The following is a 72,089-nucleotide window of genomic DNA, read 5'->3' as shown; positions in this document are numbered from 1 at the left end:
TAAATGAAGCTACCCTCCCCTGACATGAATCTTACTATGGCACTGAAATTAAATGTAGACTATAATTTGGCATTTGAGAAGTGAAATGGATGGTAGCCCTGAGGGAAAAGATAACAGCTTGGCTCTTTGTGTTAAATAACTGTGTGCAAGCCTCAAATTGCTGAATAAGCTTTAGGGTAGGGAAGGCTATGCCTCCCCAAACAGCCTGGCCCTGCTCCCTATCTGACCCCCACCCACTTCCTGCCCCCCCAGAATCCCTGACTCATCCTGCTCCTTGCCCCCTGACTGCCCTCCGGAGACTGCCCCCACCAATGCTCCCTATCCCCTGACTGCCCTGACCCCTATCTACCCCCCTGCTGAGTCCTGACAGACCTCTGGAATGCCCATGATCCAACCCCCCATTTCCCAACCTTGACAGCCCCCCTGGAACCTCTGCCTCCTTCCTGTCCTCAACTGTCCCTGGGACTCCCTGCCCCTTATCCAACCCCCCTTACCATGCTGCTTACCCCCGCCTCCCCACTATCCCGGAACCTCAGCAAGCCGCGTCCAGGAGTGGCCCTGGACAGCACTGCAGCTGCATGGCTCCAGTGGGACCTGAGCTCCTGCCGCTTGGCCGCAGCTCGCAGCCCCACCCCTTACTACATGGCTCCGAGTGGCAGGTATGGCGTACCAGCAAGAGCAAGCCTCTGAGTGCGACCCCCTTTATAAATTAAAAACACTTTTTATATATTTAACACCATTATAAATGCTAGGGAAAGCAGGGTTTGGGGTGGAGGTTGACAGCACGTGACCCCCCCATGTGAAAACCTCATGACCCCCGAGGGGTCCCAACCCCCAATTTGAGACCCCCTGGGAATAATACTAAAGTGTGGAAAAAGCTTGTGGATCATCCAGCATCATGTTTTCTGCAAGGTCATAATGGAATATCTGCATAGCTGTTTTCCAGGCACAAGGTTTCACAAGTCACTTTTGATTGGCTATTCATTTTATTGAATAAATAAAACAGCATAAAGGACGTGAAACTGTAGCATGACTCAAGACCAAAAAACCACAAAAATGTTGACTCTTAAAACATCTCATTACTTTTAGCATGACTGGAAAATACATTTAAACACTGATCTGAGTGTGATATGTCTGGATTTTATTCTATGTTCCCAACAGTGAAATTGTAGAGAATAGCCACCCTTGCTGCTACCAAATGGGCTCACGGCAGCCATGACTTAACTCCAATGAGGTCACAAGACAGATGACTTTAATAAGTGACAGGACATTAATAAATTGTAAAAGAGCAAAAATAAGTGACTTGTAAAGTTTATAATAGCACCAGGGGCAAAGACAAAGCAGCAGCACACAAACAGGAAACTGAATGCCAAATAGATACAGGGGCATCAGAGAATGTGCTAGACTACAAAGATTTAGGGTATGTCTACATGGGCAGAGTTACAGCACCGGCAGTTACAGTGCTGCACAGAGTGCTGAAGGGAAGCCACTGTTGTGTATTCACACTGTCAGCTGCCTGTGCAATAGCATGTTCATACTTGTGGCACTTGCAGTGGTATTTGGAGCGGTGCACTCTGGGCAGCTATCCCACAGAACATCTCTTCCTCTTCTGCCGCTGAGAGCTGTGGGAAGGTGGAGGAGAGAGGTTGAGGGGCATTCTGGGTCCTGTCCCAATGCCCCATGATGCATTGCTTTGCATCCCAGCAATCCCTGTGCTTCCACCCACATTTGGTGCCCTCTTTCAATGGTTTGTGTACTGCATGCTCTGCCTCTTCAGTCTGCAGGAATGGATCTCGCACTGTTGACCAGTATGCTGCTCACTCTAAGACGTCACAAGTGGCAGTGGAATTATTCCTTAAACTACAAAGGCAAGAGGAGTGCAACATTGATTTTGCCACACGTAGTTGCTATGACACAAGATTGCCTGTGGCATTCATGGAGACGGTGACCACAGTTGAACGCTGCTTTTGGGCTCAGGAAACAAGCATTGAGTGGTGGAATCACATTGTGATGCACGTCTGGGATGATGAGCAGTGGCTGCAGAACTTTTGGATGAAGAAAGCCACATTCATGGGACTGTGTGATGAGCTCGCCCCAGCCCTGTGGAGCAAGGACACGAGAATGAGAGCTTCCCTGCCATTGGAGAAGCGTGTGGCAATTGCACTGTGGAAGCTGGCTACTCCAGACTGCTACTGATCGGTCGGTAACCAGTTAGGAGTGGGAAAGTCGACTGTTGAACTCGTGTTGACGGAAGTGTGCAGGGCCATTAATTGCATCCTGCTCTGAAAGACCATGACTCTGGGCAACCTGCATGACATTGTGGATGGGTTTGCACAAATGGGCTTCCATAACTGCAGAGGGGTGATAGATGGTACATACATTCCACTTCTGGCACCAGACAGCCTAGCACTGTGTTCATTAATTGGAAAGGGTATTCCTCTATGGCTCTCCAGGAGCTTGTGGATCACTGTGGTCTGGAAATGTGCAGGACACACACATCTTTTGGAACACTGTCCTGTTCAGGAAGCTGCAAGCAGGGACTTTCTTTCTGGACAGAAGATCACTGTAGGGGAAATCAAAATGCCCACTGTGATCCTGGGAGACCCTTCCTACCCCTTAATGCCATGGCTTATGAAGCCATACATGAGGCAACTTGACAGCAGCAAGGAGCAGTTCAACAACAGGTTGAGCAAGTGCAGAATGACTGTTGTGTGTGCTTTTGGCCATTTAAAGGCCCACTGTCGCTGCCTATATGGGAGACTGGACCTGGCCGATGACAATATTCCTATGCTTATAGCCGTGTGCTGTACATGCCATAATATTTGGGAAGGGAAGGGTGAAAGTTTGACTAGACTGCTGTGGCTCAGCACCTGGAGGCTGAATTTGAACAGCCAGAGACCAAGGCTACTAGAGGGGCGCAGCGTGGTGCCATAAGGATCAGGGATGCCTTGAGGCAGCAATTTGAAGCTGAAAGCCACTAATATTTGTTGCTATGCTTAGGAATGCAGTGCTTGTAATGCTAGGAGGTAATTGGTGCAGATGATGCAGTATGAAGGTTTAAGAAAATTGCCTGTTGCTTTTCAGGGATCTGTTTGCTTATAATTAATAGACTAAAGATTGCTTTCAAACCAACACAATTTTTTTTATTAAAAAACAACTGGAGGAGAGAGAGAGACAAAAAAAAAAAAAAAACCAAACACATCAGCACTATGGTGGCTGGGGGAAGGGAGGGTCCCAGGAGGAGGTGGGGTCCCAGGACAGTTAAAGATTTGTGTATATCCAGGGATCATACCTAATGTTCTCCTTCAGAGTACCGTACAGCAAGCACTGTACTTCAGCAGGGCTAAACTGCAGAGGGATGGGTGTTGAGGGCAGTGAGTACTGGGAGTCCACAGTGCAGGACTGTGAGTGGGGAGAACTGGAATGCCCCAGATACAGACTGGAGCCAGGAGTTTGATAAGTGTGTTGGCAGTGTCTTGGGGGTGCATGGGAAAGAGTTTTGTGACAGTGGCTGCAGGGCAGGGTGAGCATGGAGCTGCTCAGTTTGCAGTGCTATTAGTGCCTGGAGCATGTCTGCTTGGCATTCCATAATGTTTAAGAGCCACTCTGTGGCTTCATTCTGATGCACTGTGTTCTCCTTTTGGTCTCTTTTCTTGCTGTCAGACCATTCCTTCAGTTCCTGGTTTTCGGCTGTGGAATGCAACATGACCTCATGCACAAAGTCCTCCTTAGTTCTTCGTGTCTACTTTCTAATTCTGCACAGCCGTTCAGCCAGCAATAAAGAGGGAGGCTGGGCTCCCAAGCGTAGGTGCCAACTTTCACCGGTGCCAGTAGGTACCTTTGCCCTAACTCCACCCAATCCCCACCCCTGCCCCATTCTAATCCCATCCCCAAAGTCCCCACCCTAACTCCACTCCCTCCCTGCCCCATTGGATCCCTTCCCCAAATCCCCGGCCTGACCCCACCTCTTCCCCCAGCATGCTGCGTTCCCCCTCCTCCCTCCCTGCCCCGCGAATCAGCTGTTTTGCGGCGCAAGCGCTGAGAGGGAGGGGGGATAAACAGGATGCAGTGGTGCACTCGTGGAGGAGGCGGAGGTGACCTGGAGCGGGGTGGGGGGTGGGACAGGGCCACGGGGAGCTGCCAGTGGGTGCTGAGTAGCCACCAATTTTTTTTTCCATGGGTGCTCCAGCCCCAAGCACCCATGGAATTGACACCTATACTCCCAAGGTCTTATCTGTGAAGCCAAAATGCAACCTTTTACAGAAGCAGTTTTGTTTGCAACACAGAGACCACTGATTCAATGATTTAAAACACAGCCACTATTCACACACCTGTCACTAACTGGCTGACCCCAGGCAAGCACACATGAGCCATAAGACCCCCAAAATGGTGAGTAACCACAGGGGCAGGGGAAATCAGTGTTCTAGGACTGTACTGTACACTGCGCACGTGGCTCTTGGGGAGATCCAGCACTGTAGGGGGGGCCTTTTAATCATTCCTGTCCCCACATTTTCCAAAACCTGTGTTTGTTATGGAAGATATCTCACTGCTGAGGGTGAGCAGGGAATCAAGGGAGGGTCTTCTCCAAGACTGCAGCTTCCGTCCTGGCCCTTATGAGGCAATGTGTGCAGCAATGGTCCCTGCCCCAGAGACAGCTGAATGCCACAAGAAAGTTACCCTTAATGGAACAAGAAACAAAGCAACTCTGCTAAAAAAAAAACCTGTGGCAGCGGATTGCCCAGTATCTCCATGACAGTTTCCTGGAGATCTCTGAGGCAGATTCCCATGAAGTGAGGGAGTCAATCAACACCCTGTTCCTCCGCTGAAGTAAGTAAAAGGTGGTATGCACATAATACAGACACAAGCCTGCTTTCTGCAACCCTCCTGCCCCCAACATCTTGCTTCAGCGATTCCCAACACGGCCCTCCTACTTAGGTACTGCTGTGTACTTATTGGGTTTCTGGGAACTGGGCGGGCTTGCTAAAGGATCCCCCCCTAGCCTAAGGGGAGTATCCACAGGACCTCAAAAACCCAACTGATTTCAGGGGACAACTAATAAAAGAACAGGGACAGGAGTGCGGTCAAAAGGTCATAAGAAGGGAGTGTTGCAGACACACAAAGTGCCAGAGGCAAGCAGCAGCGGGGTTTGTTGCTTAGGCCATGTCTACATCTAAAATTTTGCAGCGCTGGTTGTTACAGCTGTATTAGTACAGCTGTATAGGGCCAGCGCTGCAGAGTGGCCACACTTACAGCAACCAGCGCTGCAAGTGGTGTTAGATGTGGCCACACTGCAGCGCTGTTGGGCGGCTTCAAGGGAGGTTCGGGGAACGCGAGAGCAAACCGCGGCGAAGCTGGTCTCCTTTCCCGGTTTGCTCTCTCGTTCCCCGAACCCCCGAACAAGCAGGTCTCCTTCCCTGCGGTTTGCTGGGTGGTTCGGGGAACGCGAGAGCAAACCCGGGAAAGGAGACCAGCTTCGCCGCGGTTTGCTCTCGCGTTCCCCGAACAAGCAGGTCTCCTTCCCTGCGGTTTGCAGGGTGGTTCCGGGAAACGCGAGAGCAAACCGCGGCGAAGCTGGTCTCCTTTCCCGGTTTGCTCTCGCGTTCCCGGAACCACCCAGCAAACCTCAGGGAAGGAGACCTGCTTGCTCGGGGTTCGGGGAACGCGAGAGCAAACCGCGGCGAAGCTGGTCTCCTTTCCCGGTTTGCTGTTGCGTTCCCGGAACCACCCAGCAAACCTCAGGGAAGGAGACCTGCTTGCTCGGGGTTCGGGGAACGCGAGAGCAAACCGGGGAAGGAGACCAGCTTGATTACCAGAGGCTTCCTCAGGTATGCTGGGATACCTGCTTATTCCACGGAGGTCAAGAAAAGCGCTGGTAAGTGTCTATATTTGATTACCAGCGCTGGATCACCAGCGCTGGATCCTCTACACCCGAGACAAAACGGGAGTACGGCCAGCGCTGCAAACAGGGAGTTGCAGCGCTGGTGGTGCCCTGCAGATGTGTACACCTCCTAAGTTGCAGCGCTGTAACTCCCTCACCAGTGCTGCAACTTTCTGATGTAGACAAGCCCTTAGAGTGCTTAGTGCCAATGAACACACCAGAGTGGAGAAGCAAACAACCAAGTTTATTTGAGCTTAAATAAGGTGCAAGGGAGAAAACAATTTTAAATTTTGCATACCGCACACAGGCGGGGCACTAGTATTTATACCCCATTTTGTATTTTTTTATGCTGTTTATTGTGTGGGCTATTTTTTTATGCATATGGCCTTGGCCATAACATTTGCTTTTTATTTATTTTAATTAGTATTAGCAGTGTTTAGTATTAGCTGGCTCTGCTAACTACGGCCCTATTGTTTTAGTAGTTAGCTTATAACACAGGTGGTTACAGTTAGCACATTAGTACAGAAAGTCACAGTTAGCATTTTAGTACAAAAGGTTACACAAGTTTAGTGAGGCTAACACAAAGGCTTTTAACATGGAGGTACTTTGGTTCATATAGGCCTTAAGCAAGGAGATTTTTACCTAGTGACACCAATAATTATTTTTTTTGAGAACATTTAACAAACTTTTGGCTGAGTTTTTTTATATTTAGAGGATAACGTTATTAAGTATAATGATGTTAGGGGTTTTTATGAGGGGGTACATAGGGGTTTTTGGAGAACAAGAGATATAAATTTTATGAATAAATGCTTTACAGCAAGTAAGCAAAAGAAGAGTAACAATACACAATACCGCACCAGTGAGCAAGAGGCGAATTAGCTTTGTTTTTACCCATTTAAGATTGAGCAGCTAACTAAAAACGGTATTAAATAGGGAGGGAGCCTGTTTCAGGGCTCTTTACTGGTTAAAAGCCTGCTTGGCTGATAAAATGTGCTTATTGATGTTTTTTGCATTTTTGGGGAAATATGTATAACATTTTTTTTTTAATATGGGCACATACTTTGCCCTGTGAAGCCAGAACATAATTTAGAGCTTGGTGATTTTGTAGGGCCAGCAGGCGGAACTGATAAAGCTTAGAACTGATGCTCTTTTTTATGGCCAGAGTGTTATTGGCAAACTGAGTGAGGAACACAGAGAGCCTTTCATAAAGTTGGGCTAGTTGTTTTACCCCATATGATGGAAGGAATATTATTTTAAACTTATTTTCTTGACTGATAGGCTTGATGGTGGTGTATAGGGATTGCTGATACCTGGGACAACCTGAGGGGGCCTGGGCTAAGACAGGAAGAGGAGGAGCAAGATAGCCCAAATAACAACTTTTATACCAGCTATGAGGAAGCTATTTATAGGCACTATTACTACAGATCTAGAATGATTTACCATAGCTAACTTTTTTATTGTTACCTTTTTGGTCCCGTAGGGTGGCATTTGTGGTGAGAGCGAAGGTTGCACTGCCGGTCTGTTAACCGGTGGCATTTACTAGAGGGACAGTGAAATTTATACCAGGACCAATACAGAACCCACACGTACTACTTTTTGCAAACCAGGTATGGTTACTTGTACTGGTTTGCTGAAAGCACATGAGACCAGCAGGTGGAGAGCGCAACCAAATAGGCTGGGGCTTAAGAGTACTATTATAAGGAGGACTTTAGGAGCCATTGTGTAAACCATAAGGGGCCTTTTTGGTACAATTACATTGTAAACCTTTATTAATAGAAGTGCTGTATTTGGTTACCATTTACCTTTGACAGAAGTTTGACCAGTTTTTGGGGAACAATTTTTTAGGGTAACCCAGCAGCGTGATGTGGGATTTGGATACAAATCTAGCACTTGGAGAAATTAAACTTACGGGCAAAAGCAATTTTTTAGGGCTTTAAAGATATTAACAGTAAAATTTTTAGGAGGGTTGGGACCCCAACCGGCGTGCAGTTGGGCTATTCTGACAGGGAGGAATATGGCCCAAAGGAGCTATAGAGGGCCTAAAATTTTAGGTCGCCAAAATCCCAAAGAATAAGAAGGACAACCAGAAGACATATGAGAAACAAAAGGACCCATATTGCTAGGCGGAGCCATTTTTGGGAGAACAGACATAGCCAGTATTTAGGGTACTCCTGGGGAAGGGAATTAGGGCACCCAAAGGGAAACACTGCATTTAACACTTAACGCTGACGAGGGTGGAAATAATATTGGGGCTTTCCATGGACCTGTACCCAAGCAGGACCAAGTCTTACAGAAGGAAAGGAGGGTGATAAGAACTCATGAACCCTTTGGTTGGGGCCACCGTGTACAAGGATGTGCACTACCCACCGATGTTGAAGGGGGCAGTAGTATGGCCAACTAATAGGGGGAATGTGAGACCCTACAGGAGGGCTTCCACCCATATAGGGCCTAAGGGACTGAAGAGGGTTGGGTTTGGCCCTTATGTTGTTTAAACAACAGTTTTAGTTCAAGATTAGTATTATTGGGATCACTGACAGGCTCAACAGTCCACTGGTCTGTTGACAATGGAGCAGGTACTTTTTTTAGACGAGAATGATGAATTTAGGTTTTGTGCCCCTCAACCTTGGCCGCCGAGTGGGAAACCAACAGGATTGTGTATGGTCCCTTTCACCGTTTTTGCAGGGGTTCGTCCTTTTAGGTACGCATGAGCACGGAGTCGCCTGGCTGCAAGGAGTGGACAGGAGCATCCAATGGGGACGGCTGTAGATTTTTGGTATACCTGTGAAGAGAAGAGAGAACAGCAGACAAAGAGCATATGTACTGTGATAAAAACCCACACTTTATTTTTTATTTTTTTGCTAGAACCAGTGTACCACTTATAGGCCATGCCATTTTAAATACAATTTTGAAGGAACTAAGTTCTAATTTACTTTTAGGGAGAACCCGGATTTTTTTTTTTTAATTTTAAATGCCCTATTAGCTTCTGGTGACCAGTGAAAAGGGTTGTGATTTGTTTTTTTGACACTTTTATATAATGGTTTAGCCCACAATATAAACTTTGGGATTCATATTTTGCAGAAGCTTACCATTTTTAGAAATGCCCTGAGCTGTTTACGATTGCTTGGGATAGTAACTTGGCATACAGCTTTTTTTGTTTGTTTGTTTGAAAGCTGGCGCTCCCCCTGCTTTATGTGGAACTCCAGGTACTGTACTTCTGGGAGGGCAATCTGAGCCTTATTTTGCTACTTTGTATTTTTGGAGTCCAATAAAGCTCAGGAGGCTTGCTGTGGCTTTAAGGCAAAGGGTCAGACCCACAGCTGCAATTAGTAAGTTATTTACATATTGCAGAAGGAGGACCTTGTTCTTATTATTTTATTTTTTTAAGTTTTTAGCCAGGGCCTGGCCAAAAAGAGTGGGGGAGTTTTTAAATTCCTGGGCCAACATAGTTAAGCAAAGCTGCTTTTTAACCCTTTGGTTCTTTTACTTGAAGGAGAAAATTTCTTGAGATGGTGTATCAACCGGAATTGTAAAGGAAGCATTCTTTAAATTTAAAACTGAAAAATGGGTATACTGCCCCCCCACTGAGGCCAACAAGGTATATGGGTTTGGGACGAGGGGGTGCAAAGTTTTAACCCGTTTATTAACTGCCCTAAGGTTCTGTACCAGCCGGTACGTGCCATCAGGCTTTTGCACTGGCGAGATAGGAGTGTTCCAAGCTGACTGGCATTCTTGAAGTACGCCGTATTGTAGGAATTGGTCTATAGTTTCCTGTAACCCTTCTCTGGCTTCCCTTTTGATTGGGTACTGTTTGATTTGCACCGGGCCTTTTTCTGGCAAGAGCTGAATTTTAACAGGGGTTTGGTCTGTGGCTTTTTTTTGGGATCCCTGATGCCCATACCAGGGGGTATATTTGATTTTTTTACTGGCTTCACTTTGGGGCTTGCATGGCTGAGGGTTCAGCTGCAAGGGTCATTATTCATGCATTCTTAGGTGGTAAGGTAAGGGTTATTTCATTTTGAGTAAAATGCAGAGTGGCACCTAAACGACAAAGTAGGTTTCGCCCTAGCAAGGGCTTTGGGCAATTGGGAAGGTAAACCAGCTTGTGAGATATAGTTCTGTTTTTTAAAGCACATTTTGCTGGGGCATATACTGGACACTTGGTTTCTTTGCCTGTGGCACCCACCACAGTAAGGGAATTTGCTACCGGCAGCTGGAGGGGCTGGTTTACAGCAGTTTGTGCTGCTCCAGAGTCTACTAAAAAGTTTATTTCTGAATTTTTTACTCACATTTTTACTTGGGGATCCGGGGGCAGGATGGTCTGTTTCCCCTGATACCACTTTTCATTATTTTTTGCTGCCATTATGTGGGTACTTTTGGGGAGGGGGCATATATTTTTTTTAATGTTTTTTTTGCAGACAGATAGCACACTGATTGGGACCCAGACTTTTTTTTGTGAGCCAGGACGTCTACGTCCACGGCTTCTTATTTTTTTTTGTTGTTGTTTTTTTTAGTGCCAGCCTGCACTGCTGCTACTATTATTTTTACTTGCTTTTTTTTTTAAGGCTATAAGCCTTATTTGCAATTTTTAAAATTTGTGCCATAGTTATGCCCATTAAATTTTTTTTTTGTAATTTTTTTTAATATTAAAAGCTGCACGGCTGAGAAAAATGCCCTTTATTATTGCTTTAGTTGCCTGATTATCGGGGTCTGCACTAGTATTCTGCCGAATAGTGTCTTGAATGCGCTGCAAAAAGGCAATTGGAGTTTTTTTTGGCTCTTGCACAATTTCATAGGGCTTGGCCCAGTTATTGTATCTAACCACCGAGTGCTGGAGATGATATAAAAGCAAATTGTTATAAGTGAATAGGTGGGCAAAGTCCTGCGGATTATTAGGGTCCCATTGGGGGTTTCTAAAGGGAACTCGATCTTTTGGTTCAGGGACATGTTCCTGGTCTGCCTTATGTCTTCGTTTTGCCTCCTCCCTAGCTTTTGCCAGTACCTGGTTCCGCTTAACCTCAGAAAGTAAAGTTCTTAAAAGGACCTGACAATTATTTCAGTTGGGCTTGTGACTTACTAGGCATCCCTCAAAGACTGAGATAAAATGACTTGGGTTTGTGGAGAATTCTTCAGCCTGTGCTTTAAAGGCTGCTAGGGCCATAGGATCAAAAGGAACATGACTGTACACTTGCAGAGTTTCTGCCACACAGTCCTGTGCTGCTTGGTGGGATAGCCGGGCCTCGGTAAGCAGTGGATAGACTCCCACTGGGGGAGCAATCTCCGGGGCTGAGGGCACCTTTTTTCCATATGGTGGGAGTGCTGTAGCCAAAGGGGACACCGGCTCTGCCATTACAACGAGGGAGGGGTTCGGGAAACTAACATTAGTTACTACCGATCCTGTCGGGGTTGCATTATACCTTACAGTCGGGGTTACATTGCACCTTAGCAAGAGATTTGACCTATTTTTTAACATTATAAACAACTGTGCATACATATGTTTATTCCATTTACCTGTTCGCTGGCAAAAGAACAGTAATTGAAGGATCATACTGTAATTTACTGATCCTTCAGGTGGCCACCTCTTGTGACCCTCCAATTGGTACTGAGGCCAGTCTACTGTACAAAACCTTTGTAACTTATTTTTGGTTAACGGATCCGATTCAAACACCTTCCAATTCTCTAGAATGCATTCTAGGGGGGTACACCTTGCCTTCCCCACCTTGCTCTGCCCCTGCCCCATGTCGCAGGTAGACGCTGGGCGTCCCCAGGTCCTAACAGAGAGAGTCCAGACAACCGGACTTTTCCTACCTTATCCAAGGGACCGGTTCCTCACTGTCGCCTGGGACCGGTTCCACACCATCACCTGCAACTGCTTCTCCACTACTCGAGCGCGTTGCACCGTTGTGCCCTCCGAGGTCAGCCAGATCGCGTCTCTGCCGAGGCCCCCGATGAAGTCACCGGTGCGCGCTGGGCGTCGGTCATTGCTGCAATCCATCGACCGCCAGGAGGGATCCGGGCAAGGCCAATTTCAGCCTCCGTCCCACCCAGGGACGCCAAGAACTGTTGCCGACACACAAAGTGCCAGAGGCAAGCAACAGCGGGGTTCGTTGCTCAGAGTGCTTAGTGCCAATGAACAGACCAGTGTGGAGAAGCAAACAACCAAGTTTATTTAAGCTTAAATAAGGTGCAAGGGAGAAAACAATTTTAAATTCTGCACACCGCACACAGGTGGGGCACTAGTATTTATACCCCCCATTTTGTATTTTTTATGCTGTTTATTGTGTGGGCTATTTTTTTATGCACATGGCCTTGGCCATAACATTTGCTTTTTATTTATTTTATTTAGTATTAGCAGTGTCTAGTATTAGCTGGCCCTGCTAACTACGGCCCTATTGTTTTAGCAGTTAGCTTATAACACAGGTGGTTACAGTCAGCACATTAGTACAGAAAGTTACAGTCAGCATTTAAGTACAAAAGGTTACGCAAGTTTAGTGAGGCTAACACAAAGGCTTTTAACATGGAGGTACTTTGGTTCACATAGGCCTTAGCATAGGCCTTAAGCAAGGAGATTTTTACCTAGTGACACCAACAGGAGCCTGACAGGGACACTGAGCCGAGAACCCCAGACAGTGCCCACTGCTCTTTGAAGGCGTCAAGGGAGCCAGTGGACGCTGCCCAGAGGAATTCTGCCCGGATGTGTGAACGGACAGAGGATCGGAAACAAGCCCCACCATGTGTAGAAATGTAAATGTCGGAGCCAGAAAAGCGCTGCAAGTGTAAGGGTCCCTTCAGGAAATTGTCCTCAAGTCATTCATTCTTCTAGGCATTCCATTCTGTTGTTCACTCCTATAGTGATCGAGATCAGTGTTCCCATCCACAGGAGAGAGGCAGAAGACTGGGTCAACCCTGCAGTGACTCTGCCTCCACCCTTGTTCTCTGTCTGCTCCCTCTATCAGCCTCTTTGGTCTCCCTAGGATTGCCCCTTCCTTTACTCCCGCTGGGTCTTCTTTCTCTGGAGCTTCTCATGAAGTAAAGTCTGTCATTACAGGCTCTTATCTCTGTAATGTATTTAATTTTTATGTATTTATTAAGTGTTAATTAATGCACTATGGGAGTCCCCTTCAGACCTCTGTATAAATTGATCCTCTTCTTTTCATATGTTTTGCCCATAGGATTTTCTGCAGCCCTAGGGCAGCCAGCAATAACCCCTGTGCCTTTGCAATGAGGTGAGGGAAGGGGACCGTGGGTTCCCTATTTATGTGATTTGCAAGAAGAATTATCATTCCTCAAGGTACCAAATGTGTTTAAATGAGTGCCTTGTAAAATCCCAAAGCAAGCACATTTTCATTTCTCATGTAATAATCTCAAATACTGTATACACACATTTTTCATTAATTGAGTTGAATTTATTATTATTAGCTGGGTTACTATTTTTTTTCCAATGTGACAAAATGTGTGCTATTTTATGGGTTGAATGATTGAGTGACATAATACCCTCCCTGCCCCCAATGTCCATCATTAAGTCCGATAATTTTGTCAAGTGTTCGTTGCATGACATGGTGCTGCCTACCCCTGCCTTGTGCTTCAGGGGGATCATAGGGTCCAGGGCGGCCTGGGGAGTTAGAGGGGGCCCTGGCACTGGCAGCAGCAAGTGACCTGGTCCCAACCCACTCCACTCCACCTTGCCGGCTCCTGGCATTGCTCAGGGGTGGGGGCTTCGGGGAAGAGGTACAGTGGGGGCAGGATGGAAAGAGGTGGGGCACAGCAGGGTTGCTCGCTGCTGTCGGTGCCAGGCACCCTAGAACACCCTGGACCCAGGACCGGCGCTAGGGGTTTTAGCGCCCTAGGCGCATGGCAATTTCGCTGCCCCATGCGCTGCTCCCGCGGCTCTGTGGTGGAGCTGCCGCAGTCGTGCCTGTGGGAGGTCCACCGGAGCCGCGTGAGCAGCCAACTGTCCGCAGGCACGACTGCGGCAGCTCCACCAGAGCCGCGGGAGCAGCCGACTGTCTGCAGCCACGACTGCGGCAGCTCCACCGGAGCCGCCTGCCGCCCCCTCTGGCAAAACGCCGCCCACCAATAATCCTGGTGCCCTAGGCATTGCCTAGGCCACCTAAATGGAAGCGCCAGCCCTGCCTGGAACCTCATGTCCCCCCGAAGCGCGGGGCCCAGGGTGGTTGCCCCAGTCTGTCCTATGGATGGGACGGACCCACTTGGGCACCACCAAAAATTATACAAACCTGCTGCCCATGCATACGTATCATAATACCTACAGCTGGAGCGCAGCTGGGACTGGACAAACTCCTCTTCCCAAATGCTGATGAGGTTCAGCAGCTCGGCATTGCTCCAAGCAAGGGATCGCCTGGTGCATGGAGCAAGCATTGCCACCTGGAAAGTGTTGCAGCCCTAAAGCCTATGCTCAAACATGGCGTCTGTTTGGCCAATTGTCAGTCAAAAGGTCACATTGGTACCATGTGCAACACCGTAGTGCTGTGTGCCTATTCCCGCTCTTTTCCCTAGTCACCTAAGGATCAGGCTAGTACCGTGTGCAAAAATACCAGTGTGCCTGTTCTCAAACCTTCTGTTGGTCAAAAGGTTAAGTTGGTGCTATGTGCAAAAGCATAGGTCTGTGTGCAAAAGTAGTGTGCCGGGTGCAGCTCCTATTGACGTAGAGGGCACCAGCTCGGAACCTGGTTGGTGAAGGAGCTAGGGACCAATCAGACGCTGACACGGGTAAGAGTGTCCAAACAAAACCGTATCTCATGCCAAAATCTGCAGGAGTATCTGCGGGTTAGCTGGAAGGCCTGATCACCCTTCCAGCCAGGGTCTCCTCCGGATTTAGCCCGCTCATGTCGTGTCACTTTTTTCTTTGGATTACTTCCCCTCCCCAATTCACCATGTCCTCGGTGTCTGTACTGCTGGTCAGCTGCGCCTGGAGTGTGGTATGTGCATTTTAATTTCTGTAAATACTCTGTTCATTTAATTTCTCCCCTTTTTTCCCTTCCCTTACTTGGTACCAAGTTGTGTATATAGTATATGAAAGTCAAATTGTTGTATTAATTGCTATTGTGGCTAGTTGGTGTATTTTTATAGTATTCAATTTAATGTGTGTACAGTTTACTTGATTTGTGTATCTGCTCTGGTTTTTAGTGAGCAGTTGATTATAGACTGCTTGGTTTCTTGTTGTTGGATGTAAATAGATTGTTTCAAGTTGTATGTATATTCTTGTTCTGATAGTATTGTTAGTTGGTAAAAGTGCTCCTCCCCAGCCCAAGTTGCAACTCATTCTCCACTAATAAATAACCACTTGGTTTTGAATTGCAATCTGTTTTTCGTTTTGATTTTCCTCTCTCAATCAAATCCTTATTCGAACCTGCATTGGTCTCGGACAGAAAGATGTGCTAAGACCACTGCGCGCATCACTGAGTAAACAAGAAAGGGACTTTCAAAATTCCTAAGGAATTTACAGAGTGGGGCTGACGGCTGGTTACCTGAGGGAAGGGCAGTAGAGTTCAAACTGATGACCAGAGAGGCAAGAGCAGGCATTGTGGGACACCTACTGGAGGCCAGTCGCAGCACTATAATTGACCCGGGTGTCTACACACTGCAGTGCTTTATTACCAGTGCAGAAAGTTGTACTCCTTTTGTCGGCGTGGTGTTTGTTTGTTTGTTTGTTTGTTTTTAACAGCGCTGCAACTACACAGTTTCTGTGTACCATGTGGTTGGCAGTGTATACACCTCGGGCGTTAGAACGCAGAAAGCTGCTTTACTGTGCAGAAACTTGCCAGTGTAGACAAGGCCTTACCTAGTACTATGCAAGAGAAGAAAGTGAAATTGCAACCAAGGTCAAATATAGCACAACCATAACACCTATAAACAACACAAGTTATATGCAGAATTCCAAGAGACAGTACACAGGCTGAAATTTCAAGTAGTATAGACCACACGGGAACCTTTGCATTTAGCTAAAATTAGTCAATTCAGTCTAGTGACACTAAACCTGGGACAAATGACTCCTAATAGGCACACAAGCAAAACAAAATCTACACTGTGGCAACCTCTTGCTAACAGATTACCAAGATGAATTTTTAACATTTGGGATGTCTTCCAGGCATGTTAAACCTAGAAACACAAACAATTCAACTAGTACAGCACCTACCTTACAAAGTACCCTTTGCATTAAAAGAGCAATAAAGTAAATGGAAAAAGAAAGCATCATTGCTAAAGTTAGAGCTCACAAGTTGGATAGGAAGCATTATAGCCTGTGAGAAGCCACACAAACTGTTCATTTGTATAGACCCAAACAATTGAAACAAAGCACGAAAAAGAGTGCACTACCAAATTCCTACAATTGAAGTGCTACCTGATTTTAATACTTGATACCAAAGATAGATGTTGGCAAGTGCTACTGGAAAAGTGAAACAGCTACCTCACCACAGCCCAGGCACCACTAGGTAAATACAAATGGTTGAGAATGCTGATTGGGATCAAACCTGTAGCAGAAGAATATCAGTGCTGCTAACACGACACACTAACCGGACTCTCAGGGATCAGCATCATTTCCATACTTCAGAATGTCAAGGCAGCATGGCAGAAGCTATGGCAGATCACGACTACAGCCTCATCCGTCTGCAATAAACCACCAAGAAAGCTAATCAGAAATTGAATAAAAGCAAGATGGCATTGTAATTGACTGCACTACTATCCATGGGGACACACGTTGCCCTCCAAAGCGCTACAATATGACCCTGGAAAGGTAAAAGCAATACAGCAGCTACCCACACCTAAAGATATTAAATTAGTTTAGATTCGTAAACTATCTGACAAAATTTCTGCAAAGCTGTGACAAGCAGGTTCCAGACACCCCAAGCAGAGAACAGGGGGTTTGAAGCCCAAAGAATAAACAGCTCAATCAACTGGTTATATGCAATGTGCTATAAATTATGTCAAGTAAGGGCTTTTATGAAAGCTTGTAATGTTCTGAACAGGACAGTCGTTAGATACATGTACAGACTATAGTTATGAATTTGTATATAACTGTGCTCCTAATTTCTGCTGCAACATGCAGCTCTGCGTCAGTCAGGTAGGCAGGGTCTGCCTCCCCAAACAGACAAAACTAGCTTCAGGTACCTAGCATTGTATAACCTAGAAAAAGACAGATAATGGGCCATAAAAGTTAATGGGAAAACACTGACACAACTGAAAAGAACCGCCCCCCCCCTTGAAAAACTATAAAAGGAAGTTTACCTCACTTTGAATATCTGTAGTGACTGAAAGGAAAAAATCCCTTAAAACCTTTGGGCTTGTCAACACTGTGATGTTGTCGATAGAACTTTTGTCTTTCAAGGGTACTTTAACCCCCCCCCCCCAGGGCTGGCGCTACCATTTAGGCAGCCTAGGCAATCGCCTAGGGTGCCAGGATTATTCGAGGGGTGGCATTTAACGGACCCTCCGCAGGAATGACTGCGGCAGCTCCACTGGAGCCGCGGGATCAGCGCGGGGGGCGGCGAAATGGCCATGTGCCTAGGGCGCGAGAAACCCTAGCGCAGGTCCTGCCCCCCCTCCCCAGACAAAAGTTTTGCCAACGCAAATGGCAGCGTGAATGTGGTTTTGTTGCTTCTGCCAACAAAGCCACCACCGCGAGCGGCGTTAAGAGTATTTTGTCAGCAAAAGTGCCGACAAAATACCGACAGAGCAGTTACACATGCTGACTCTTAGCGACAAGGCTGTGACTTGTCACTAAAAGCTGTGTAGTGTAGACAAGCCCTTTGAGAGAAGGGGTTTGAAGTGAAATCTGCCCAGAAACAGAGGGACAGCAGCTAGGCTAGAAAGCTATCTGTGAAATGCTGGATCCCCTGCTACCGTTACGGGGTATGCTGGGAAATGGTTCAAAAGCAATAAGTAACTTAGATAAAAATCTCTTTTCTAATAAAAAGAGAGAGTAAAGTCTGAGGCTGTGTCTTTGTTTATTTTCTGTCACTTGTATAGACTTTATCTCTCACTATTTCATCTTTGAATCTGTTTTTTCTGTCAAATAAAAACATTATTTTTATCCCAACCACATCTCTGGTGTGCAAACAGTGTGGAGTGTATGCGCCAAAGCAAACCAGTCTAGGGGGCTGGTTCCAGGCTTCAGAGGTGACAAACCAGAGTGGAAAAGTCTGTGTGTCTGGTAGTTAAGAGCTCAATGTGAATGGGTATGGGTGACTCAGGACTGGAAGAGCTGTTGGAGTCACACCTGGAAGGAGTAACCAGGCTGGTAGAAGCCTGGTTGAGACCTTTATGCTTGTAGGCAGGCTGCTGATGTCATGGCTCTGAGCCCTAGCAGCATAGTTATAAGGCAGGCCGTGAGGGAACTCCTTTGTGGTCTGGGTGATCCCCAAAAAGTCACACAAGCCTCTCACCTGTGTGCAAAGCCCCAAGGCAGCTACTGGATGAAGATGCAGTATGGACATAGGTACCTCACCATGGTGCAGCCATTGCACATAATAAGGAGCTGGTGACCAAATACCCCATTTTGAAATACTATGATGTGAATGAAGAGGCAGCCATCCAATATGATTCTAGTAAGATGGGGTTTGGAACATCACTACTACAAGAGGGATAACTGGTAGCTTTCACACAGAAGTCCCTAGTATCACCAATGGATCAAAGATACACCCAGATTGAAAAGGAATGTCTTGCAATAATGTTCATATGTGAAAGTTCAACCAGTATGTTCAAGGATGGGAAACATACTCTATTGAAGTAGAGTGGGACTACAAACCACCAGGAGTGTATTTAAAAAAAAAAAAAAGAGACACAAAAAAAACATACCTGCCAGCAGCCCCAAAATCTGGAAATGGGCTGGTCACTGTGTGTCACCAGAACCAGGGGGGGCCAGGACCCTCCCACTTTTTGAAAGTGGACAGGCCTGACCAATCCACTTTCTGCCAGGGCGAATTCCACCCCTCTCCCCCACCAAGGCCCCACCCCCCAGCCAGGCCAGTGTGGAGCCTGGCTGGGGAGCCCAGGCAGTTGTTGGAGCTGCACAGACCCTCCACCTGCTATCCTTGCCAGAGACATATTCTCACAAGAGCAGGGTGTGACCAGGAAGACTTTTATTACGAACGGATTGAGAGTTGAAAATGACTATTATCAGGAGGGCTGGCTTCAAAGAGCACGAGAAGGGAATAGTGCATTGGGGAAGGAATGGGAAGGAGGAGATGGTGGGAGTAAGAGAGGATTAGGGAGTCTTTTAAGAGGTGAAGGACCTTGGAGTGAGTTGAGAGGTTTGAGGAGTCTATTATAGAGAGGAATATTCCCAGGGGATGCAGGAAGGGCCTAAATGAGGTTCAGTTTTTAATGCTACAGCAAAGCCCGCTCAAAGTCAAAACAAATTTACAACAACATTTTTGTCATTGGCCAGAAACTTCCTATAAGTGATCTGACCATCCTCAAATTGAAAGTGAAAACACCAAACCAGGGGTGTCTTAATTCAGTTCTTGTGTACTAAACAGAATGATTTTTCCAGCCTTCCCACATGAATGTTTGTTTTATGGTTGTTTTACCTATACAGCACACAATTACACTGCAGATATAAAAATATTGGACACAATGATATAAAGCAGTTATAGTGGCCTGCAGTTGTCCCTCCCTGTCAAGCTCAGAGGGAGGCTACTCTGCCTCACGATTTCAAACAGCAGATAATTATTAGGGTAGTGCTCTAGCCACCTTGGGCAGGGCCAAGAACCACTCAGGCTATAACCCAAGCCTCCTAGCAGGGCAGACAGTAATTTATACTGTCCAGGGCTCTAACCCCCTGTGCGGGACAGAGCAATGAGCAGTCTTTTAGACCAGACTTCTGGCTAGAGCAGACAGCCAACACACAAGGCATAGGCCTTCGGGACCATGGTGAGTAGGACACCACCCCAGGGGTGGGGTGGCAGCAGAGGGTAGGGAGACCCAGGCCCACCCTACTCCACCAGGTCCCAGCCCAGCTCCTCTCCACACTCAGTCCCCCTGGGGGCAGGGTGCTACATGACTCAGTAGCGGGGCTGGAGTCCTACAGCAGACTAGCAACTTCTACCTCCTTCACTGGTCCCTCCCAGTGAGCTCAAGGGCCTGCCTCTTATATCTCCTACCCCACCCCTCTGCTTCTGGAGTGGTGGTGGGGCTGGCTTGGCACCACCCACCAGGGGGAATGTAGTAGACCCTCTCCTTCAAGCTTGAAGGGAGGCCACTCTGCCTCTTGTTGGCATCCTTTTGTCTACCAGAGATGGTGGAAATTGCAGCCTATGATGTAGATGGTCTGTAATGTCTCATGTGACTGACTAGTCCAATCCAAGATTTGCATGATCATTGACAGTTATTACAAATGTATGTATCTTGGTTTGGAGCTGCTTGCTTCCTATGGGCTCTTTTCTCATCAAGCTATAGGAGCCAGTTCCTGTCATGGACTTTGGTGTCCTGATGGAGATGATGGAGTAGTTTATTTCTAAATTATTCTTAATAGGCTGGTTGAACTGAAGTAGCGCAAAAGGATTTGAATATGTAGAAGACTTTAAATTAAGTGAGTGGATATGACTATAATTATCTGTTGTTTTACTTCTGGACATGGACATCCAGTTATTTCATGAAGATTATTCATGTCCAGAGGAAGCATGCTAAAGAATGTTTGTTTGTTTTTTCTTTGATAGCTAAGCACCACCTAGTGGATAAACCAGAAATAATCTCTCTGGCTTCATGTTCCTACATACCTTTGTAAGCATCAATGAGTGAAACTCCAAAGGTTTTGGAGTTTGGATAAGGACCAAGGTTATGTCTAAACTAGCAAGTTTTTAAAGTCATCCCTCTTAACATTGTTTCATTGTTATGTTGCTGATCAATTAAGGAACATGCTCTTTTAAAGTTGTGCAATACTCCACTCTTACGTTGTTTGGCTGCCTGCTTTCTCCACAGCTGGCAGTCTCCCTCCTCCCACCCACCAGCAGACCCTATGGATCAGCACTTTCCCTCTCCTCCCCCACCTCCTGCCCGCTGCAATCAGCTGCCTTGCAGCATTTTGTAGGCAGGGAGAGGGAGGAGCGAGGACTCAGTGCGCCTCCTGCCTCCCTCCTCTGCCTTCCGAACGCTGCAATCAGCTGGCTTGCAGCGTTTAGAAGGGAGGAGAGGAAGGGGGGAGGAGCAGGGCCGGTGCAACCCATTAGGCGACCTAGTAATTCTTCAATTACTTCCTCAAGGATGTTGACGAAGCCATCACCACCCACTTGCCTGGCCACTTGAACTTCTTTGTCAATGGTTGGGAAACCCTTAAAATCATTCACACATCCTTTCCATAGGTTTTGCCAACATGCATTGACTGTTTCAGGCTTGATTGCATCCATTGCCTGTTTAATATAAGTGATGCAATTGGCAACGTTGAAGGACTTCCAACACTCCATCACATTAAGATTGGGATCAGCATCCATAGCACTACGTCTCCATGAGAACATAAGCCTCGTGTATGTGACCTTGAAACAGCGAATCACGCCTTGGTCGAGAGGATGGAGGTGGTACTGGGTTGGGGGGGAGAAAGATGACTTCATCGTTATGTGCAAACCGGTGTGCTGCAGGTGGCCAGGAGCATTGTTGACCATCAGCAACACTTTAAAGTCAAGTCCTTTCTCTTCGAGGTACCGCTTGACCTCCAGAATGAAACACTTGTGGAACCAATCCAGAAATACTGCTGCCGTCACCCATGCCTTTTTATTTGATTGCCAGAACACACGCAGGGGATTTTTGTTCTTGCCTTTTAGGGCACGGGGATTTGCAGCCCTGTAGAGTAAGTCCGGCTTTATTAAATGCCCAGCCGCATCACCACAAAACAACACAGTCACATGGTCTTTAGCTGCTTTGAAACCAGGGGCTTGTCTTTCTGATTTCAAAATGTAAGTGAGGTTGGGCATTTTTTTCCAGAAGAGCCCAGTCTAGTCAGCATTAAAAACTTGTTCCAGAAGATAGCCCTTTCTTCTATGATTTTCTTTAATTGTTTGGGGTAGGCTTTTGCTGCCTCTTCATTGGCAGATGCAGCTTCACCAGTAGTTTGCCTGTTTTTGAGATTGAATTGGTTCCTAAAACTGTTAAGCCAACCTTGGCTGGCTTTGAATTCCTTCTCATCAGAAGGCTGTCCCTCTTTGGCAGGAGGTTTGAACAGCACTTAGAGGCTAAGAGCCTTTTCTTGCAACGTGTTGCCATTGACAGGCACGCATTTTCAGTTCTTGTCTTCCAGCCATAAGTTTAATGCCTTTTCAGTCTTCACTAAAGTTTTATCACTCACCTGGTTCATCACCTTAGCAGTTATTGGCGCACTTGATGCCACGGCTTGACTAGTTTTTCTCTCTCTCAAATCTTGATGGCATGGATGCTAAATTCACTGAGGCCATATTTACGCGCCACATTGTAGACCGACATACCGTCTCTCAATAAGTCCAACACAGCCAGTTTTTCCTTCAGCATTGGAACAGATCATTGTTTCTTCAGTTGAGCACCAGATGAAGTAGTTGGCTTGCGTTTAGGGGCCATGTTGTATGAAAAATACATATCTTTAAACACTAGAATCACACTCAGCACGGTGAGATGCTCACACTATGAGAGGCACACGGGAACTGAGACCGACTGAGGGAACAGCAGATTCATGTCTCCCATCTCACACTCACACCGGGGCATACGCTCATTGAGTGGAATGGTGGGTGGACTCGCCCACACTGTTTACAGGAATCTTGTTGTTTTTCTTTTTTTTTTGCCAAGCGCATATTGAATTTGTGTAAGTTAAATGCACATATGATGCAACTCACCTGTATGTTCAGACTAATGATAGTAAGATCACTGAACAAACATACCAATAGCCAAAAGTATTAGGGCAAAGATATAGCTCCTCCTAGCTGGAGTACAAGTTCTTTCATATCATAAAGCTTTTTTATTATATTTGCTTTAAGAGCTTGAGGTACAGTAATTCTCTTGAAGTGAAAAAGTATACAAGATTTTCTCTATCTGTATGGGTTATTCATTGCTCTATAAAGAAATGTGTACTTATGAAGGTGGGGGTGAAATTCAGCTCGCTGCGTGGGGCTTCTGCTGGTCCTTTGCATAGGGATGAATTTCAGAGCTTGCTACAGTATGTAGGATTTTTCATACATGATAGTAAGTCCCAAGATTTAACAATAGTTCCTGATCCTGCCATAGTGTTTTATTATTCATGTGAAACATGACAGCTTAACAAAGGTGCAGTAAAATGCAAGCACAGGAATTACTAACTGCTATTCATTCCAACTAATTGTTTAACCAGATTTCCAAGTACTGTATTTAAAAAGGATGAAGTTATGAGCAGGATAATTAGAAATGATGCTCTTTTACAGCACTGTAGTTGTTAGGTTATACATTAATCATGCAATTATATCATTAATTTGCCTATATTAGACCATCTGTTGTCTAAATAGTAATACACAATAGAATGTGTGGTTGTGATTAACACCAACCTTAGATGTGTAACAATGAGATAGGAGGCGACACTGGTGGTATCAAAATATCTCCTGCTAGTACCTAGGTTTTAAAGCTATTTTAACCCCTTCTCTGCTAATCCTCAATTCCAACATATGTACAATTTTATCTGCTGAACTTCTTTGGAACATCATGGCATACATACCTGATATGACTAGCGCATTTGAAGCACATTAAGATTCTCTAGGCATGGGGGATTCCCCAGCTAGTGAAATGACGTACAGATGGCATAGTCAACTCAGTGCCACAACCAGAGTGTGCAATGGGCTGTAGTTGGAGCACACTGTGCTCTGGCAATGCGCAACGGTTGTACTGATCTTGTGCTTCCCCCACAAATACATAAGACATCCTCACTTAACACACATATGTCAATGCTGAATATTTGCTAATGCTGCTGAAGCTGGGATTAGTTTTGAATTATACGGTTGTGAAGGAGATTTAATAGGATTTGAGAAGTGTGTTTTATCTGTTGGAATCAGAAGAAAATTCCTTGTGAAGGCTGTGGAATCTGTGACTAGCAGTGTAAACCTATTCAATGGACGTGAGGGTACATTTAAGGGTATCACATAACTAGGCATTTCCTTGTTTCTGTGGCTTGCACTTTGGGGGGATGTCACACTTAACCAACCTTAATCCCTTTCAAATGAACTATTTTCTAATGGAATTGTTGTGGATGTTTTTGTTTATTGTTTTTTACAAGCGAAGAAGGCTATGAAGGGGTAGATAACAAGGGTGTGCGGGGGAAGGGATACCCTCTCTCAATGTTGCCCATGGTGTGAGTGGACAGGAAGAGTTAATGGAGGCACAGCGTGGGCCAGACAGTAGGGTGGGGAGGATGGAAAGAGTAAGAGTCTGTCAAGCCAGCTATGCTATTGCTTCTGAAAAGTGGAGTAGCCTCTGTCAAAACCACAGAGCTTCAACAAAGGCTGAAGAGAGCTTTAGCTTGTAGCTCCTCTCCCCTAGCAACTCCTGCTACTCATCTGGACTGACACAGGGCTCACAACATAGATTATTTCCTCAGTTTTTGGTTCAATGTACTACAGAACTGGGGGGGGGGGAGGAAGGAGGTGAGAGGGGATGCATTTTCCCTGAGGACAGTTTGGCTTTAGTCTTATTGTAAGGTATGGGAAGTAGTGACCATTTTGAAAAAGGGAAAATTAGACATAAAAATCTTTAATCACGGATCTTAATTGTAACCTGGCTTCTTCAGATATACATTGGGCACTGGTTTACAATAAATTAGCTATTTGGAAAATCTGGAGGATAACAAAGGAAGCATTTGTTAGCTAGTATTGTCCAAAAATGGTGAGCCACTCAGAATTTTTTCCTAAAGGATCTATTTTTAATTAACTTTGGTTCATAAAATAAATAACATTTGCTTGCAAAGCCTCAGAAATTGAAAAGTTTAATCACAGATTCTGAACTTAAATTTGGGTAGATACACTGGGTTTCCGACCCTTCCCCCCAAACCGAGAAGTGACTGCTCAAGTGACAAACGGAACCCAGCCTTAACTGCGGAAGTGTGCTCATGCCAAAATAGTAATGTTGCACAGAATTACGGTTTGTTCGAGGTGTACAATAAGCAGCATATAGTCTGTGCTATATATTTCCTAGGAGCGTGTATGTATATATATTTTGCAGTATTTATTCTCCAATGGGATGTGGGGGAGGAGTAAACTATGCAGAGTATCCTGCACAGTTCCTATTCCCAGACACGCAAAGGGTGTAGAAGAAGCAGTGTGTGTGGCATGTATCATTCTCCCAGAAGTGGTGAAGGAAACGTACCGGGGGTGTGTGGCGGGGAGAACTGCATAATGTTTAGCCCCCGAGGTACGGCGGGGAGGGTAATACGCGAAGTACATAGCACAGTATTGGTTGCCTGGCGGAGGCAGGTGTATAATATGCACATTCTCCTGCCCGATGTCTGCTCCTTGGTGAATCTAACGCACGGGGCGCGCTCTGCGGTAGCTATTCTCCGGGAGGGGAGCCGGGGCAGGGGAGGGACGGGCCGTGTCCTGCTACACGTAGCGAGCACCTGAGCGGGGACACACACAGACACCCCCGCCCCCCGCAGCTCAGGGTCCGTTCCCGGGCCGGGAAGGGGCTGTGCGCGGAGTAGGGACAGAGCACTGTGTAGGGCGGGGTGTCAAGTCCAGCCTAGTGCCGGGGGAGGGGGGGAGGCTGCGGGGTGTCACACACACACACCCCCGGCGGGAGGGGTCGCACACACAGCGATCACTGTGCACTGTCTACTCCCTGGGTGTGTCACTGTGCCCCCCCCCGCTGTGCAGGGCCCCTGACAAACCGACACTTTCGGGACCGGCCTCTGGGCAGAGACAGACACCGGGGCAGCACGGGTGGAGAAGCAGGCGGGGCAGCTGGCGGCGACGGCGCGGTGCATGCTGGACATCGTAGTCCCCCACCGCTCTGCGACTGCCTGTTGCCTGCTTGGGAGGACTCCATTCCCCAGGATGCTCCGAGCCGACGGAGGTCACGTGGTCGCGGCTGGGGCAAGGGCCGGGCATAAGAGCGGGCGGCCATTTTGTGAGAGAAGCAGTCGCTGCTGTATCTGTGTGGTGCCTGTTGCTCCGGTCCGCTGCCGTCGCTCCGGACTTGCGGTTTGGTTTTTTTTCTCTCTTCTCCCTGCAGATCCAGTGAGACGTGACCCAGGCGCACCCAGCCGCGGCCTTCTCCCCTGCTCAGCGCCCCGCCACTGAATCGCATGTCCACTATCCAGAACCTCCAATCCTTCGGTGAGCGCCCCCGGGCCTGCCACGACCCCCCGCCCGGCTGCTCGCCAGCTGCCAGGCTCGCCCAGCGTCCCGTGAGCGATCCCCTCGCTTGCCGTGTCCCGTTCTCTGAAAGGGGCCCCGACCCCCTCCCCCTCCGCTAACCCGGGTGGCTGGGCTTTGCCTTACAGCGGGGAGCAGCGTGATGGGGGCGTCCCCACTCAGTGCATTATTCTTGTTTCTCTCGGTAAGGGGCACTGCTCTGCGGGTATCTCTCCCCCCATAGTCTGCCCTCTGGGATCTCTGCTTCCTGGTAGTGCCCAGGCTGCCCCCATAGCTGCTGTGCAGCGCCTCCCGGAGTGAAAGCTTCATATCTTCTCCCCCCCCCCCCCATCCACTGTATAGACCAAGGGTAGGTAACCTATAGCACGGGCATGTGAGCTGGTTATCAGTGGTACTCACACTGCACGGGTAGTGCCCACGGGTCTGGTGAGCTCTGCATTTTAATTTAATTTTAAATGAAGCTTCTTAAACATTTTAAAAATCTTATTTACTTTATTCAGCAATAGTATACTTCTATATTATAGAATTATAGAAAGAGCCCTTCTAAAAATGTTAAAATGTATTACTGGCACATGAAAACTTAAATTAGAGTGAATAAATGAAGACTTGGCATACCACTTCTGAAAGGTTACTGACCCCTGGTATAGACCCTTTGGGATTAGATCTGCCATGGGATTATTTTCTTCATTCCCTGTCACCCACTGTCCTTCAGTAGGGAAAAACTCTGGCCCCCAAATCCTGGTGACTGCCCTACTGTAGAGCCCACTTCAGGTATTGATATGCATGGATCGTGGAGCCTCCTTTTTGCATGGTCAGGAACTGTTAATCCTTAAGGAAGGCATCCCGGGTACTGGTACCATGCTGCCTGGGGCTGAGTCCCAAATCCTAGGGACTGACCTGCCTAGGGAGCTTCACTTTGTCAGTAAGAATTGGCCCACCCCCTGTCCAGAATCTTATCCCCTTTGGTAAGGGATTTTCCTTTCTTGGTCCCCTCTTCCCTTATATCCACACTGATTGAAATCCCTGTTTGGTCAACTTGCCCCAGAATTTAAACCCTTCTCATGCCTCCACTCCCGCTGACTCTCATTTAATAAGGTACAGACTGTAGGGATTCATCTGTGATCCATAATCCCTTGATTCTTTAACAGAGGTGTGGAGGAAGTGGAAGGCCAGAGTTGTGCCTGCTCCTCTAGATGCTTTTTGTCTCAAGCCACTGGACCCCTCTTCCATGCTCTCCTCATTTTAGTTGCTTCTGCAGGTGAGGCCTGTGCCTTGCCTGCTGCCAAGCTAGTTTGCTGGTGCTCTTAGGCCTGGGCATTCCTTCTCTTGGAGCTTTGTTTCTGCTTTTGGAAAGTAGTGTTATTGCATAGGTAGATGCTTAAGTGAAGACTTTCAAATGTGACTAGTCATTTTTGGACCTCAAATTTTGGAAATTCAGGTCTTTTTAAAGTGTCAAATTTAGCACTCAAGTGCTGAGTTACCCACCTTCTGATAACACTGCTCTACAGCCAAAATGCTTCTGAAATAAATGTAGTCCAACTTTATTAATTCTGGTCACTGAGAACGAAAATGATGCTTAAAATTGTTGATTGGCTCTAGTTTTCAAGATGTGCTATTGGGTCAGTATATACGACCCTTGACTTGAGAATGGCGGAGGATATGTGAGTTATAAAGGGAAGGGATCTCAATTTAAACCAGAAATGACTAAAATACATCTTTGACTGGATCGATGAATAAATCTATGACTGGGTTTGGACAGTACTTGCTTTTTAGGCAAAACAGTGAATGATGCAATCTGAAGCTGGTATTGCGTCATACGTGGTAGGAATGGCATCATGTTATTCCTAGAAGTCATGGATGATGCAATCATAACGAAGCTTACATCACTCTGCTGAACAAATTGCCCTATATCAGCTCTAGAAATCATACAGTGTCGTGCTCTCTTATTTGTCAGTGTTTGATTTTGCAAAGGGACACATTTCTGTTTAGCCAAAGTGAGCAGAGATGCCTCGTACTTGTGTGAACAGTGCAGATAACTTCTGCTATGTTTGTGGTGAAGTGACTTTTGCATCACAAAAGTGTGGTATAACCACTATGGTTAAGAAAGCTTATCACCTTTATTTTGGCTGCAAAATTGGAGATCAGGACAAGAGGTGGGCCCCACACATATGCTGCAACACTTGTGCAACAAATCTTTGCCAGTGATTGAACAGGAAAAGGAAATCTATGCCTTTTGCTGTGCCAGTGATTTGGAGAGAGCCAACAGATCATACCAGCAATTGTTACTTCTGCATGGTGCCTCCAGTTGGGAAAGGTGTGTCAAAGAAGAAAAAGTGGACTGTGCATTATCCAAACATTCCATCAGCTATATGCCCAGTGCCCCACGGAGAAGGACTGCCGGTTCCTCATGCACCAGAATCATTCTCACTTGAGTCAGACGAGGAAGAGGATGAAACTTCTGGTCCTGAACCATCAATGTCACAGGACCCACATTTTCTCCCATCTTCCTCCTCTGAACCACACCTCATAACACAAGGTGAACTGAATGACCTTCTCAGGGATTTGGAACTACCCAAGAGTAAGGCAGAGCAGTTGGGCTCCAGACTACAGCAGTGTAATCTCCTGGCAGGCTATCAGGGCAAATGGAGCCCATCAATGCTTGCAGACTGTTGCTGGACAGTGACAAGAGATGCTCCATTTAATGAATACAAGAGACAAGCCAAGAAGCACGGAGTAGACACTGAATAGGACTAAACTATGTACATAATAGTTTTTTGCCTTTTGTTTCATAATAAATTTTATTTATATAATCATTTTGCTAATTTTTCAAGTGTTACATAAACAGGACAGGTGAAATATTATCATGTAAAGCAACCATAAACACATGAAAAGACCTAGGTTTACAATTTATGATTAAAACTCTACTATCTACACAATATGCATAGACATAAAATGTAAAAACTTAAATATCTTAGAAACAGTAGCCAATCAGTTGTTTTAATTGTCATATTTGAATTCAGCACATCAAAATACAAAATAAATATCACATTTTATTTCTGAAGCGGACAACTTCTCAAAAATTGTAGACCAGTGTAACTGGAGCTTTTAAAGTGGCTCAGACTGGTGTAACGTAAGTCACTCGTAACATCTGAAAATCTTGATCTAAAGCTCATTACGTACTTTAGCTGAAGAATGCTGTGTAACAGGTGAAGGAGTTGTTTGGGAAACATGCAGGTCTAATCTAAATTGGTTAGGAAAGGTATTTAAATGCCATTTGTTTAGGGGGTAGGGAATACCTCAAACTGGTTGAATGGCACAGGAAGCCACTTTCTTCTTTATCCCCTTCTAAAGGCATTTGTCTCTCTTTCCCCATGCTTCAATACAGTTGAAGACTGGAGGAGTCTGAAGGGTGCTATTGTGTAGACAAGGCTAAAATGAATTGTATTGGCTTTTTGCCTGAAACTAGGTACCAGTTGTAGAGGGCACAGTGTGTTTGCAGTACCTAGTGTCTGCCAATGTTTGTCACCATGTTTTGAAGACCATTCCATATGGTGCTTAAAATTATGGTGACTGTCTGGAACTAGGACTCCTCACTGGTGGGGAAATTTTTCAGCAGAAATATTAGATGAGACATCCCCTTAAGGTGATGAGTCTCTGGGTGAAATGGAGTTTTGATGTGACAGTTCTTGGATTTTGGTGTTTATGGTTTAACAAGTTAAAACACTGTAGTTTGGGGTTATGTCATCTATTTAACCTTTTGAGGGATTTTGAAGAGAAAGCAAATATATAAGTTGATGAAAACATGACTGAGTTAGCTAGAGCTATTATAATGTAGTTAGTTCTGTTTGGGATAAAAGAACAGGTGTTTTTTTTTTCCCCCCTGTTAACTCTGATCCTAGGGATCAGAGTTAACTTTTCCAAAGGGCGCTCTGTGTAACTGGAAACTGGAAAATTCTCTGCTAGCTGTATCAATTTATCATTTTAGCATGAAAAATGCTTCATATGTAGTAAACTGCCTTTTTCCCGGCAGACCCCTTTGCTGATGCAACTAAGGGTGACGACTTACTCCCGGCAGGGACTGAGGATTACATTCATATAAGGATCCAGCAACGAAACGGCAGGAAGACATTAACTACTGTTCAGGGAATTGCAGATGATTATGACAAAAAAAAACTTGTGAAAGCCTTCAAAAAGGTAAAGCAGCTAGCTTTGATGTGGAAATAGGAACGCAATGCCAATTTGTGAAAATTGAGTATTTTACTTTGACTTTTGGCTACATGTCTGCTTCACTTTCACATATGGCTAAAAGCAAGAAGGGAAGGGAACAGTTTGTCAAAACTGTATTCAGTAATGACCTTTGTTCAAGGGACAATACAATATTCTTGAAATTAACAATTTCTTTTTACAAAAGTTAGTCTCTTAAAACTTGTTCTAAGTAATCCAGTTAATTTCCACAAGGGTCTGCCATTTTTGTTGATTTCGCAGATATAAATTATAGACTATCAGGGTTGTAAGGGACCTCAGGAGGCCATCTAGTCCAACCCCCTGCTCAAGGCATTACCAATCCCCAGACAGGTTTTTTCCCCAGATCTTTAAATGGAAAAAATCCCTCAAGGATTGAACTCACAACCCTGGGTTTAGCAGGCCAATGCTCAAACCATTGAGCTATCCCTCTCCGCAGCAATGACATGAGTGTTGCTTTTAATGTCATGGTTCTGCCATTTTTGATTTGCAGTGAGAAAGTGTCATGTTTCCAGTGAAACTCTTAAACGTGGAAACTAGTGGCAAGTTGGACAAGCAAATCGTGTATGAGACATTCCTGTGCTTGACTTTCCATCTTTTGGCTTTTAAGTATTTTGTTTGAGGGGTTGCAGCTTGCCAGCTTAGTTTTTTTTGTGTCTGTAATGCTGCTGGCCTAGTGTCACCAACTGGCTTCCATACTGTTTTTAAAAATCAGAATAGTGTAGTTTTAACCATGTTTGTCTCTTTCCATTCTTTTGTTGATACATAAGTGACTTATTTATAACCTTCAATATTTATCTTATGCAGCTTCTGTTGTGAAAGTGCACTGTAAAGCATAGTAAGCTTCATTACAGTTTACATGAGATGTCTTACAATATGAATGTTTTTCTAGAAATTTGCTTGTAATGGTACTGTGATTGAGCATCCTGAGTACGGTGAAGTTATCCAGCTTCAAGGTGACCAGAGAAAGAACATTTGCCAATTCCTCTTAGAGGTGAGTGACTACAGACAGACCACTAGAAGTATTTTAGATCTCTCTGAAACTGATAAAGACCTTAATTGTTAAAGGTATCATATTAATTTATTTCTTTACATTTAACCAGTTTTTGAACCTTTAATACAGCTGTTAATACACTGACCTGAAAGGACAAAACCAGATGCTTGCAGTACATAAGAACATAAGAACGGCCATACTGGGTCTGACCAAAGGTCCATCTAGCCCAGTATCCTGTCTTCCGACAGTGGCCAATGCCAGGTACCCCAGAAGGAATGAACATGACAGGTAATCAAGTGATCCATCCCCTGTTGCTCATTCCCAACTTCTGGCAGACAGAAGCTAGGGACACCATCCCTGCCCATCCTGGCTAATAGCCATTGATGGACCTATCCTCCATAAATTTATCTAGATCTTTATTTGAACGCTGTTATAGTCTTGGCCTCACCAAGTCTCTCAGAGTTCACCAGACTGCGCGTTGTGTGGAAAAAATACTACTTTTGTTTGTGTTAAATCTGCTGCCTATTAATTTCATTTGGTGACCCCTAGTTTGTTTTGAGAGAGAGAGAGAGAGTAAATAACACTTGCGTATTTACTTTCTCCACACCAGTCATAATTTTTATAGGCCTCAATTATTTCCCCTCTTAGTTACCTTTTACAAGCTGAAGAGTCCCAGTCTTATTAATCTCTTCTCATATGGCAGCCGTTTTATACCCCTAATCATTTTTGTTGCCCTTTTCTGAACGTTTTCCAATTCCAGTACATCTTTTTTTGAGATGGAGCGACCATATCTGCACACATTATTCAAGATGTGGGCATGCCATGGATTTATATAGAGGCAATATGATATTTTCTGTCTTATCTTTCTTTCTTAATGATTCCCAACATCCCGTTTGCTTTTTTGACTACTGCCGCACATAGAGCGGATGTTTTCAGAGAACTATCCACAATGACTCCAAGATCTTTCTTGATGCGATCTAAATTGGATGTTACCACACATTTTGTATGTATAGTTGGGATTGTTTTCCAATGTACATTACATTGATCAGTACTGAATTTCATCTGCCTTGTTGCCCAGTTCACACAGTTTTGTGAGATTCTTTTGGAGCTCTTCGCAATCTTCCTGGGACATAACTATCTTGAGTAATTTTATATCATCTGCAGATTTTGCCACCTCGCTGTTTACTTGTTTTTCCAGATCATTCATGAATATGTTGACTAGGACTAGGCCCAGTACAGACCCTTGGGAGACACCACTATTTACCTCTCTCCATTCTGAAAACTGACCATTTATTCCTACCCTTTGTTTCCTATCTTTTAACCAGTTACCGATCCATGAGAGGACTTTCCCTCTTATCTCATGACAGCTTTCTTTGCTTAAGAGCCTTTGGTGGGGAGTCTTGTCAATGGCTTTCTGAAAATCTAAGTACACTATATCCATTGGATCACTCTTGTCCACATGCTTGTTGATCCCCCCTCAAAGAATTCTAGTAGATTGGTGAGGCATGAGTTCCATTTACAAAGACCATGTTGACTCTTCCCCAACAAATTATATTCATCTGTGTCTGACAATTTTGTTTATGATAATTTCAACCAATTTGCCCAGTAATGAAGTCAGACATACCAGCCTGTAATTGCTGGGATCACCTCAGGAGCCCTTTTTAAAAATTGATGGCACATTAGCTATCTTCCAGTCATTTGGTACAAAAGCTGATTGAAATGATAGGTGCAGACTTCAGTTAGTATTTCTGCAATTTCACAATTGAGTTCCTTCAGAACTCTTGGGTGAGTATCTGGTCCTGGTGACTTAGTTTATCAATTTGTTCCAAAATCTCCTATGACACCTCAATCTGGGACAGTTCCTCAGATTTGTCACCTAAAAAGAATGGCTTGGGTTTGGGAATCTCCTTCACATCTTCAGCTGTGAAGACAATGCAAATAATTCATTTAGTTTCTCCACAATGCCCTTATCCTTGAGTGCCCCGTTAGCTTCTCAATTGTCCAGTGGCCCCACTGGTTGCTTAGCAGGCTTCCTGCTTCTGCTGTACTTATATTTTTTTGTGTGATTGTGTAGTAGTTTGTGTAGTATTTAGATTTTGTGCGGTATTGTGATAATCAGGGTGATAAACATCTACAAGTCTAAAATGTTGCTGAATGTTCTTGCACCTCTCTATTGAATTAATTCTCATTCTTTGGGGAAAAAAAGTGTTGAGTTTTGCCTCTTGTTGTAAAAGCCAAAATATGTCTTGAAAAATATAACTGATAATGAACAGGTGCTGTTGGGTGGGGAGGAAAATCGTTAATATTTTTTATCTATAAGAATACTCAGCTGCAGCTGCTGTTTGAAGGCATGTGTTATCAGTTGTGGTTTTTAAAAGCAGTTCAGACTGAAAGGGTAAGTGGAAAAGACTAAAGGATTGAGATGTTCTGTGTTTCTAGTAACCAGGTTCTTAAATAAAAAAATTAAGGTACATAAATCTTTGGGGCAAACTTCTGGAGATGATTCTCTAACATTTGACTTGAACCTGGAAAATGGCCATAAATCATGTATTGTACCTCTTGATGCACCGAGAGTCCCTTGTCCCTCCTAATGACTTCTAGATCTTCTCTCTTGATGTAATGTTATGGCCACTCTGCAGTACAGAAGCCTTACTGAAATGCGTTTCCTTTTTGCAGGTTGGCATTGTCAAGGAGGAGCAGCTGAAAGTTCATGGTTTTTAAAATGTGTATAATCACATGAAGAATTCTGCAGTTTTTGTTCATACTCACGCTGGCTAAACTGTGAAATATGAGTCTTTCCAGTAAATGGACTTCCCACTTACCTAAGCATTTAAAGCTTAATTCACATTTGCATGATTACAGAAAACATGTGGTGTCTAGACTAGAAACACACAAAAAAATTGCAGTAAGATGGTAATGAAGACCTTTGTGAATTTTAACACATTTCCAATGGAAATGTTTTAGTGCTGATTGTTGAGTTTATTACTTTTCACCTGACTTAAATGTTTTTGTTGTATTAAAACCATGTATGTTGCAGCTTAAAAATTAAGTCTCTGTATATTTCTTTGAGTATTTGGAACACTTAGTCAAGCAACAGTCCTGATTTACTGTGATAAAACAGCTCTGTGGCAAGTTTAGTTTATTGAATACCAACTAAACTGAGGTCTGCATAATGAAGTGCTAGCTAATTAAAATCAAAAGTAAGATAAATTAGGACTTTACAATCTCTTCTGAGTTGATGCATTTGAATACCAATTTTATTAATACAATTATTGATAGTTTGTACAATTAAGAACTGCATCTTCATTCTCTTAAAATCTAAGATAATCAGTAAATTCTGAAATGCTAGTCTTACAGTCAAGAGGACTTTTGTAAGCAGTCCTGATTTCTTAGAGAACCTTGGCTGTTGTACTTCATATCTAGGTTTTCTATTACACACTGCCATTATCTTCAGCACCAAAAAAGTTTAAAAGAAATGCTCTTCTCTTCCCTTCTCCCAAAGGAAGGGAAAAAGTTTTGAGATGGCTTCTACCACATCTATGCCTTTGGAGTTTAGTTCCTTATCTAGGATAGTGGTTATTTCAGAAAGTGGGCTTAGGTAACTTTTCTATCAAAAAGGTCATTTTATTTTGTTTGAAACAATGTTTTTATTAAGCTGGCCTTCTAGTTTCCGTTTAAGGGTCTTCCATCTCTAGGCTGTATCTCTTCATAGAAAAAAATTAAATGTTTCCTGTTACTGAAGTATGCAAAGATCTCTTCCTTTTTTGGGAAAGGCATGGATAACTTCTGAATAGGTACCTCAGATATGCTGAATCAGGGAATTACAAAACACCTGCCATAGCTGAGGGCATTAAATGACTTTTGTTCTCCCAACATCCCATCTCCCCACCAAGTGTACCCCCCAAGTTTTTTTGTACTGGTTTAAGATTCCATGTACAAACATTAGTATTAACAGGAACTCACTGAGTAGTAAGTACAGTTTGTGGGAGCTGCAGAACTATACCAAATACCTGTTGGCTAGCTATCACATCTTCAAGGGCTTGACTTTCTAAACATTGGATTGGTGCAGCTCTGGTGTAACCCCCTTCCACCAGCCTACATCAGAAATGATCCTACAGTTATGGGGCTAAAAAGTAGGGGCAGGGAGTAGCATTCTGTACCTAAATAACAGTTTTGAATTACATTGGCTAATGCTTGTGTGTATGTGTGTGGGGTTATCCCATTTTTACTGGTATAGCTTCTTTCATTCGGGGGGCAGTGCATTTACTCACTGGGTACAAAGCACAGATTTTCCAGTCTAGCTGCATCTATGCCTACTGTAAACATGGGCTTTGCTAATCATTCTTTACAGTCTAACCTGAAAGCCATGTGATGTTCCCCAGGGAACAATCTAGACTATTCAACAGCTGTGTCCCTTTAATTCTCCAACCTGTGGTACCTTTTACACTGCTACACTAATAAGAGCAACCATGTCTGGTCTGCTCTCACACAGCCTCTAGCATGTAAATTACTCACAGCTGTATTATGAGTGCTCTAGCCAGCCACTCCTGAATTATAGTACAGCAATTACACCAGCAAATTCCCAGTTCTGGACTTGTCCCTAGAAATGTTCATCTTGTACTGCCCAGCTCTTAACTTTTGGGCAGTATAAGCTCATAGTCTTTTTGTAATAGAAAAGGATATGCACAAACCCTGTTAACTCAAATGGAAGTATCAAAACACTGGTTTAGATCAAACAAGTTTATTAACTGCAGAAAGATTAAATGATTACAAGTAATTAGGCAAAAAAGTCAGAATTTGATTACAAGAAAATAAAAAGTAAAATGCAACTAACATCTAACTAAAGCTAAGTGAATTCAAAACAAATCTCTTGCTTTTGCAGTCTTACTGGCTGGATGCTTTCAGCCATGACCCCACCCTCCAGTCCAATATTTTTCCTTGGCCTTCAGATGTTGTGGACAAAGAGATGATTTGTGTCTTCTGTTTTCACTTATATTTTCCTCTTTGAGAATCCTCTCCAGCTGAGGTTCAAGAGACAGGCTCTTTGCATAGGAACCCACAGCTGTTCCTTGACCAAGCTGTAAACTACTTGCTCACACCTTTCTCCTGTCAAAGAATGGCCGCTTAACCAGGTGCTGGTCCATTTGATTATATTCACAGCTGGCCAAGGCATCAGTTTGCCTTTTGTCTCTAAGGAAGTGGTTTGTGTCTGGTTTTCTACACTTGGAACCTCTCACAGCAATGTCACAGTAGAATCTTAACTTTACATACAATGTTGTCACGCACATTTTACCAGGACAATACTCAGCAAATTGAGTGTTCAGGTGATACCTCACAAGGCATACTTTGTACAAAAAATACCAGTCTTGTAGAAAGGGTGAAGATAGGGATACAGACTCTCATCATGTTACTCAGAATCTGGCTCCTAGATGCAGGTGGCATCCATTAGGGGTTTTTGAAAACTGAATCATCCATCTTTAAATTTTTTTATTTTAAGCATAGTGACTAAGCCTTTTTATTGCCATATTTTCTTTCCTCTGTTTAAAAGCTTGTGCAGCAGAAAAAGCATGCTCAGTTCTTAATGTCTTGTTAGAAATATGTGGGGGTGTGACTTGATTTCATGCTGCATGGAAATTTTGTTTTTTTACTTCCTTTTGAGGGGGTGTAAATAAGTAATGTTTTGCTAAAGCTTGGATAGCTAAGTTTTAATGTAATAATACAAGAGAAAATTACACCCATCTAGAATAAAAGCACAAATCAATTTCACTAACCTTGATTTTTTTGAAACTAGAATGGTGACTTGATAAGATTATAACTAAGTTTTCATTGGAAATTCAGGATTTATTCCTATCCTCAAAACAAGCCACAACCTTTCCTTGTCACTTCTCACTGCAAATGTAATATTAAAACTAAGTTAACTGGTGAGATCGCTACTGGTGTACTGTCTCCATGTTTCAAAGTATGTCTGAGAATTGGAGAGAGTTCAGAAAAGAGCTATGAAAATGGTTTGAGGCCTGGAAACCTACCTTACAGTGAGACTTTAAAAGCTTTGTCTAGTTAACTTAACAGAGAGCAAGTTAAGTGACCCGATGCTGTATAACTGCCTACGTGGGAAAAGATTTGAAAAAGAGCTCTTCAATCTCCACACAGAATGGGAGGGTTTCTCCATCACTAAGTCTTTATAAAAACATCAGTCTTGATTTAAAAGATGTGCTGTGGTTCATCTAGAAGTTATGGGTTTGATGTAGGAATTACTGGGTGAAATTACTTTGTCAGGTCAGACTTGATGATCATAGTGGTTCCTGCTGGCCAGAAAATCTGTGACTTAATTGGTCAAACCATTCTGGAAATTAGTATTTTAATCATTTAAGATGTCTTCTGTAGAGCTTATTGCTTTCTAATTCTGTTAGGAACATAGTTCAGTTAATTGTACTTACAATCTCACCTTGATACCAAATGAGGTAATGTACCCTATCCCTTCACATAGAGACAGCCCATGATCCTGAAAGCTGCAGACTGTGTAAGCTGCGCACACTCCTTCCTGTGGAGTTCTTAAATTCACAAGAACATAGGAATTGCTATCTTCAATCACACCTACGGTCTGCCTAGTTCAGTAACTTGTTTCTGACAATAGCCAGACGCAGCACCACATGCTTCAGAGGAAGATGCAAGAAACCTCAGTAGGCAGATGTGCAATAATTAAGGCTCTGTGTTTGTCATGGAGATGATGGATTTCATGACTGCCTGCCACCTCTGTGACTTCTGCAGTAGCTGGTGTGGCTGAACCCGGGGCTGCCCAAACCGTGGGCCCCACTGCCTGCTGCCGGAGCAGCTCTGCAGCCAGCCACTTGGATAGCCTTGCAGCCAGTTGCTGTTCTGGCAGCTGACCCCAGGGACCACCTGAGCAGCAGTCCCAGGGGTAGGGGGAGTAGCCATAGCTCAGCAGCTCTGGGCAGTGATCCCTGGGAGGCTGGAGAAGTGCCTAACCCAGGGCATTGTGTGTCTCTTCTCCCCTCCCCACCGTGACAGCTGGAGCAGCAGCCTCCCTGTGGGTTCCCCTCCCCTGCCCCCCCATCAGCAGTCAGCACAGTAGCAGGCCTCCTGGCACTCTCCCCCAAGTGGCAGCTGGATTGGCAATGGGCCCACTGGAGCTGGTCCCCCAGGGAGTGGCGAGAGTGGCAGCGGGCCCCTGGGACTCCCCCTGTAGCTAGTGCCAGGGGCTTCGCGCCCATGCAGTGCTACCCATCCCATTGGGTATTTATGGTATAAATCATGGACAGGTTATGGGCAAGAAACAAAAAATCACAGTCCTGTGACCTGTCCATGACTTATACTAAAAATACCCCTGATTAAATCTTAGCCTTTAGCAATAATCAGCCCCTATGAGGGTCTCCCCCCTAAACTAATACTTAGATTGCTTTAAACTCTGAGTCATGAGATTTCATATTTCAAAACTTTTTAGCATTAACTGAAAATTACTCATGCATGGCCAGTGCCTTCACTTAAACAATATAATATGACAGTGAGTTCCACAGTGTAATTACTTGCTGAGTGTAAAAGCATTTCTTTGTATCAGTTTTGAATTTGCCACCTTTCAATTTCAAATGTCCTTTGTTCATGTGCTGAGGCATAGAATCTTTAGATGAGTTTTTCCATATCTCCAGTCAATCTCATTGTCCTTTTTCCCTCATCCCCTTCAATTGTGCAGCATCCTTTTTGAAATGGGTGACTGTTTCTAACTGTGGGCATACTACTGATTTATATAATGGCATATTTTCCATATTATTCTCCATCCCATTCCTTATGCATACTAAGCAGGTTGCTCTTTTTCCTGTAGGGCTGTTTCACTAGTAAAAGATCAGGGGCTATGCCTTTATTTTGTATAATGTGGGGCAGTTGTTTCAAGTAGCTTAGGTTGTACTCTACTCTAAAAATAATGCCAGAAAGAAATAGAAATAACACTTTAAACTGGTTGGTTTTAAAATACTAAGGAAATTCCCACAAAACAATTACATCAGAGGCTGGAGATATTTCAGCACTAACTTTAACTCTGCCCTATTCTCCCTCATCGCGCTCTGCCATCCTGGTTATGGTCTGCATACTCCTGTCATCCTAAACAAAACACTACATATAGACTTGTATGTTTCAAATCCATCAGTAAGTAGAGAAAATACCAGAAGCCACTTTTACTGATGGCTTGGGGACTTATCACCTTGTTCATATAATGTGCACAAGATCCTGATTTCGTCCAGCACCCAGTTGTCTGGAGGATACCCTGATCACCAGTACAATATTGGTCAGATCCCATATTCATGCTGCAGGTGAGTGATTAGCTTTTTTTGACATCCTCACTGAATTCAATGGTCCATAGACTTCCTGTACCATGCTCTTGTTAAAACAGGCCTGAAATTTCCTCCTCCTATAGACTGGGATGGTGTGTACAAGGTATATCATACAAGACCATACTTTGCAATCCACGTGCACAACAGGGACTGCTTGTTTCTATTCTGAGCCAACTAGTGGGGATTCTCCCAGCAGTAAGCAGGGGATAGAGGACGGGGGCTGGTGGTTAAACTTTAACTGAATATTTTCAGACCCTCTGAAGTGTGTAGATACTTATTTTAAAATACAGCAGTCCCCAAAAATTCTTGTTACCATATGTTTGTTTCCAACTCTCTCTCTCTCCTTGCCCCCCAAAGAACCCCCCCAAACAACCAATCTTTAGTCATTTTCGGTGCAATGGCATTGATCACAATAGTCCCAGCAAGGATCAAAATTCTTCTAACCAGTGAGGTTTGTGAATGTCCTTAAGATGACTCATTGACCCTACAGAGAGCACACATTTTTTTTTTTGAAGTTTAAACCTCTGTACACTAAGGTTCCTTTCATCAGGTTGTATTCTAGGCATTCATACAAGCCTACGATTAATTAAGTCTTAACTGTTAATGTGTCTGTAAGCCTGTGGGGTTTGTTGTATACAAGTTTCCATTGACAATAATGTGTTGATTATTTTTAGAATTGGCAATTCAAATGTTTTTAGAAATTGAATAAGGGAAAAACTAACGTGTTTACTGATTTTTACACAGATTCATTTTACACACTACTTCTAGTCTACATATAGAGAGTGTTTTGAAGTTGTGGGTTTTGTTTTTGTTTTAACTATTTGGCACACTTATTTCTGTTTCAGTTACATTTCTGTAACTGATCACTTCATGTTAAGTCTTAACCTGTTTTTCAGTAACGCTATCTAGTTGAGATAATGTGAGACTATCTAAAAGAAATTGTACTAGTGTTGTCTTATGTACATTTTCTAAAAAAATAAAGTTTATGCCATTTTTAAGATAGATTCCTTCTTGGAAAATATGAGTAATGTATATCATCTAGGGCTGTCGATTAATCGCAGTTAACTCATGAGATTAACTCAAGACAATGAATTGCAATTAAAATAATTGTGATCAATCGCACTGTTAGACAATAAAATACTGATTGAAATTTATTAAATATTTTTGGATATTTTTCTACGTTTTCAAATATATTCTATTACAACACAGAATACAGAGTATACAGTGCTCACTTTATATTTATTTTTTATTCCAAATATTTGCACTGTAAAAATGATAAAATAGTATTTTTCAATTCACCTCATACAAGTGCCATAGTGCAATCTCTTTAGCATGAAAGTGTAACTTACAAATGTAGATTTTTTTTGGTTACATAACTACACTCAATAACAAAACAATGTAAAACGTTTAGAGCCTATAAGTCCATTCAGTCCTACTTCTTGTTCAGCCAGTCCCTAGGACAAACAAGTTTGTTTACATTTATAGCAGATAATGCTGCCCTCTTCTTATTTACAATCTCACCTGAAAGTGAGAAAAGGCATTTGTGTGGCACTTTTGTAGCCCGTATTGCAAGGTATTTATGTGCCAGATATGCTAAACATTTGTATGCCCCTTCATGCTTTGGCCACCATTCTGGAGGACATGCTTCCATGCTGCTGATCATAGGTGCCAACTTCTGCTGGCGCTGGTGGGTGCTCAACCCCCCTCTGCTCCCGGCCCTGCCCCGACTCCAACCCTGCCCCACACTGTACGCTTGGTATTCTGTGTTGTAATTGAAATCAATATATTTGAAAATGTAGAAATCACACTAAATAAATGATATTCTATTATTGTTTAACAGAGTGATTAATCATGCAATTAATCATGATTAATTTTTTTAATCACTTGACAGCCCTAATATCCTCTAATATCTAATGTTTAATATTAGTACTTGAGCCTTGCATAATCAGTTTTCTGAATTATCTTTTCATTATGTAACAAAAATACTTGAAGGAAGCAGAGTTTAAATGGGGAATGTATTTCTCAGTGTGAGAAACAATATGTTGCAGTTTTAAGTTTCAATCTGTGGCTCTGTTAACTGACTTTAAGTAGTTAAGCATACTGTGCCATGTTCTAGAATGATCTCACAGTTCTAAAACAAGGCTGTTGATACTATCTCGAGAATGTTAGGGAGAGGAGGATCATCTAGCATTCTGGACAGTCACAATATTTTTACATGATGTAAGTACTGGCAGTTAGAATAAGTCTCTGCCCACAGTAGACTCTAAACTGTTTTCAGATATAGCTTGTGTCTGCATGCTGTCATACCGCCCTTAAAAATGAGTTATCGGCTTGGTAAGCTGTCCCTGTTAAACCATCCTTGCTATGATTATAGCAAAAAAACATCTTCAAGCATAGTGCTGCTGCTTTACAACAGTAGTTAAGTCTCTGTGCTTATACAGCTTGAGTGAGTTCACGCAGAAAGTCATTTGTAGAGCTGGAACTCAGGTCTTCTATGTCCAATGCTTTTACCACAAAGCTCTCCTTTCAAGTGAGCACCTTAAACACATGGATGTTCTACTGCCTAAACACCAAAATAAGGCATAAATACTTAATGTGTATTTGGCAGTCATGGAACTGCTGTACAGCGAAAAGTATAAGAATAATTGTTACATCTAATAATTGTTACATCCTGTTGAGAACTATTGTGTTTATTTCTCTGAAAACCTACTTGGCGTGCTGTGGTTTTGCACTTTTACTAACAAGTCCATGGGAATCCAGCCCTGTTGTAAAAGAAATGCAGAGATTGGGCTGCCTTCTGGTAATGTAGGAATTGCTTATGGAAAATGTTGAATAATGCGCTACTCCTCAGTAAATAGTATACATCTATATAAGGCAAACTTTGGCAATTCTCTTGCATATCCTACTGTACAACCTTGCTAAAAATGGCCTTATGAATTGTGCTTGGTGCATGCTCTGTAGTGGTAGTTGTATATATCTTCAGTCTCTTGTAACATCTTTTTACTCAAAACCATATCTGGGCTAGACCCAGGAGCACATGATGTGGAAGTGCTGCCTCAGATGATTTATAAAGTTATAAGGTAGTATCTTATAGGTAAATAATTTATACATTATTCAAGAGAATTGCTATAGGGTTACTTAATACAGTTCCACGAATGGCAAGATAATGCAGTATGAGCAAACGTACTACAATGACTATTAAATAGAGATAAATTTTGCTACATATTATAAAGTGGTGTAAAATTATATTGTGATTAACATTAATGTGTAAGCTATGCATAGTTGTTTATGCCAGGGGAGGTTTCTACTGCACACACAATGCTTTGGTGAATAGTGATATATTTGAAAGTAATTGTGAAGATTAGAATGCTCAACACCCTGCCTCACTCTCCTTATAAAGGCTAAGCTATTTTTAAAGGGATACTAACATTTTATCTGTAATGTAGTAGTATCCCTTTAATAAAGCTTATAGCTGATATCTCTAAGCTATTTTTTAGAGGTGTAGCGAGCGCCCTCCGTACCTTCCGACCGGAGGGGGCCCCGCAAGGAAGGGGGCCCCTAAAAGTGGCAAAAAAATGTAAAGTATAACTAGGTAAGTGACATTTATGACGCTATTGCACAATCCATGTCGGTTTTACTGACAAAACCGTGAAGTCATTCTGATACATCATAATACTATTGGCTACATCAGTTGTCTGTCAGTCAGTTTCGAATTTTAGTTGGACCCATTCAAAGAATGTGTATTTGCGTTCATAATGGCGGTCGGCGGATAAATGTTATTAATTTAGTTGTTTAGTTTTTTATCGGTTGGAAACGAAGAAGCGTGCTTTGTGATGTCTAAGAGAATGTATAAGAGCGGAGCTAGTAAACGAAAGGCAGCAAAAGATGCCGAGAAGGAACTTGAGAAAATTCCAAAGTTGTCAACGTATTTTGCGCTGCAATCCAACGTACAGGTACAGGCACATGAAACGGACAGCGCAAGCAGCGACGAATCGTATCCAGAAGTGCTTCAAGTGAGGTCGAAGGTGAAGCCAGTTGTTCTACCAAACAAACTGTGACAGATATTCCAGCTGCTGCCGGGAAAGAAGTATCTGAATCTGAACCACTGACTGATGATCCAGGAGATTGGCCGTGTATAATATCGGACAGGCAAGTGTGTGACATTGTTGCACGTGGCCCACCGCAGCAGAATGAAAGTTACGAATTTCCATTTAACGAGGAAAGATGGAGGTTCACAAGTACTCATTTCTATCAAACCATGGCAAATGGCGAGAAAATAAGACATTCATGGTTAATGTACTCAGTTCAGAAAGATGCCATTTTTTGTTTTTGTTGTAAATTATTTGGCACTGGCGACATACCGCTACGTCATGGAACATCTGCTTGGAAAGCACTGTCAAAAAGACTTCAGCAGCATGAAACAGGCAAAGGTCATCAAGACTGTATGGTGAAATGGTTTGACCTTCGGTCAGGCATAGTAAACCATACAGCTGTTATCAGAGGGGTAGCCATGTTAGTCTGGATCTGTAAAAGCAGCAAAGAATCCTGTGGCACCTTATAGACTAACCAGACGTTTTGGAGCATGAGCTTTCGTGGGTGAATACCCACTTCCTCAGATGCATGTAGTGGAAATTTCCAGGGGCAGGTATATATATGCTAGCAAGCAAGCTAGAGATAACGAGGTCAGTACAATCAGGGAGGATGAGGCCCTGTTCTAGCAGTTGAGGTGTGAAAACCAAGAGAGGAGAAACTGGTTCTGTAGTTGGCAAGCCATTCACAGTCTTTGTTCAATCCTGAGCTGATGGTGTCAAATTTGCAGATGAACTGAAGCTCAGCAGTTTCTCTTTGAAGTCTGGTCCTGAAGTTTTTTTGCTGCAGGATGGCCACCTTAAGGTCTGCTATAGTGTGGCCAGGGAGGTTGAAGTGCTCTCCTACAGATTTTTGTATATTGCCATTCCTAATGTCTGATTTGTGTCCATTTATCCTTTTCCGTAGAGACTGTCCAGTTTGGCCGATGTACATAGCAGAGGGGCATTGCTGGCATATGATGGCATATATTACATTGGTGGATGTGCAGGTGAATGAACCAGTGATGGTGTGGCTGATCTGGTTAGGTCCTGTGATGGTGTTGCTGGTGTAGATATGTGGGCAGAGTTGGCATCGAGGTTTGTTGCATGGATTGGTTCCTGAGCTAGAGTTATTATGGTGCGGTGTGCAGTTACTGGTGAGAATATGTTTCAGGTTGTCTGTGGGCGAGGACTGGCCTGCCACCCAAGGCCTGTGAAAGTGTGGGATCATTGTCCAGGATGGGTTGTAGATCCTTGATGATGCGTTGGAGGGGTTTTAGCTGGGGGCTGTATGTGATGGCCAGTGGAGTCCTGTTGGTTTCTTTCTTGGGTTTGTCTTGCAGTAGGAGGCTTCTGGGTACACGTCTGGCTCTGTTGATCTGTTTCCTTATTTCCTCGTGCGGGTATTGTAGTTTTGAGAATGCTTGGTGGAGATTTTTTAGGTGTTGGTCTCTGTCTGAGGGGTTAGAGCAGTTGCGGTTGTACCTCAGTGCTTGGCTGTAGACAATGGATCATGTGATGTGTCCGGGATGGAAGCTGGAGGCATGAAGGTAGGCATAGCGGTCGGTAGGTTTTCGATATAGGGTGGTGTTAATGTGACCATCACTTATTTGCACCGTGGTGTCAAGAAAGTGGACCTCCCGTGTAGATTGGTTCAGGCTGAGGTTGATGGTGGGGTGGAAGCTGTTGAAATCGTGGTTGAATTTTTCCAGAGTCTCCTTCCCATGGGTCCAGATCATGAAGATGTCATCAATGTAGCATAGGTAGAGAAGGGGCGTGAGTGGACGAGAGCTGAGGAAGCGTTGTTCCAGGTTGGCCATAAAGATATCGGCATATTGTGGGGCCATGCGGGTGCCCATAGCAGTGCCACTGATCTGGAGATATATATTGTCATCAAATTTGAAATAGTTGTGTGTAAGTATAAAGGCACAGAGCTCAGCAGCCAGTTGTGCTGTGGCATCATCAGGGATAGTGTTCCTGACAGCTTGTATTCCATCTGTGTGTGGGATGTTTGTGTAGAGAGCCTCTACATCCATGGTGGCTAGGATGGTGTTTTCTGGGAGGTGACCAATGCCTTGTAGTTTCCTCAGGAAATTAGTGGTGTCACGGAGATAGCTGGGAGTGCTGGTGGCATAGGGTCTGAGTAGAGAGTCCATATATCCAGACAGTCCTTCAGTGAGAGTGCCAATGCCCGAGATGATGGGGCATCCAGGATTTCCGGGTTTGTGGATCTTTGGTAGTAGATAGAATAACCCTGGTCGGGGCTCTAGGTGGGTACATCTATTGACCAACTCGAATTGCAGGCTTTTCTGAAAGAAAGAGATTTCTGGAGAAATGTTGTCAAACGCATGGTTGATGTCGTTATTTTCTTGTCCGAAAGAAACTTGGCATTTCGAGGAAGTTATGAAAAGCTCGGCGATCCTTCGAATGACAACTTTTTGGGACTGTTTGAATTGCTTGCAAAGTATGATACTGTCTTCAGCGAACTTTTACAGAGGATTAAGAAGGCAGAGACACATGTTCAGTACCTCAGTCCACAGATCCAAAACGAGCTGATTCAACTTGTTGCCAGTAACATTCAAGAGGCCAACATAGCGCAGCTTAAAAAAGCAAAATATTATTCAGTTATTTTGGACTGTACTCCCGACGTGTCACATGAAGAACAGATGTCTGTGGTGTTACGCTTTGTTGAATGCAACGGTGAAGATGGTGTCAATATTGGTGAAGCATTTGTTGGTTTTCTTAATGTTCATGATACAACTGGCGAGGGCTTATTGGAAACGTTTCTTGAAAAGGCAAACAACTTAGGAATAGACATTACTGACGTGAGAGGCCAAGCTTATGATAACGGCGCAAATATGAGAGGAAAGAATAAAGGAGTTCAAGCGCGCATGCTAGAAATAAATGACCGTGCCTTGTATGTACCATATGGAGCTCACACTTGGAATCTTGTGATCTCAGACACAGCAAAGTCATCAAAATATGCCGTTGACTTTTTCGGTCTGATTAACAGAATATACGTTGTCTTTTCTTCTTCACCTTCACGTTATATTCACGTTGGGATATACTTCAAGAACATATGCCAATATCTGTTAAAGGGTTATCGGACACTCGTTGGGAGTCGAGAATTGATGCTGTGAAGCCATTGCGTTATCACCTTGAAGAATTGTGCAATGCTTTATCATCTTTGCTAGAATATGCGCTCGAAAAGAAAGATGGCAATACAGCAACAGAAGCCAGTGCGCTTTTAGACCATGTTACTACGTGGCCTTTTGTTCTGACTGTGTACACGTGGTACGATATACTATTTCACGTCAATAAAACTAGCAAATTAATTCAGTCACCAGATGTGTCAATTGACGTACTGCAGGCAGAAGTCGGTGCTACAATGAAGTTTTTGGAAGACTATCGAAATACAGGATATAACTCTGTGGTCACAAATGCATGTGAAATAGCAGAGCATATGGGTATTGAGCAGGTGTTTCCAGAAACCAGGTGCGACGTAAGAAGAGAACGTTTGATTACGAATGTGCTGATGATTCGAGTCATCTTTCTGCCGAAGAAAAATTCAAATCGCAGTTCTTTCTTGTTCTCACTGATCAGGCCATATCTTCTGTTTTGTCGCCATTTGACCAACTCGTGGAGTGGTATAAGTTGTTTGGATTTCTGTACAACGCTAACAGCCTGAAGCAGTGTCACAGAGAAAATGAACTGGAGGATCACAGCAAAAATTTTGAAAGAAAAATGGGAGACATTGATTCCAACGAACTCAGAATGGAATTGAATCGTTTTATTTATGTCATCGAGAAAGAGAGATGACTTGTCACAGCAAACAATTTTTTAATGTACATATACAAGAACAGCCTTCAGGAGATATATCCGAATCTTTGCATTTGCATCAGAATTCTTCTGACCACACCAGTTACTGTTGCTGGTGCTGAAAGGAGCTTCATCAGAATGAAACTGATCAAGAATATCCTGTGCTCAGCCATGACAGATGACAGGCTTTCTGCGCTTGCAGTTATCTCAATCGAAAACAAGATTGCCAGATCTCTGGACTATGACGCATTGATTAACCAATTTGTGGAGAACAAGGCTCGAAAGAAGCGCTTTGCGTAAATACGGAATACATGTACACTGTAGGCCTATGTATACATAATATGAACCCTGTATATTGTATAAAATAAATACCGCATTCCAGTTTCTGCATTGTAAGGGGCCCTGGACATATGTTCGGAGGGGCCATGTTCTTTGTTGCTACGGCCCTGCTATTTTTAATGGTATATGTTATATATAAAATGTTAAATAGCTTAAATATATCACACATTAAGATTTATATATATATATATATATATATATATATATATATATATATACATATATATAAAACAAATGTCAAGGTATAAGTGAAAAACTAGTTGCTTGATCAAATGTTACAAATAACTCTTCACATTATAAAACTGTAATTCTGCAAAACTTCTAATTTACCTGTTCAGTTTATTTGCTTTTTTTGCATTTCTCTCAGTGTGTACAAGGAAAACTGACAAGCCGGTTTCCTTTTCTGCTTCTCCTACACTACCAGATTATGCCAATATTTGTGTTGCAAACACTACAGGGGGAAGAGGTTGATATTTGTTTAAGTTCCTATTTGAATATGAAAAGCAAAACAATATATGGAAGCATTTCAATTGGTCTTAAATTTTACTGTGCCAATTTTGCGGTTTTAAATAGAATCTAATTTTTGGGACAAGTTTAACTTGACAATATCTTTTCTGTGAAATCCAAGCATCATGTGAACAGCTTATTGTTTTAACCTTTTACCAGAACTTTTGTTGTAACGGAACTTCTGTTTTAAGCTCACTCAGAGTTGGGATTCCAAACAGTGGTGAGTATCAAAATTATGATCCATTACCTCTGAAATCTTCCAGTTGCAGATAAACAGCAGATCAGGCTATTAGTATTATGGATGTTTAAAAATCAGTTTTAATGCCTTCTCATTGCCATTATGTAGTTAGGCTATTGGGTTAATTGGGACTGTATTACCCCCATAAATGACTTGATTATGGTCTAGAAGGGCCAGGTTTGTAAATGTATTTGATACAAATAATTGCCTAGTGAGATTTTCAAAAGTGCCTACGTGCCTAATTTAGACACTTCTGAAAATCGTACTAGGAGGCTATCTGCATCTTTACTCACCTAAATTGCCTTTACAAATCTGACTTAAGTACCTACATGGGGAGAAGATTTCTGAGCAATCTGAAGATTTCTCTTTAAGTCAGCAGACAAAGGCATAATAAGATCCAATCACTAGAAGCTGCACAAATCAGGATTAGAAATAAAAGGCACATTTTTAACAGTGAGGGTAGTTAACTATTGGAAAAACTTACCTAAGGGTGTGACGGGTTCTCTGTCACTTGAAGTCTTTAAACTAACATTGACTGTCTTTCTTAAAGATATGCTTCAGCTCAACCAGAAGTTACGGGTTTGATGCAGGAATCACTTTGTGAAATTCTATAACCTGTGTTACACAGGAGATGTCAGACTAGATAAGCATAATGGCCCCTTCTATCTTAAATTCTATGAATCTATTAATTGCAGTGCTTAGATCTTTTGTTCTCTCAACGTAAGTGGAAGTCTAGTTGACTTGAGCCAAAGTTTCTGTGCTTGCCAAAGCCTCGGTGAACTCAAAATATATTAGGAGAGAGAACCAGAGTATGAACAGGAAAGAAGAAGGAACATGATATCTTTCTCTGTCATAAATCTGACCCAGTGTAGAGAAGGGAAATTGTGATTTGCTGATTTTGAACTTATTTAGAATCTCATCCCCCAGAATAGCATGAATGACTAATTAATTATATAAGCAGATGCTGCTAATTTTATAATGCTGTGATTTGAGGAATGAGTCTATCCTAGAGACTTAATAGCATGCAAGTGTTAGTCATAAAAATATTTTTTTTCCTTGTACATTACAGGTCAAAGAAAAGTCTAGATATTTTTGCTATACATTTTGGGCAAAATTTTCAATTTAAGTAAATGCCTAAATAAATCTTTAGGGTCCTAAATAAAAATGGCCTGATTTTTTCAAAGATGCAGAGCACCCACACCTTTGAAAATCTGATCCTTTATTGAGGTGCCTAAATACAGATTTAAGTGCCTAATTTTAGGCAACTAGGTTGGAAAATGCTGGCCTTCTGGTATAGAATAAACCCGCTATTATGTTACAACCAGCTTCTAATACTGTGCACTATTTTGAGTGCTTAGAAGTAGAGCTAGCTGTAAACTAGCATTTCTATTTTATGGAAAATTTTGAAATAAAAAAAAAAGTTCCAAACAGAATGAAAATGAGATGTTGAAAGGCTCCCTGAGCTTTTCAGAGCCTTGGTATCTTGCCAGGCAGAGAGCTTGGGAACCGGGGTCCCTGGGAGACTGGGCTGCTGATGAGCTGGGAGCAGGTTCCCCAGCATTCCCAGATGCAAGTTGTCAATGCATTGGGTGGGTGAGTTGGCAGGAAACTTGGCAGAGTTTCATTCCAATTTCCAGGACATCCAGTCAGAATTTTGTTGAAATCAACATTTTCCTTTGGAACATTTCAACTTTGACAAATCAGCACTTTCTGACAGAAAAGCATTCCACCTGAACATTTCTGACCAGCTCAAGGTAGATTTTATTATTTTTATTTATATTAATGTTATTTCTCAGATTAAGTAACTGAGTGGATAGTAACCAGTTGTGAAATGCGTTTCATAGACTTTAAAGTCAGAAGGGATCATCATGATCATCTAGTCTGACCTCCTGCACATTGCAGGCCACCAAACCTCAATTACCCACTCCTGTAATAGAACCTTAATCTCTGGGTATGTCTACACTATGGGATTATTCTGATTTTACATAAACTGGTTTTGTAAAACAGATTGTATAAAGTCGAGTGCACGTGGCCACACTAAGCACATTAATTCGGTGGTGTGCATCCATGGTCCAAGGCTAGCGTCAATTTCTGGAGCATTGCATTGTGGGTAGCTATTCTGTAGCTATCCCATAGTTCCCACAATCTCCCCCGCCCCTTGGAATTCTGGGTTGAGATCCCAGTGCCTGATGGGGCAAAAATAATTGTCGCTGGTGGTTCTGGGTAAATGTCGTCAGTCATTCCTTCCTCCGGGAAAGCAACGGCAGACAATCATTTTGCGCCCTTTTTCCCTGGATTGCCCTGGGAGATGCCAGAGCACGGCAACCATGGAGCCCGTTCAGCTTTTTTTTACTGTCACCGTATATCTACTGGATGTTGCTAACAGACGCGGTACTGCAGCGCTACACAACAGCATTCATTTGCCTTTGCATGATAGCAGAGACGGTTATCAGTCGTTCTGTACCGTCTGCTGTGCCATTGTAAATTGGCAATGGGATGACGGTTATCAGTTGTTCTGTACCATCTGCTGCTGTCATGGGTGCCCCTGCCTGAGGTCGGCCGGGGACGCAAAGACAAAAATGGGAATGACTCCCAGAGTCAATCCCTCCTTTATGGTATCTAAAAATAGAGTCAGTCCTGCCTAGAATATGGGGCAAGTGTACTAGAGAACCAGTGTACCAGAGAACCAGAGAGCACAGACACTCTGTGTCAGATCCCACAGAAATGATGAGCTGCATGCCATTCACGGGGGGTGCCCCTGCATCAACCCCACCCATTGTTTCCCTCCTCCCCCAACCTTCCTGGGCTACCGTGGTAGTGTCTCCCCCATTTGTGTGATGAAGTAATAAAGAATGCAGGAATAAGAAACACTGACTTGTTAGTGAGATAAAATGAGGGGGAGCTCAGCATCCTGCTGCTATGATAGTCCAGGCAGTACAGAATCTTTTCTTTACACATGAAAGGGAGGGGGCTGATGGAGCTCAGCCCCAAGTTGCTATGATGAGGACGGTTACCAGCCGTTCTGTACCATCTACTGGGAATGACTGGGAATTATTCCTATTTTTACCCAAGCATCCCCAGCCGGCCTCAACTAAGGCCAGCCAGGAGCACTCACGGGCTCATGACGAGGACGGCTATCAGTCCTTCTGCACTGTACCGTCTGCCACCAGGAAGGGGTGGAGAGAGGACGCTACTGTTTACTGCTGCAGCATCGTGTCTACCAGCAGCATGCAGTATACATAGGATGACATATAAAAATGTCAAGAAACGATTTTTCCCCCTTTTCTATCAGGTAGGGGGAGGGATGGTAAATTGACGAGATTGTCCGGGGTGGTTCAGGGTCTATGTGTTTGACCCTACAGGCACTGGGAGCTCAGCCAAGAATGCAAATGATTTTCGGGGACTATGGGATAGCTGGAGTCCTCAGTACCCCCTCCCTCCCTCCATGAGTGTCCATTTGATTCTTTGGCTTTCCGTTACACATGTCACACAGCACTGTGCTGTGGATTCTGTATCATAGCCTGGAGATTTTTTTAAAATGCTTTGGCATTTCGTCTTCTGTAACGGACCTCTGATAGAACAGATTTGTCTCCCCATACAGCGGTCAGATCCAGTATCTCCCGTACAGTCCATGCTGGAGTTCTTTTTGGATTTGGGACTGCATCGCCACCCGTGCTGATCAGAGCTCCACGCGGGGCAAACAGGAAATGAAATTCAAAAGTTCGCGGGGCTTTTCCTGTCTACCTGGCCACTGCATCCGAATTCAGATTGCTGTCCAGAGCGGTCACAGTGGAGCACTGTGGGATACCGCCCTGAGGCCAATACCGTCTATTTGCGACCACACTAACCCTAATCCGATATGGTAATTCCGATTTTAGCGCTACTCCTCTCATTGGGGAGGAGTACAGAAACCAATTTAAAGAACCCTTTATATCGATATAAAGGGCCTCGTTGTGTGGATGGGTACAGTGTTAAATCAGTTTAACGCTGCTAAAATCAGTTTAAACGCGTAGTGTAGACCAGGCCTCTGTCACACTGACCACCCCTGCTATCTGCTGTGGCTACTTGCAAAAGTGGCTACTCCATTCAAACTTGGAGACTTATGAATAGATTCCCATTGCAATGGAAAAGGTACCAATGGAAGCAGACAGAGTCAAAGGGTCAGTGAAAGGAGCTGACAAAGCAGCCAGAAGAGATGCCAGAAAAAAAAATGCTGAGTTTGAAAGACAGAATAAAAATCCACCATGAACATGACTAGTGAGAGTAGCAAGGGAATAACAGAATAGTCTGCCTGTACTCTCTCTCACATGATCCAGGAACTTAACAAAGAGGGGCGCTATTTACTATGTCTGCAAGGAAAAGCTTAATAGTGCAATACCAGTAGTTTAAAAAATGAGAGGTAGTGAGTAGTAATATCATTGAAACCCTATTTGGGCTGTTCAAAGCTGAAAGAGTGAGAATGTTCCCGCTAGTGAGCTATTTGTGTAAAACAAAGGGATTATAAAACAAGGGCAGAAACATAATTTTTTAACAATGGGCAGCTTGACAGCTGGAGAAAGCATTACCCCTGATACCCAATAAAATCTGTGTGGGCAGGCTGCTGGGGCTTGATGAGACTGTGGATTGGAAAGAGACTGCTTCAAAAGTGCTCTAAGGAGGGGGATTCACTTTCCACTCTTTTTCTGCTCACTTCTCCCATCTGAGACCAGTCATCACCATTACTGGGAAAGAGGCTACTGACAAGGAAGGGAGAGAGTTTTTCAGCTGGTTGAAGATTAGGACTCTCTTGTTTGTCTACTTCCTCTCTTGGAAGCGGGAGGAGGGGCCTTTATACTTTTCCCATTGCCACCATCACCTTCTTGGTTTCTAGAAAAGGGAGAGTGTTCCTTCCCTCAGCCCATTCACTCCCCCTGCCCACATGCATACACACATCCCAGTCCCCCTCAGATGCACTGCACAGCTGAGGAACTGCCCTTTATCTTCAAATACAAATGAAATGAAGAGACTGGGATAAAATATGGCATCTCTTACAGCCTCTGTAATTTCCACTATTCATTCACAGTGTGCCTTTTTTTGCCAAGTTAACTCAATTATTATCTACACTCTAATTAATTCCTCTCAAATTAGTTTAGCACCATTGAGAGTGGCCACACTGCAGAATAACATTTGAGCTGCACAGAGTGTTGCATTAACTGTTCACAAGCAGAGCTAATTTGTGAGCTGGCTAACTCAAGTTAAAAGCACCATCCCACTCAAGAGATTCTGTATGTGGATGGCACGCTAGTTAGGGGCAACACATGAATTCTAACTCAGATTAACTCTGCTGTGAAGACAGGCTGGTAGCCATTTTTCCTTAGACACAGGCTGGTTGTGTCAGATTCAAATACTTTTGTAACATTCACAGATTATGAGGTTGACTGTCTGCTTCTGGCCCTCTTGCCTGTACCCATCAGTTATTAACTGTTACCGACTATAAAAAAAAAATTGTGAATTTACTGGCATTGCATAAGCCTACTGTCTGCAACACTGAGACCTAAATAGCCAGCCTCCTGCCGCGTATCCAGTATTCCACTACAGTCCTCACTAATGTGTTGTGGAGTATGTTCCAGAAAGTGGATTATATGAGTTATTAATTATTTAATTTTAACAGTGAAAACAAGTCTGTGTTGGTTTTATGTTAATAGGGAAAACTTTTCCTGATGGGGACACCTCAATCATTCAATTAGTTATTCTTCCTCAATGGATACACCCTGTTGCCATTTACCACACCCACAGAACTCTCTGGGCCCAGCAGATCTAGAACAGGACTTGGGGACCCTGCACAGGAGCTATCTGGGCAGGGGTAGTGACTGGATCCAATCTAAAGTAGCTCCATTTATCAAACCACACTTAACAGACTGGAAGTACAGCAACTGTAGAGGCTTCTGCAGAGCTACAGGCTGTGCTGCTACTCCTGGGTCAGAGTGGAGGGGAGAGAAAATTCCCCCATGCACACGCAGCCCATGTACTCAAGGCCTATGAGATGGCTGAAGGCAATTTACTATGAGGGGAACAGAACAGCATACAAGTTTCCTTGAAAATAATGGGTTGGTTATTTTTAGAATTGACAAAGCAAATGGTTTCTAAACTTGGTTCCGGGAGGAATTAAATAGCCTAAATAAACATGTACTAAGCACTGCACAGACTGCAAGCTTAATAGTAAGTAGACAACATTATTATATGTTTAGATCACAAGCTCTTTGGAGCAGGGACTATATTTATTACATATATATGTATGTACAGTGCCTGACTGCTGATCAGGGCCTCTAGGTATAATACAACTTAACAAATAATATTAATAATTAGAATACTCTGATCAAAAACACCTGGATGCCCCAAACTACTGAGCTAGAACAGGGGCTTTGCTGCTACTGCTTGCCTGATCCTGCACACCTCAGGTAAGACTCCTGTTAAAATCAATGGGAATTTTGCCTGAACAAAGCATGCAAACTTCTACCCAGAGGCAGTCGATGCTTGATTAGGAAGGATTCCTCAGCATTGAATGGTGGTTGTGTGTAGAAGACAGCATTAATTGTTACAGGCGACTGGCACCACTTCCTAGGGAAGGATGATTCTAGCTAAGGTTGCTTGTTTCCCCCAACATGGAAAAACATGCAGTTCTGATGCAGTAAAATGGTCACATTCATGGAGCCACAGTACTTTTTTCACAAATATATATTTGATCGGTCAGTAGGTGGGACAAATAGACAGTTGAAAGCGTATGCCTTACACAGAGGGCTCAGGCACAGTATACAGTGCAGATGTCAGCCCAAGCTATCAGAGGCAGTGCAGAGTGATCACCCCTTCACCAGGTGCAACCTTCTTCCCCCATCCACACTGGTAAACTTGCTGGCCTGCAATTTAATTTATATTAAAGAGAGGATTTCCCTCATTCTACAGGGATGATTGTTTCATCCGCTTGCTTTAAAGGCACTGATTTATTCAGACACTTACTCTAGGGAATTTGCTAGGTATGACTGTTCTGTAATATGTAGATTGTCTTTCCTACAATAAACACGTACAGGAAGTTATCCTGTTCTTCTTAGTCATTGATTAGCTAAACTATAGGTCTGTGTCCCTTCATTCCCTTTATCCATTTTATTGTTGTTCTCTGAATTATCTCTTCATGGTAAAGAGGTGCCCACAACTGAATGCAATACTGTAGGTGTGATCTTATCTCATCTCATGCAACAGAGAAGGCTTGTCAGCACCCTGCTGTTCATAATGCATCTGCATGCTTTTGGAAGCACCAAGGACTGAATCCAGCAGAAAACAGGCTTCACAGCCGCAGAAGCTATTTCATATTCAGAGGAGGAAGTGCCCCCTTTCTAGTAGCTGCAGAATGTCAGACTAGACCACTGGCAGTTTGAACACAAAGAAACCATTCTCTTCTACTCACTCAGCATTGTAATAGAGAAGGGCACGAGCTTATATAAGCACAGTAGTTCTGCAAGGAGCAAGACAAGCTATGTATGACGTGGAATTTTCAGCTCCTGGGGTGGTTTCTTTGCTTGGTTCTTTGAGTGAAAAAAAAAATCTCATAAACACACTTTTGTTTCGAATATCCCTTTTAAAAAGATTTCCCTATGTTGTTTTTCAGGCCACTCTAATACATATGGCATTAAGCAGTCCTCCAAGAAGACATTAAAAAAAAACAAACCAGTTTTGAAAGGGTTCCTTTGTGAAGTGAGTGGATATAAAGGGTATGTCTGCACAGCAGTCAGGAGGTGTGATTGCAGCACCCATCTCAGCTAGCTTTGATCAAGTTAGCTAACTAAAGGTAGCTGTGAAGCCCTGGTAGCATGGACAGCAGTATGGGCCAGCCACCTGAGTACCAGCCAGTCCGGAACTCTGGGTACATACTTAAGCAGCTAGCCTGTAGCACGTAGTTAAGCAGATGCCACAACCGGAAGGGGGGTTGGGTAGTTCAATCACAGTTAGCTCGAGTATGCCTACATGTGCGCCAATCACATCTCCCAAATGCTGTGTAGATATACCTAAAGAGACACCATTACAGGCAGTGTTACAGTCTGCTGATTTGTGTTTCTGTAACACATAGAAACCCCAACCAAAATTGGGGCCCCCATCGTGATAGGCAGTATAAGGAACAGTCCCTTTCTGGAAGACTTCATGCTTCTCCCGCTGCCCTGGTACCTTGGGTGCCCACAAATCAAACATTTCAACTCAGAGATGCATCCTTCCTGATCCGAGAGCCTATTCCTCCAGTAGAGTGTAGTAATAGTGGTCATTTGAGGATCCAAAATCTGCGACTGAAACAAAGTAGGTCAATGGTGCAAATGGAATCAGTAGGGTCAGGAGGCTGTCTTCCCGCTTCTGCTTCCTGTGGTGGCTTGGTGATCAGGCAAAATGTCTGCTGGAGACAAGAAGCCTGATCTTCTAGTTCCTTCCAGCAGTGTAAATCAGGAGTAATAGCACTGACGTCACTAAAGCTATTATAGTGTAAGAGACAGGAGAATCAGGTTGAGACCCAGGTCTAGGGCCTTGTGGTCCTGACACAGGGGAAGTTCCCATTGACTTTACTTGCTTTTATTTTTCCCCTTATGACCATAAAATAGTTTCAAAACAAGATGTGCAGAGGCAAAAGATTGCTGCATGCACTACTAAGCATCAAATGTAATAAGTATGTGTCAACATAAATTCGTTTGAAATGCACAAGAAGTCACAGCAGCTAAGTTTAAAAATAGTTCCCTACAGTGCATAAATGTGTATACTGTTTTTCATAATCTGTGCAGAATTTTCACACTTGCTTTATTTAATTTCCAAAGTTAGATCTCATGGATCAGAGCCTCAGCTGGTATAAATTAGAATAGTTCCATTGAATCTGGCCCTTTGTTTTTGAAAGAAAAAACATTGTCTTGTTTTACTTGCTTTACCCATACGCTCATTTTCATTCAGACAGATTAAAAAGCTACTTTATCTTGGGAACTGAAAACATATATGAAAATACAGTCACTTATATTGCTTCTCCCCTATTTTTGTGAATTTGTTTCGTGCACACCTCTCTGCTGTATGAAACACAAAATATTGTTTTGAGCTTTCTGGGGCCTGCACATCTTTTCGTCTGAATATAAAATAATATTTGTGTCCAACCAGTATATCACGTTAAATTTACATAGACCAGATCTTCAGATGACATGAATGGAGCTATGCCAATTTATTCAATGGTGCTATGTCAGCTGAGAATATAGCTTATGCATGGCATATATTGTTAAATGTGGCCCATTATATGAATGCATGGTGCCTAAATTACATAAACGAAGTCTTTTAAAATGTTATAACTTTTGTGTGTACAAGAGCTTGGTATTATTTTATTATTGTTAACTTCCTATGAAAGTTATCTATCATATGTTTTACTGGAGGTGCAATGCTTCAGTGTAAGTTTAGTGCAATGTGACTGCAAAGTTGTTTTGAACTTGTAGCTAGAGCAAATTAGACTTGTGAAGAGTTTTGTTCTCCAGGATCACCATGGATGGTGGGTGAAGCTTCCCCTTGGTGAGGGTGGCCCCTACCTGCACCTTCTGGCTGAGGCTTTGCCCCCACTTGCTGTTCTCAGCCTCCGCCCCCACACACTCTGAACTTGGTTGGAGTCATGGAGAGGATGGGTGCTGGGGGCCCGGGGCGAGCTGAGAGCTCTCAGCCTCAGCTGGGTCCTCAGTAGAGCTCTCTGCCCAGGCTGGAGAGCTGAGCACCGAGCCCCTCCCTCCTTCTGCCCCTCTCCCTTCAGCCCTGCCCCATTCCACCAATGCCCCCCCCCCTCATTCTGCCCTCACTCTGCCTCTTTCCCCCTTGAGGCCCCGGCACCCCACTCGCTTCTTCCCCCCTGCCGCCCTGAAACCAGAGAAGCTCTGTGCCCCCACTGCAGCCCTCAGGAGTGGAAAAGATTGGTTAGCAGATGCTGAAAGTGATACTTACTTCTGGAATTTGACCTCTGAGAGGATAAAATCAACAGACTTTAAGATGGGAGCTGGCCAGGGAATTAATGTACTCTGGCTAGTTTCCTTCCTCTGGTGATGAAAATAAGTTTATCCTTTATTAGCCTGAGCCAAAGCCCTCTACAAGTCAATGGGAGTCTTTCGATTGACTACAATAGGCTTTAGATTAAGCCTTATCTGAAGAAAGATTGCTTTGTAAGACAGAACTTTTTTCTGTTTTGTATTTTTAGAATGAAATTTATTCAAGGTATGATTAGGCGACCCAGACTACAGTGTGTGTAGTTCACATTAGCTCAGATTCCTAAATTATTGTAAAAAGTTGCAACACATCAATATGTGACTTATACACAGAAAACCAAAGACACCAGGCTGTGACCAGGTGCCTGGATGGGCCTCACTGAGAATGCCACACTCAGGGCGGACTGCAAGAAATAGAGCAGACACTCTCCAAACTAGTGGTTTATTCTATAATTAGATTCACAAAGCCAGTAACAAAAGAGCTTCTGCAATACCACACTGGGTAAGAAGAAGCCAAACACAGTCCCCGTTCAGTCATTCCAGCCCTTGGCTCCCATCTAGACAACCAAGTCTAATATAGTGAGGGGTTACTGAAAACCCTATTCACCATACTTAAAGTTCTACCAATCCCAAAGAATTGGACATTTACCTTCAGGTCAATATGAATTTCACATTTTACCCAAATATCACACTGTCCACCAGTTCTTAGTAAACTAACTACAAATTTATTAATAAAAGAAAATACAAATATTGTGAATGGTTAAGGAGTCATATACATACAAGTGATTTTCCATGTTCATAAACCAGGTTCATAGCACTGATGTTATACCTGCTGGCTTGTAAAGTCTCTCTGAAATTATCCCGAAAAGATTCGAATCCAAATGCAGCTTAGCTGTAGAGTCTGATGGCTTGTCTACACTGGCACACTAACTCGGTGCTGCTGTGATCAATGCAGTGGTGGCAATTTAGCGGGTCTGGTGAAGATGCAATGAGCTGATGGCAGAGCGCTGGTGGAGAGGTAGACGCTATGTTGCTGGGATAGCGTCTCCTGCCAACATAACGCAGTGCAGACGTGTTAGGTTGATGTAAGCTACAGGGAGTGATTTTTTCACACCTCTGAGCAACGTAACTTACATTGACTTAAGCAGCAGGGTAAACCAGGCCATAGAGTCTTTCCATGCATATTCCAAATAACTGTTTAGAAGATCTCGGTCCTATGGTTTAGACCAGGGGTCAGCAACCTATGGCACGCGTGCCAAAGACGGCACGCGAGCCAATTTTTAATGGCACGCTGGAGCCTGCCGGGACTCCAGCATGCCACTAAAAATCCTGCCTAGCCCGGCGCGCTCTCCTCTGCCCTCCACTTCCCCCGCGGGGGCAGGGAGCAGAAGCATAGCTGTGCACACGGGGTGCGCAAATGGCCCCACTCTCCCGGCACTGCAAGCCGCGGGGTCCGCGCTCCCGGGCCAGAACGCGGGGCCGAACGCAGCAAGCTGCCGGCCCCTACCCCCCTTTATTCCCTCCCCGGGGCAGCGTTTGGCTCCGCGGAGAGGCAGACACGCTCCCCACTCAACCGGAGGGGCGGGGCTGTGTGCTCCCGCGGAGCAGTGTATCTAGCTCTGTGTGGAGCCTCATGATAAGGTGCCCAGGGCTGGGGGTTGGATAAGGGGTGGGGGCAGATAGGGGACAGGGAGCAGGGTGGGTGGGATCCCGAGGCGGGTGGTTAGGGGCAGGGGGGTTGGATGGGGCATGGGAGACCCCGGGGTTTGTGAGCGGGCAGGGGGTGAATAGGGGTCAGGGCAGTCAGGGGACCGGGAGCAAGGAGGGTCCTTGCTCCCGGGGAGGTCAGGGGGGGGGGTCAGGGTGGGGGGTCTCTGTAGGGGGTGGTCAGAGGACAAGGAGCTGGGGGGGTTGTATGAGTTGGGAGTTCTGGGGGTCCTGTCAGGAGGCAGGGGTGTGGAAAGGGGTTGGGGCAGGCAGGGAGTTGGGGGGGGTTGGATGGGTCGGGAGTTCTGGGGGTCCTGTCAGGAGACAGGGAGTGGTTGGATAGGCATGGGAGTCCCGGGGGTCTGGCTGGGGTTGGGGGTGTGGATGAGGGTCGGGGCAGTCAGAGGACAGGTAGGAGGTAGAGTCCAGTCTGGGGACAAGGAACAGGGAGGCTTAGATAGGGGGTGGGGTCCCAGGAGGGGGTAGTCGGGGACAAGGAACAGCGAGGTTCAGAGTTTTTAGGGGGCAGTCACCCAGCACTCTCCCCGAGTCCTGATCCCTGACCCCCCGCCCCACACACATACACCACGCCCTCTGCCTTGAGCCCCGCACCCTCCCAGGTCCCTGCCCTGAGCCCTGTACCTCCCTCATACATACCCAGCCCTCTACTTGACTCCTTCATCCCCATCCGCAACCCTAGCCCTGACTCTGGCACCCCCACCCATACCCAGCACCCCCTTTGCCCTGATACCTACACCCCCTCACATACCGAGCCCCCAGCCCTGACTCCAGCCCTCTGCCCCCAGCCCTCTGGGTCCTGGCCGCCAGCCCCGCACAGCCCACTGCTGGTGTAGGGTTCTGGCTGACGGATGCTTGCCAGCCGGGTCCCGGCTGCAGGCCCTGCTCAGCCCGCTGCCGGCCTAGGTGAACAGAACCCCAGACCAGCAGTGGGCTGAGTGGGCCGGCAGCGTAAGATCAACATTTTAATTTCATTTTAAATGAAGCTTCTTAAACATTTTGAAAACCCTGGTTATTTTACAATACAACACTAGTTTAGTTATATAATATATAGACTTATAGAGAGAGACCTTCTAAAAAATGTTAAAAATGTATTACCGGCACGCGAAACCTTAAATTAGAGTGAATAAATGAAGACTCGGCACACCGCTTCTGAAAGGTTGCTGACTCCTGGTTTAGACCTTCCCTATTAAAGTTAAGCAGACCTGAGATGAGAGGATCAGGCCCAAGGCTTCTCTTTTATAGCTCCCTAGCAGTCTGACAAGCCTCCTCACAGAAACTGTCAGAGCAGGGCTTTCTTCCAAGGAAGAATAGACTTCAGATAGTTTGTGGACATTTGCTTTGAAGTTAATTTTCTATTTCCTGTGCATACACAGATAATCTAGTTACAATGTGATACAGCTGTCTTACACATACAGCTAAGGGTACCATAAAATCCCTCCTTACCTCCAAAGGGTTAAGAAGCTCAGATAACCTGTTTGGCACCTGGCTAGAAGGACCAATGGGGAAAGAAGATACTTTCAAATTGGGTAGTGGGGGAAGGCTTTGTTTTGGGCTGTGTGGATGTTCTCTCAGGAGACAAAGGGAGAGACCAAGCAAGTAATCCAGCTCCCACTGAAATGGTACATCTAATATTACAGAAATAGTAAGTAACAGCAAGGAAATGCATTAGAGTATCTTTTGTTTTAGCTTGTGAATTTTCCCCTGTGCTAAGAGGAAGGTTTATTCCTATTTTTTGTTTGTTTGTTTTTTGTAACTTTAAAGTTTTGCCTGGAGGAGAAATCCTCTATGTTTTGAATCTTTTGTTACCCTGTAAAGTTATCTTCCATCCTGATTTTACAGAGGTGATTCTTTTATCTTTAAGTAAATTCTCTTTTAAGAACCTGATTGATTTTTCATTGTTCTTAAGATCCAAGGGTTTGGGTCTGCGTTCTCCTGTACCAATTGGTGAGGATATTAATCTCAGGCCTTCCTCAGGAAAAGGGGTCTAGGGCTTGGGGGGGGGGAATAGGACCCCAAGTGTTCCTTTCCCTGATTCTTTGTCTAAATCACTTGGTGGTGGCAGCATACTGTTCAAGGACAAGCTGTAACTTATGCCTTGGGAACGTTTTTAACCTAAGCTGGTAAAAATAAGCTTAGGGGGTCTTTCATGCGGGTCCCCACATCTGTACCCCAGAGTTCAGAGTGGGGAAGGAACCCTGACAACAACTACCAGTCATTCATTGTAGCAGAGATAGTTAAGCTAAAGACAATGTAGGTAATATTACTAGTTTCTTGCAGTATCTCATATCTTTGATCTTAAGGTCATGGGCAGTGGGTGAAGCTTCCCCTGGGGGAGGCTAGCTCCCTGTTCCACCTCTTCCACTCGTGGTCCGACCCATACTTCACCTCCATCCCACCCCAGGAATGGCCAGTATCAGAGCATCAGGGGTAGTTGCAGAACAGGGCAGCTGGAGTGCTCCATCCCTGTCTTCTTCTCCAGGTTTCTAGCAGTCAGAGGTTTAAGGTCACTCAGAGCATGGAATTGCATCCTTAACCACCTTAGCTAATTGCCATGGAGGAACCTATCCTGCATGAACTTATCTAGTTCTTTTCTGAACCCAGTTATATTTTTGGCCCTCAGAACATCCCAAGGCAATGAGTTCCACAGGTTAATTGCATGTTGTATGACAAAGTACTTCCTCCTTTTTGTATTAAACCTTCTGCCTATTAATTTCATTGAATGACCTCTGTTTTTTGTATTGTGGGAAAGGGTAAATAATACATTTCTATTCACTTTCTCCACACTAGTCATGATTTTATATACATGTATACCCTTAGTCATCTCTTTTCTAACATTTTTAGTTTCTCTTTGTAAGGAAGCTGTTCCGTACACCTGATCATCTTTATTGCCCTTCTCTGAACCTTTTCCAGTTCCACTATATCCTTCTGTAAGTATATTCAAGGTGTGGGAGTGCTATAGATGTATATAGTGACATTAGGTTATTTTCTGTCTTATTTTCTATCCCTTTCCTAACACTATAGTTCCTAACATTGTTAGCCATTTTGACCGCTGCTGTGCACTGAGCCGAAGTTTTCAGAGAACTATCCATGGTGACTCCAAGATCTCATTCCACTGGAATAAGACACCAATAGTCATCAAGTGGCAGCAACATCTTGTCACTACTGCACAGGGGTGGATTTGAACCAGTGACCAAAATTAAGAGTAAAGGATCCATTGGAGAGGCACAGTTTATTGGTTAGAGCATAGAGCTAAGAGGAGACCTGTGTTCTTTCTTACCCTATTTGACCTTGGGCAAGTCACTTAACATCTCTGAACATAAGTTATGCTATTTATACAACAGGGATAATAATACCAATCTTTCTGAAGCACTATGAGATCCTCAGATGAACAGACCCAGGGTCCTTAAATATTGTTAACAGCAAATTCCATAAAACTTCAAATGTGAAACTAACAGAGATCACTTTGAGTATATCTTATAATAATGATAGTATAGCAGAACTTTTTGTAGTATGGTATCTTTACTACTTTTTTGCATGTAGCTACTAGTGTAAGCTTTAAAAATTTCAATATGCTGTACAAAGTGTACTGCAAAATCTCCAGCATAAAAAGAAAATACAGATTTCCTTGTCAAGTATATTGTTTGTAGTACTTTAGTACTTTTCTAGCTCCACTAGGGGGAGCTAGTTAACTATTTTAGGGTTGCTTATTGATCATGCAATTTTTTCTACTTTCTTATGTGTTTTGTCATGTGATAAGTTTTTCTTGAAATAATCTTGTTATAACCATGGTTAATAGGGACCAGTAATTAGCTCTTATGTAGTTTGGGAATAAAGCAGAATACATGACACAGGTTTTTTGGCGGGTGCTGGGGGGGCGCTGGGGAAGTGTGTGTGTGGGGAAACTACTGAAACAAAAGTGTAGAAAGAGCATCAGCTTGTTTGCAAGTTCACTGTTTCAGTTCTATCTTGGGAGCCTATCATCTGTCAAAAGGGAGAAAGAAAGGAAGGATAGATTGAGCTTCTATAGAGCCTATTTAAAGGCCTCCTCCCCAGCAGCATCAGAAAAACTAAGAGTTATGTTCTCTTGATGGCCATTGAGTGATGCTTTTTGGGGCCAGATCCTCAAGTGAAGTTAATGGATCTTTGCCAATTTACGCCAAATAAGGCTCTGGCCCAGTACTGCTATTCATATAATAAATAGCAATGGGAGGGCCTTTCCTGAAGGGTAATAACATAGCCCAGAAGAAATCTAGTGCAGGTGGGGAATTAGAAACCCAGAGCAACGTGCTTAATTAAGAGACTTTTTTCCTGCTTTTAAAAACATGCAAGAAATATAGCATGTCTTTGGGTTTTAAAAATATAATGCTGTAAGTAGGTTTGAAATCCATTTCTGTGAGTGAAATAGACAGATATCCATTTGAGCAAGACATTCCGAGTAAGTTCCATAAGAGGAATTCCTACATTAGGAACTCTCTTTCTTTGCTATCACCAAATGTACTGATGACAAAGCCACAGGGGCTCACCTCAAGTGAAAATGTGATCACCAAGAGTGTGAGGATGATTTTGGTTTCCATTACAAATTAATCCCGAAATGCAGTATGTTTGTTATGCTTATTTAGATGGTTTCAGACAACCTGAAAATTCCTTTACGAAGAATACACCACTAAAGGGGCTTAGCTTACAAGAGAGACTATAGGGTGCAATGTGATGAGTTCCATTCATCCTTCTTCAAGTGGTACGCATTGCACAATAAGAGATAGAAAAGAGTTCAGGAGCATTGATGTACCACACCTATGAAAATATTAATTTGGCAAAGATAACGTTCAGAAACAGCTGGACTCAGTCTCCTGACCTCACGATATGATCAGCGAGTAGGAACTTGTTCTAATGTTTTAACTCTTCTTTGACTGGTAGAGTGTATTGTTAACACTTGCTTTCCTTGCTGGAGAGTTTGGTAAGTGGAGTTCTGTGGAATAGCCAGGGACTCTTTCTTCAGCACATGCCAGTTCAGTAAACTTTTTTTGATGGTGTTACCTTATTTTTAAGAAGAACTGATCAAATTATGGGCTGCAAATAATATCGCTAAATTAGCCCAGTTTTCTATTTCTGTCTCCTTCATAAACTGATCCTGAATTCATTTGTAAGTGTCCACTGAATAATTTAGATCACCCACTTTCAGTGGGAGGTATGGCTACTTGGGACCTCTGAAAATCAGGCTAGTCTTATTTAGTTGTTTAAATATGAGAGGTGGTAGGATTTATTTTTCCTATGGAATATTTTAACAAAAAGGAAAAAAAAATCTAAAATCTGAAAATTTTGACTTTTTGCAGAAAAACCAACCCCCTGAGATATTTCAATTCCGAAATGATCCTGTGTTGCCTCAGGGGAACAGTAGTTCAAGTGCCTCGTGCTCCTTCATGGCCAGGCTCCCTTTTCAGTTTTCAGACATTCTGTTTTTCTACTCCCACCCCACCACCAATCAACCAACAATTTCCAGTAAAAGCAGACACTGGGGGGGGGGGGAAAGTACGTTAGTTGAAAACCCAATTTTCCATCAAAAAACTGTTTCAGTGGAAACATTTCTATCAGCCTTACTAAGTCTGGAATTGATTTCCTAAATCTAAGTACTTAAATTGGAAAATGTTGACCTAAATAGTTTAGGGGCTAGCTACTCCAAGGCATCCTTCTCCCTGTCTGACTCACCTCCTCACCTGTGTTGACTGAGGACACTGAAATTAATCACCTCAAGTGTGAGGCTTGAGGTAGCTCAGAGAAGGGTGTTCTCAGGAGTAAGCCATTGAAGTTGGCTTTGGGCAGCAGGATGGTGCATATTGTGCAGATAACTTTTACTCAGGCTGGATTGTAGGGTTATAATCCAGCCCCTGTTTAATAGTGGAAAAAGTTATTGGGCTCACTCCTGCAGCCAAAGAGTTTTTTTTTTCAGTTTCAGCCCAACAAACCAACAAGATGCTCCATTTAACAACTGTGAAGCCCTTACAGCGACTCTGATTCTAAAGTTAAAGTTATTGCAAGAGATTTCTATAGAAATGAGCCCACAGTCTGCTCTGTAATTGTGCGCTAGCTGGCCAGGAGTTAGTACCCAGGGATTTGGCAAGCTTGCTGTTACTATCCACTGAGCCATATTAAAAAATAAGATCTCACGTATAATTATTACCTGCTTGCAATTCACAAGTGGTGGTTTTGAACATACTTTCTCTGATTTACCTTGAACAGCCTTTTCATAAGAGATACTTGGCTAGTCTGTATCCCTGAGAGGAATTTTTCAATTCAGGCACAGATAATTAAACTGGATAGCATTTTTCTAGAATGTAAGATGATGCTTTTCTGCTTATGCTCTCTGGCCTAACTAGCCCTGGGTAGAGCTGTCTGTTACAATGTCTATTTTAATTCCACCGAGAATCACGACAGTGCCTTATTCACCAGAAAAGTCCCAGCTGCTCCCCAAGTTTTGGGACTAAGGGAAGGAGACTGACTTTTTCTTGTCATTTGCTTGGTTGAGAAGTTGTTGTTTTGCCATTTACAATAGGAAGAAATCGGACCCGGTAAAACTTTTTATGGCCTAAGTGAGCTACAGTGAGAAACAGTGAAAATGGCAAAATCCAGCCCTACATCTGGGCTCCCCGGGCCTCAGAACCAGTGTGTGAGTGCTGGGTGTGGCAGGGCTTTGTAGGGTCCTACTGTGTGTTGGTCACAGCACCACAGCAGAAGACCAACCAGATATCTAGCCCCATAAAAAGGAGAGAGGTTCTGGATTACTAGGTATTTTAGTGTGATTTTTCCTGATCTTTGCAACCAAGCCCTGTCTCTGCAGTCAGATCTGCACAGGCAGACTCTTGCGCCCACTTGGTATCCCAATTAAATCTCCTATTTAGGCATCTAAATAAGTCTGTGCAGGTGAAAGCACATACCTGCAACACTTGATTGCAGAGCCAGGGCCCAAGTTTAAATGAAGGTTACTGCACATGCCTGTGGCCCAATCTTGCAAACACACCGGTGAGTAAATTTACTCCCATGAGTCATCCCACTAAGCTCAATGGCTATGTCTACACTGCAGCTGGGAGGAAACCTCCCAGCCTGGGTAGACAGACTTGCGCTAGTTCCACTTGAGCTAAAGAGCTAAAAATAGCAGTGTAGACATTGTAGTTTGGCTGGCACGCAGGCTCTCAAGCCCACCTGACCCTGAAGAGTCTAAGCTTGGGTGGCCAGCTCGGAATCTCCACTGGAGCTGCAACACCCACACTGCTATTTTTAGTGTGCTTGTGCATGTCTGTCTACCTGGGTGGGAGGCTCACTCCTACTTGCAATGTAGACATTCCCAGTGAGGCTACTCCTTTGAGTAAAGTTATGTGCATGTCTAAGAGTTTGCAGGATTTGGCCCCTAGCAATTTAGCACCATTGTTGTTCCTCTTGTAGTAGGTTTCAGGTTCCTTTCCTATGGCAACACCTGCTTTTCTTGGCTACTGCAGCCTAGTGAATCAGTTCTTTCTTTTTAAAATCAAGCCACTCAAAGGATTTCATTAGTCTATAAGAGTGCCATTCAAAGTCTGGACTACTGCTAAGAGGACTTTCTTTTATTAGGAGCATTTATAGGGAGTCACCATCACAAAATACAGCTAGAAAATCGCCACCAATAATGGCTTCTGTTTTCTGACCCTCTCCAGAGATGGCCTAAAATGTTCATTGAAAAATATTTATGACAAAGGGAAAAACTTCAACCAAAATGTTTACAGTATTTTTCCTGTTGTTTGAATAGCTCAGACCATCATCTTGGGATCTGGCCCTCTAGCCATGGCTTAGATAATAAGCAAAACCATTTCCCTAGTTACCATGTAGGGAGCAGATACCCAAGAACAGCACAACTTTAAAGTCAGGCATGGTGAAAGCCTTACCAGTAGGCTGAATGCTGGCAGGCAGGAAGCCACCAGCTAGCAAACTACCTGGACAGAGTGATACGCCTTAACTTTCTGAATGGGACCAAGCTTAGACTTAGACCTGGTAGGAGCGAAATCTAGAAGCAAGAAGGGACAATTCCCAGGGCTGCTCCTGGCTCTCTGAAGCTTTGTCCTTGAGATGATTAACGTCAGAGTCCCAGCCAAAAGCAGGTGGAATTGTGGCTCAAAAAGGGAGACACCCCTTGAGGTAGCTAAGCTCTAGGCCATTTAGGTAAAACCTTTCATTTGTGGATGACTAAAAATTAGGTCCCCAAATCTGTAGTTAAGGCTCTAAAGGAAAGTGTCCCGAATATCAGCAGAAGCTACAGCTATTCAGCACCTCTGACATTCAGGCCATTTTTGCTTAGATCTGGATTTCGGTGTCTCACTTTAGGGACCCACATTTAAAAAGTTTGTGGATGTTCCCTGCACCCTCAGCTCCATCTGTAAGTTAACTGTCAGCTAGTGCATAGTGCTTGAACACAGGTGTAATAGACCTACTTGTCTTACTCACCTTGCCTGGCTCGAGCCAGCTGAATTTCACAACTAGAGCCAGCTAGACTACATTTCAGTTAACCAGAGCACAGCGAGAGGAGACTTGACTCTTTCTTTTTTCCTTTTCAGTGTTATAGAACTTTTAATAACTTTAATTAATAATGGGTGTTGCATGCTCTCCTCACCCCAATAGCCACTTTTATGTGCAAAGGGGTTTTATGGCAGTGTTGCAGGCAGATGACTAAGAAAGCAGATTCTACACTATTACTCCAGGTTCATTTTGTTCCACATAACAACTGCCTGTAGGCAGTGACTGATCATCTGTGAAGCAGGTGTTTTTCAGTGAACATTTCTGGCACATAAAAATGAATGTTAAAAAACAGCCTTGAACTGAAGTCTGTAGGCCAGCTTCTGCTCATGATGTGATTGTGTGAATTTGGAGTAACACCAGTGACTTTAATAGCCTGTCTTTTAAATAGTGTTTGAAGGTTAAAAACCATTCTAAGTGGATCTAGTTTAACAGTGTAAATTTTTTAAAACATTCTTTTAGGGTTGGCTACAGCCCAGGCCATGTACATGCGGAGTTACCTTCAGAGGAACACAGAGCAGTCTCAAACTAGTTTTCAACACTTGCAGATACAAATTGACCACCTGCTGAGTCCAGGCTGAGCTGCTGCAGAGGCTGGACTAAGCCAGAGGGGCACTGATGTAGTGGGAGTTAGGGAAGAGCAGGGGAATGGGAAAGAGTCTAGGAAGGGATATTGGGAACATGGATAAGGGGGCAGAACAATGGAGGAGCCTTAGATTGTGAGACCTGGAAGGATGGAATGGAGGCATGATGTCTGGGCTTGGAATGGGTAGAAGAGTTTCTGGGAAAACAGTAAGTGGAGGCACTTGGGGAGGCAGGCAACTGGTGAGGCACAGCGGGATATGAACAGTGTTGTGGGGTGATGGATCACAGGTGTTGAAAAAAGGCAGGGGACTGGGACTAACGGAGGGTATGGAAGGGCACAGGATGATAATATGGGAGCAGGAAACTGGAAAAAAGACATGGAACCAGATGAGGTGTAGAGAAGCCAGTATAGCCATGGGATTGGGGAAGGCATAGACATCAGTCATTCCAATGATGTGAATAATCTATTCCAGCAGCACATCACGCTCTAGAACTCCAGCATAACTTAATGTACCTTGGGACTATATTCCCCATGAAAATCTTACTGCACGTTAAACAAACAAACAAACAAACCAATGTGCAACACATAAGCACAGGAAACACCCAACAGCACATTTCCATTACAGCACAAAACAAGGGGGCAAATTATGGTGGGGAGAGTGATTGTAAACCAGCCCCCACGAAAGTCAGTTGTTTCTCTTTAAGGAAAACTTGATCAGGATGACTTCTTTCAGCCCTCACAATGAGGGAAACAATTAGACAGCAAACAAAGGCTGTCGGCTGCATGCAGAGAGGCATATCATCTCTGTAAGGAATTGATTCAGCGCAGTGACATTTTATATTGTAGAACACCTGAGGAGCTTGCGTGGGTAACAAAACAAAGCTACTTACTGGTGAGTTCATTTCGCAATGGTGACATCTGTAACTCATCATGTATTTGTGCATCCTTTGAAGCATCAAACCTACCAAATAAGTGACTTAATTGTTCCAATTTTAAAAAAAAGCGTCGCACTCATTATCTCTAGTGGAGGGCAGCTTAGTACTATTCTAGACTGCATAGGACAACTTTGTCAAGTTAGCCAGTCATGTCTCTCTCATGGGCCTATGGCCCAGTGCCCCTATGACAATTTACACCACCTGAGGCTCTGCCCCTCAGAAGAAAAGAGACCTTGCAAAGGTTTAACGAGTAGCTTGGGGCAGGGTTTCTTAATCTTACTGTAGCGTGGAGCACATTTTTCTAGAGATTGTCTCATGGACACCTCCCCTTCTCTTTCGGATTGCTTGGACCACCTCCCCTCCCTTTCAGAATACAATAATATCCCTGTGGCAATTAGAATATATGCATATGCTAGGAAAGTACTTAGGCCAAATATTTCAAACCTGGGTGCAGAAAGTTAGGTCCCACCCAGCAACTTCCCATAAAGTCAGTGGGAGCTAGAGTTGCTCAGCACCTTTGAAAATAATTATTTAAATTGCCATAGTACCTTAGCCAGTCCCAAGCTTGGTTGAAAAAAGAGAGGAGGGTAGGGGTCAGATGGGCAGCCAGCTGTAAAACATTCCAAAGAAATCCATGAAATGAGTCCTACCCAACCTCACACAGATGATAATAAGGCTAGAAGAAGAAAGAGGGGTTGCCCAGGAGACCTAGTCATGGACCATGACACCCATAGTGCTAAGTGCGCTACAAACACAGAAGAAAAAGTTGGTCCCTGCCCCAAACAGTTTCCAATCTAAGTAGGCATCTAAATGTGGGTTTGGGAGCCTAATTTTGGGCATCCAGGTTTGTTAACATTTGCTTTAAATATTTTAGCTGTCTGTTAATGTAATTTAGCAAAGCACTTAAACCTGTGCTTAAATCCAGCTTCCACTGATTTCATAAGAATGACCATACTGTGTCAGACCAATGGTCCATCAAGGCCAGTATCTCGTCTTCCAACAGTGCCAATGCCAGATACTTCAAAGGGAATGATCAGAACAGGGCAGTTAGCAAGTGATCCATCCCCTGTCATCCAGTCCCAGCATCTGGCAGTCAGAGGCTTAGGGATAGCCAGAGTCTGAGGTTGCATCTCTGATCATCTTGGCTAATAGCTATTGATGGACCCATCCTCCATCTAATTCTATCCAATTCTTTTTTGAACCCAGTGAGCTGAACAGTCTGTCTTTTTAATTTCTTCTCATATGTGTTGACTCTTCCCCCAACAAATTGTGTTCATCTATGTGTCTGATAATTCTGTTCTTCACTATAGTTTCAACCAATTTGCCTGGTACTGAAGTTAGGTTTACTGGCCGGTAGGTGCCAGGATTGCCTCTGGAGACTCTCTTAGAAATTGGTGTCACATTAGCTATCCTCCAGGCATTTGGTACAGAAGCTCGTTTAAATGATAGGTTACGTACCACAGTTAGTAGTTCTGCAATTTCAAATTTAAATTCCTTCAGAACTCTTGGGTGAGTACCATCAGGTCCTAGTGACTTATTGCTGTGTAATTTATCAGTTTGTTCCAA

General features: G+C 43.8%; 1 protein-coding gene across 2 annotated transcripts; it reads left to right on the top strand.

The window, feature by feature from the left end:
- Nucleotides 1–25,910: 25,910 nt before the first annotated feature.
- On the top strand, nt 25,911–35,158 carry EIF1B (eukaryotic translation initiation factor 1B). Of its 2 annotated transcripts, XR_007772337.1 has the most exons (5): nt 25,911–26,142; nt 30,212–30,375; nt 31,316–31,417; nt 31,547–31,705; nt 34,094–35,158. XR_007772337.1 is itself a non-coding variant. In XM_050938113.1 (4 exons), the coding sequence occupies exons 1-4, from the start codon at nt 26,112–26,114 to the stop codon at nt 34,136–34,138; spliced, it is 342 nt and encodes a 113-aa protein (XP_050794070.1). In that variant the 5' UTR covers nt 25,914–26,111; the 3' UTR covers nt 34,139–35,158. The 2 variants fall into 2 exon arrangements, 1 of the variants encoding a protein (XP_050794070.1); XM_050938113.1 differs by lacking the exon at nt 31,547–31,705 and having other exon boundaries at nt 25,914–26,142.
- Nucleotides 35,159–72,089: the final 36,931 nt, after the last annotated feature.

This window comes from Gopherus flavomarginatus, chromosome 2 (genome assembly GCF_025201925.1).
Source record: "Gopherus flavomarginatus isolate rGopFla2 chromosome 2, rGopFla2.mat.asm, whole genome shotgun sequence".
NCBI classification, from domain to species: Eukaryota; Metazoa; Chordata; order Testudines; family Testudinidae; genus Gopherus; species Gopherus flavomarginatus.
The sequence above is the reverse complement of the archived record's forward strand: the minus strand, read 5'-3'. Positions and strand labels throughout refer to the sequence as shown.

Excerpts from the sequence above, each read along its gene's own strand:
- EIF1B (XM_050938113.1), top strand. The coding sequence starts at position 26,112 with ATGTCCACTATCCAGAACCTCCAATCCTTCG. Across the intron at positions 30,376-31,315 it reads TTGTGAAAGCCTTCAAAAAG|AAATTTGCTTGTAATGGTAC; the intron begins GTAAAGCAGCTA and ends ATGTTTTTCTAG. Across the intron at positions 31,418-34,093 it reads TTTGCCAATTCCTCTTAGAG|GTTGGCATTGTCAAGGAGGA; the intron begins GTGAGTGACTAC and ends TCCTTTTTGCAG.